This window comes from Pongo pygmaeus, chromosome 18, assembly GCF_028885625.2.
Source record: "Pongo pygmaeus isolate AG05252 chromosome 18, NHGRI_mPonPyg2-v2.0_pri, whole genome shotgun sequence".
NCBI classification, from domain to species: Eukaryota; Metazoa; Chordata; class Mammalia; order Primates; family Hominidae; genus Pongo; species Pongo pygmaeus.
In genome coordinates, this window is record NC_072391.2 from 55,991,548 (window position 1) to 56,063,636 (window position 72,089).

Sequence of the window (72,089 nt, forward strand, 5' to 3'; positions counted from 1 at the left end):
CTTTGCCCAGCTTTTAATGGCTTTGTTTTTTCTTACTGAATTGTTTGAATTTAATGTACATTCTGAATATTAGTCCTTTGTTGGATACATAATTTGCAAATATTTTCTCCCATTCTGTAGGTTGTCTGTTTACTGTGATACTTCTTTTGCTGTGCAGAAGCTTTTTAGTTTAAGTTGTATTTGTTGATTTTTGTTTTTGTTGCATCTGCTTTTGAGGTCTTCATAATAAATTCTTTGCGTAGGCCAATGGCCAATGGCCAGAAGAGTTTTTCCTAGGTTCCCTTCCAGGATTTTTATAGTTTCAAGTCTTTTGTTTGAATTTTAGTTTCAGGTCTTATGTTTAAGTCTTTAATTGATCTTGAGTTAATTTTTTGTTTATGGTGAGAGACAGAACTCCAGTTTTATTCTTCTACCATGTGGCAATTCAGTTTTTCCAGCACCATTTATTGAATAGAGAGTCCTTTCCCTTTTAAAGGCCCCAGATCTTAATACTATTATATTGGCAGCACCTGAATTTTCGAGGGGACTCATTCAAACCATAGCAGATACTATGAGCAAGTCAAATCCTGTAGCTGAAGAGGTCACGAGAGCAGATTCCTGGTGAGATGCAGGAAAACAGTCCAACAGCAAAGACAGGAAGGAGGAAAGAAGTAGAAGTCAGGCAGGGTCTCAGGGAAGGCTGGCAGCAAAGAGTTGGCAGGTTGGGGTCAGTGCAGTGTAGTGATACAGTCACAGCTCACTGCAGCCTCGACCCCCTGGGCTCAAGCAATCCTCCTGCCTCAGCCTTCTGAGTAGCTGAGACCACAGGCATGAGCCACCATGCCTAGCTAATTCTTTTAAATTGTTTTTTGTAGAGATGGACTCTCTCTATGTTGGCCAGGCTGGTCTTGAACTCCTGGCCTCAGGTGATCCTCTCACCTTGGCCTCCTACAGCACTGGGATTATAGGCATGAGCCACCGTGCCTTGCCTTATTGAGTTCTTTATATAACCTGACTGTGAATCCTTCATCTGATATATATGTTGTCATAGTTTGTGGCTTGCCTTTTCATTTTCTTAGCAGTGTCTTTTGAAGAGCAAAAGTTTTAAATTTTGATGAAGTCCAATTTATTTATTTTTTATTTTTATTTATTTTTTATTTTTATTTATTTATTTTTTTGAGAGGATTTAAGAGATTCTATAGCCTCAGCCTCCCAAATAGCTGGGATTGCAGGTGCCTCCCACCACAGCTGGCTAATTTTTTTTGTATTTTAGTGGAGACAGGGTTTCACCATGTTGGCCAGGCTCATCTCAAATTCCTGACCTCAAGTGATCTGCCCGCCTAGGCCTCCCAAAATGTTGGGATTATAGGCGTTAACCACCGGGACCGGCCCAATTTATTAATTTTTAAAATAATTAATGCTTTTGTTATCCTATATAAGAGATCTTCTTCTAACTTAAGTCCACTATGATTTTCTCCTTTTTTTCAGAAGTTTTATACTTTAGCATTTAAGTCTTTGGTTCATTTTAAGTTAATTTTTCTATGTCTTTACAATTAATTCAGAACACAGAAAAGGAACAAACTATTGATACGTACAGCAATATGGCTGAATCTTAAAATCACTTACGGTGCATTACAGAAGCCAGACTAAAAAGGAGTACACACTATAGGATTTCATTTCTATACATTTCTAGAAAATGTAAACAAAAAGTAGCTTTTAGCTTTTGGCTCAGAGGAGACCAAAGTGCAGCTTTATTTCATCATCCCACATTTGGGTTTATCTAACATTGGCTGCCCTCACCATATGGCCTGAGTTCAAACCCAATGAGACCAAAGCCATGTATGTGAGGTGCACGGATGGGGATGTCTGTGCCATATCTGCCCTGGCTGCCAAGGTGGATCTCTTGGGTCTGTCTCCAAAAAAGGTTGTTTATACATTGCCAAGGCAACTGGTGACTGGAGGGTATAAGGATTACAGTGGAACTGACCATTCAGAACAGGCAGTCCCAGATTGTGATAGTACCTTCTGCTTCTGCTCTGATCATCACATCCCTCAAGGAACCCCTAAAAGAGAGAAAGAGACAGGAAAACATTGAGTGCAGTGTAAATATCACTTTTTATGAGATTGTCAACAATGTCTGACAAATGCAGCATCAATCTTTAGCCAGAGAACTCTCTGGAACCACTAGAGAGATCCTGGGGATGGCCTCATCTGTGGGCCGCCATGTTGATGGTGCCACCCTCATGACTTCCTAGATGGCTGAATGCCCAGGTAGTAAAGAGCTGCAGAAGAAAATATTTCAGTAAAGGGCTGCTGGACAACTAGTAGAACAAAACTAAACAAAAGCAAACAAAGAAAAAGGCAGATGGTGGATGGCTGTGGTGTGGACAGCATTGGAGAGGGGGTGGATTACCAACAGGTGATAGGAAACTTTTGGGCATTATGGAAATGCTTATTATTTTGATTGTGATGATGGCTTCATGAATGTATGCATATGTCAACATTGGTCATATTGTGCCCCTTAAATATGTGTAGCTGATTGTATCGATTGTACCTCAATAATGCTCTAAAATTAGTTGGTTAATTGGATGGAAATAGCTGTTGCGAGGCGGCTTACAATTTTGTGACCCCAAACAACTTCTAACTCAGAATCAAATGTTAATTTTCCCTAATCACATTTAAGTTGGGAAGAACCTTTTTAACTTTTTTTTATTTAAAAAAGGGTATTTTATTCAAAAAAGATTGATAAAATAGTATTTTTTTAATCAATCTGCTTTTTCTAGTGTAATTGTCCTTAGGGAAGGCACACAATGAAAAAATTTTGTGGTTTCATTGCAATGTGCTGGTTTTATTTTATTTTTAAAAGATTAGTGTCATATCTTTTACATCTGCAATTAGCTAAAGCTGGCAACTTCAAGAATAAACCTTGCACCTAAACATGTTGGCACTTAACCCTGCACTACCCACAGCAGCAGCTAAAATCATATCTTCTCTTAGAGCAGACCCTTCATTTGGGGGTGTTAGAAATACGCACACTGAGATCAGGTACAAAATCTACACCTGTTCAAAAAAAGGGCCAATCTCTGAAAACTAGGATTCGACCATCCTAAAAGAAATGTCCCATTTTCTGCTTCTCAAAAGTAGTCTAATATGCAGCTAAAATAAATGGCAGATTAAAATCTACCTGGATGACCTTGCCTTGAGCGTGCCACCTGATCTCTTGGGCCTGTTTTCTAGCCTAACCTATTGGTTTATTGGGTAAGATAATTTTTAATAGTGTTTCCTATAATGCGCTTCCAGAATCAGTTGCTAGAAACCATTTTGTGGCTCACCCTTAACCTACCCAAATGCAGCTATATTTTTATTCCAAATGTTAAATATTTAATCAACTCTAAGGTGAAACCCAAATGTAATTCATTAAGCAACTTGGTGTTAAGTCAAATGTAACGGACATGAAAAATGCCTTTTCATTAGTGTCCATTGGCTTCATTGGTGCAAGAATTCTGGCTGATGGAATGAATAGCAAAATTACTCTCTGTTCAAACAAACTGAAAGTGTATGAGTAAAAATAAAATAGAATAAGCCAGGAGGCTTTCCAATTGTTTTTTACTAATTGTGATATATTGATTTTCTATGCTGCATTAATGTCTACAAAGTTCTCCTTTGGCGATCCAAAAGATGAATGAATTTAACGAAAAATTTTATTTCGAAGTGTGCATAAAAGTAAAGGTTGGAGAAAGCCCACATGCATGTGAGTGTGCACATACACAAAGTTGTACATAGAATGTGGAGAAAAAGACACATGTGGTGCAATTTTTGTATAGGGACAGTGGTAGAGACCACCATCAAAGAATCTTTTGTATACTGTCTTAGTTTACTTTTGTATACTGTCTTAGTTTACTTTTGTTCCTTGACTATAGGTCTTGAAAAATTAATCTTTCAAAAAAAACAATAACTTTTTTTTTTTTTTTTTTTTTTGGAGACAGGGTCTCACTTTGTTACCCAGGCTGGAGTGCAGTGGCACGTTCACGGCTCACTGCAACTTCAATCTCCTTGGCTCAAGCGATCCTCCCACCACAGTGTCCTGAGTAGGTAGGACTACAGGCACGTGCGACCATGCCTAGCTAATTAAAAAAATATTTTATTGTAGAAAAGAGATCTTGCTATGTTGCCCAGGCAGGTCTCAAACTCCTGTGCTCAATGATTCTCCCACTTCAGCCTCTCAAAGGATTGGGATTACTGGCATGAGTCAGTGTCCAGTCCTAAAGTCTTAACTATGGTTTAAATAATAAGGATTTGGCTTTCCTATTTTCCTATTAGTCAGACTTAGGAAAAAACCCCAACAAGAATTAAACATAATCACACTGAGTTTGTGAAACTAAAATAAGAAAAAAAAAAAAAAAAAGGAAGGAAGAAGGAAAAAAGAGAAAAAGAAGGAAGAAAGGAAGGAATCAAGTGTCATTAGAGCATGTTCTATGTCCTAGCAACATCACTGATCCTTTATAATAGCCAGTCTTTAGCAGTTTAGAGGGCATTGTTGCCTTACATTGACATCCTAAAATTCAGTCGCTGTGGGCTTGGTTAAGTTGGAGGAAGATCAGCATTCCGTGGAACGTGGCTGTCTTCTGATGGTGACTGTTGCAGTAGGTTTCCATCCTTAATCTTCAGGGGAAGGCACACTTTTTTTCTCTTTTACTGTCTTACTCCCAGAAGGACATGCCCTTCTCTTTAATTTCCTAGAGCAGGGGTTGGCAAACCCTAATCTATGCTTCACATCTGGTCGTCTGCCTGTTTTTGTATGGCCTGTGAGCTAAGAATGAATTTTACATTTTTAAATGGTTGAAAAAAAGTCCAAAGAGGAATAATATTTTATCGCATGTAAAATTATATTAAATTAAAATTTCAGTGTATATAAAGTTTTATTGTAGCACAGCCACATTCATTCGTTTACATATTTATGGATGCTTTTCTGCAACAGAGTTAAGTGGTTGTGACAGAGACAGCATGGGCACAAAGCCTAGAATATTTACTATCCAGCCCTTTACAGAAAATGTTTGCTGAATTTTGTCTTAGCTCGTCGCAGAGATTTTACCGAAGATTGGTAATAAGGAAAGAGAAGTAAAACATGCAGTAATTTACAGTTCTGGCACAGCCTCAGGTCCTTCCACCAGACTGGCTTCTTGTTTCTTTCTGGAACTGTCACTGTGGCCAGGAGTAGCCAATACCAAATGTATTGCCCTAACTCCTTGCCCCAGAAGGACCTCTTCGCAGGACAGCTGAGAATGAAAATGTTGTTTCACTTTAAGAAAACTCTACTCCCGTCTGTGGGAGTGTAGTCTGGATCTGAGATCCCTCCAAGACAATTAATTACACAATAAACCCGTACCAGAATAGTAGTTCCTCCTTATTTACAGATTCGCTTTCTGCAGTTTCAGTTACTGGTGGTTTCAGTTACCAGAGGTCAACTGCGTCAGAAAACATTACATACGATAAGATATTTTCACACACACACACACACACACACACACACACACACACCATTTACCTAACTTTTTTTTTTTTTTTGAGACAGAGTCTTGCTGTGTCACCCAGGCTGAAGTGCAGTGGTGTGACCTCACCTCACTGCAACCTCCGCCTCCTGGGTTCAAGTGATTCATGTGCCTCAGCCTCCCATGTAGCTGGGATTACAGGCATGTGCCACCATGTCAGGCTAATTTTTGTATTTTTAGTAGAGATGGGATTTTATTATGTTGCCCAGGCTGGTCTCAAACTCCTGGCCTCAAGTGATCTATCTGCCTCAGCCTCCCAAAGTGCTGGGATTACAGGCATGAACCACCGAGCCTGGCCTACAAAACATTTAATACCATATATTGTTATAATTGTTCTATTTTATTATTAGTTATTATTGTTAATCTCTTGCTTTACCTAATTTATAGTTTTTACCATGGGTATATGTGTATAGGAAAAAAACCTAGTATATACAATGTATAAGGTTTAGTACTACGTATGGTTTCAGGCATCTACTATGTATGTTAAAATGCATCCCCCATGGATAAAGGGAGTGATATGATCTGGCTGTGTGTCCCCACCCAAATCTCATCTCGAATTGTAATCCCTAAGTGTTGAGGGAGGGACCTGGTGGGAGGTGATTGGATCATGGGGGCAGATTTCCCACTTGCTGTTGTCATGATAGTGAGTTCCCGTGAGATCTGTTTGTTTGGTGGTTGTCTGGTGCTTCCCCCTTCTCTCTCTCTCTATCTCTCCTGCCGCCTTGTGAAGAAGGTACCTGCTTCCCCTTCTACTTCTACCATGATTGTAAGTTTCCTGAGGCCTCCCCAGGCACATAGAATGGTGAGTTGATTACACCTCTTTCCCTTATAAATTACCCAGTCTCAGGTATTTTTTAATAGCAGTGTGAAAACAGATGAATACAGGGGGACTACTGTGTAGTCCCCAAAGTCTCGTTTATTCAATCCTGTGATCTGGATTAGACTGAGTGAAATTTAGCACCACTTTTTTTTTTGTAGTGTTTTCAAATAAAGGCATCAACAACCTTGTTAATAGCCACACCCAAGGTTACTTTTAACCAGCATGTTCATCTGTAAAATAGGGATTATAACATTCACCTCATTGAGTTTCTCATTACCACACTGAGGTGTTAAATAAACTTGCCTAAGGTTGCATAGACCACAAATGTCAGAGTTGGGATCTGAATCTAATTTTGTCAACCCCAAACTTCTTTTTTTGGGAGTTTCTTCACAAGTAAATATATGATTTCCACTGAATTTTTGGAAACTTTTCTGAGTTTGTAGAAGTCCATATAATGGCATATGGGACCCTTGGAAGGTGCTCACAAGCTCATCTTCTGGAACCAGAGAAACCTGAGTTTGAATCACCATTTTGCCACTTACTAAATGAGGAATGTCTCTTCAGAATGTCTCTTGGCATCTCAGAGGACATCGTCCATAAAATGGGAATGATAATGGTACTTACAGGAAACTTGTGAAAGTTAAATGACATACAAATGGAAATAATTTGTTACATTCTGACACTCAGCAAGTGTTCTATCTCTATTGGCTATTATTTTATTCCGATTGGATAAAAATGAAACTCCTATGCAGTAATAGCTTACTCTTCCCACTGTGAAACATCAGTTTCTCAAATATTATCTCAGGTTTAACTGTTTTTTTAAAGCTCAGATGTACACTGTTGAATTCCCCTTGAATTTTGCTGCCAGCTTTTGAGAGCCTTCAAATGCATTTGAAGGTTGCTTTGGGGAAGGGGCACTTGGGAGATATCATCGCGGCAACCACTGGTGGTTTTTGACAAGGTCTTGAGAGTCAATGACGTTCAGGGACAAGGGGGCTTCAAAATGCTCTTCATGATCCATTAGGCATGGATCATTTACATGGCTCAGAAGTACACGGAGACATTTGTAGGAATCTGTACTATCAGCAGCCTACAATGAGCCCATTCTTGTCACCATAGACTCTTAACATCTCCGTTCTAAGAATTGCAGTGATGGTTGACACTTCATTTCAAAGAACAGACTGAACACACTGTTCTTTATGAAGACGTTAGCAGATGTACTTTTAAAGTTTTAAAATGTTTCCGAGTAGGACAGCTATGTAAAAAAGGCACTGTGTGTCTTAATGTGCTAAGAATATTAAGAAGTGAGATACATTCTGTTAATTTCCTAATGTTAATTTCTTTCCCTCCCTCCTTCCCTCCTTCCCTCCTTCCTTCCTTCTTTCCTTTCTTCTTTCTTTTCTTTCTTTCGAGACGGAGTCTCACTCTGTCACCCAGGCTGGAGTGCAGTGGCGCAAACTCAGCTCAGTGCAACCTCTGCCTCCTGGATTCAAGTGATTCTCATTCCTCAGCCTCCCGAGTCGCTGGGATTACAGGCGTGTGCCACCACACTAGGCTAATTTTTGTATTTTTAGTGGAGACAGGTTTTGCCATGTTGGTCAGGCTGGTCTTGAATTCCTGGCCTCAAGTGATCCACCCGCCTTGGCCTCCCAAAGTGCTGGGAATTACAGGTGTGAGCCACCATACCTGGTCACATTCTGTTAATTTCTTAAATGTTAATTTCATATTTTTACAAAGCTCTGCCCAAATATCTACATCTATATCCACATACGTAAGTATTAATTTATCAGTAAGGTCTATTTTTACCATACCACATTGGATCAACAATACATCTAGAAATCATGTAAATGTATCCTAGTACTGGTTTTCAACCATTTCTCTCCAGTGGAGTTATTTTCATATAGTTTTCTACTTGAACAATTTCCTATGATAAACTCTAGATGGGGTTCTCATTCTATCTCAAAATATATGTGAAGGGGAAAACATAAGAGGGGAATGCTGAGAATGGGATGGAAAACTCATTTACTTTCTTAACTGATACTTTTAGCCAGTCAGCCAGATTGTTGGTTACTGTTCTTAGAATGGAGTCATCTCCAAAAGGAAGCTTTTTGCATCTTGTCTGTCAAATTGTCAAGAAGGAAGTCAACACATAGTTTATGAAGACTTCCTTTATTTGATTGTTTTCTCCATTTAGTGGGGCCAAATTCCATGAATGATAGATTGTTTACATTTTATGAGTGATGCTACCACACTGTCTTTCAGATCTCAGTGTTTAATTGGTTCTAGTGCTGTGGGTCATTACTTAGCTTGAATTCTTTAGGTTCTGGCTTGGATAGTTAACATTTCTCTTTGTTTGTATTTTGACTGAAGTAAAACATCTCTGAATATAGAACCCTTTAGTCCCACAGGCAAGTGCTAATGACTCCAGCTTTTTCCCCCACCCCCAGATTCAGGTTGCTTTGATACAAGGGGCTGGGGCTTGGTATGAGGGTAAATGTGATGCTGGCATTTCAAATTCACCAGGGCCAATGTTAGATGGCCTCTTGCTCAGCCTGACCCACTGGAATCTGTTTTGCTTCTTCCTCAAATTGCCCCCTTTTTTTTTCCAGTGATATATCCACCCCACCACCTCAATGTCATACTGTTAATAATTCATCTTTGACATCTCTCTTTTCCTTACTCCTTGTCTGTAATCTAATGACAGGTCCTGTCATTTCTAGTTCTGAAATATTTCTCCATCTCACTATCATCCCCTTGATTTAAGACACTGTTATTTCCTCTACCTCAATGGCCTGTTTCCCCCAATTATACTATTTTCACTTCTGCATGATTTTCTACACTGCAGCCAGATAGAACAGTGTAATAGGCACTTTCGATCATTTTTGCTGTGAACATTGCTAAAAAGCCTTCAAGAGCTTCTTCACACCATTGAAACAAAAACACCAATCCCCAGCCTGACGCAGAAGATCCCCATGGTCTGGCCTCCATCTGTTTCTACAGACTCCCTTCATGCCCCGTCCACTCATTGTATTCTATCCACAATGGTCTTTTCTCGGTATTTTTTTTTGAAACAGGGTCTCTTTCTGTCATCCAGGCTGGAGTGCAGTGGTGCCATCACAGCTTACTGCAGCCTTGACCTCATCCTGGGTTCAAGCGATCCTCTGGCCTCAGCCTCCAGAGCAGCTGGGGCCACAGGCACACAATCACACCTGGCTAATTTTTTCTTTTTCTTTATGTAGAACTGGGGTCTTGCTCTGTTGCCCAGGCTTGTTTCGAACTCCTAGACTCAAGTGATCCTCCCACCTCAGCCTCCCAACATGCTGGGATTACAGGTGTGAACCACTGTGCCTGGCCTCAGTCTTTTTAACTTGCCAAGTTCTTCTACTCTTCCCTGCATGCTTTTCTGGAACATGCCAACTCAGATTTTAGGTCTCAGAATCTGAGAGGCCCTCCATTACTTCTCTGCACCTCAGCTACACTCCCAGGTAAAGTAGGGTCCCCTTGTTTACTCTCTCCCAACAGCTGTTATTTTTCCTCGCCTGGCCTCTTCTCTGTTGTTGTTGTGCAGTTGTGAGAGAATTTTTGGGTGTCTTTTTCCTGCTAGCTGGGGCTCCATGAGGAAAACACCACAGGTTATCAGAATTATAAAAAAAAATCCCTTTTTTTCCTCAAAATTTCAATACCCCCTTCATCTTTTCCTAGCTTATCTCCTCCCTGTTTATTTCACTGAAGCAAACTGAAGTAATCAGAAGAAAATTAATCCAGCTTCCCCATGATAAATCTTCCAAATGCCTACATCTTCTGCCGATCCCTCTTTCATAGAGGAGGAAATGTCCAGCCTTTATCTATTCTCCTCCTCACACACCTCGGATACTAGACCTCATACCTGTCTGTCATCTGCTTGAGAACTTCAAGCCTGCATTCACTCCTTTCTCTTCTGAATCACCCATTTTCCTCTTCTTGCCAGATTTATCTCATCAGTATAAACACATGACCTCATATATTTCACCTTTTAAAAGTCCTGGCCGGGCATGGTGACTCAGGCTTGTAGTCTCAGCACATTGGGAGGTCAAGGCAGGAGGATTGCTTGAGCCCTGGAGTTAGAGGCCGGCCTGGGCAACATGGCAAAACCCCATCTCTACAAAAAATACCAAAATTAGCCAGGCATGGTGACATGTACGTGTAGTCTCAGTTTCTCAGGAGGCTGAGGTGGAGGATACATTGAGCCCAGGAGACTGAAGTTGCAGTGAGCTATGATCATGCCACTGCATTCCAGCATGCATGACAGAGCAAGACCCTGTCTCAAAAAAAAGAAAAAAAAGTTCTGCTTCAGATACTATCAACTTGTGCATTTTTCTTTATTGCAAATTTCTGAAAAGTATCTGTATCCTCTATTTATGTATTTTTGCTGTGCTTCCTTTCCTCCATTTCTGCCCTCCCTACCTCTAGAAACTTCATTTGTCATGATTATCAGTGCCTTTATCTTGCTGCTGTCATTGGCCACTTCTTAAAATTCATCTTGTTTAGCCTTTGAGCAGCTTTTGGAATGGTTGATTATCCCTTCCTTGTTGAAACATTTCTTTCTCCCAACGTAATTTTTTTCCAACATTTATTTTAGAATCAGAGGGTACATGTGCAGGTTTGCTACAAAGGTAAAATGCATGATGCTGAGGTTTTGGGTGTGAATGAATCTATCACCCAGGTAGTGAGCATAGTACCCAATAGGTAGTTTTTTTTTTTTTTTTTGAGACGGAATCTTGCTCTGTTGCCCAGGCTGGAGTGCAGTGGCATGATCTCGGCTCACTGCAAGCTCCGACTCCAGGGTTAACACCATTCTCCTGGCTTAGCTTCCCGAGTAGCTGGGACTACAGGCGCCTGCCACCATGCCCAGCTAATTTTTTTTTGTATTTTTAGAAGAGACGGGGTTTCACTGTGTTAACCAGGATGGTCTCAATCTCCTAACCTCGTGATCCACCCGCCTCGGCCTCCCAAAGTGTTGAGATTACAGGCGTGAGCCACCGCGCCCGGCCAGGTAGTTTTTCAGCCCTTGCCTTCCTCCCCGTCTCCTCCATCTAGTAGGCCCCAGTGTCTATTGTTGCCATCTTTAGGTCCCTGAGGACCCAATATTTAGCTCCCACTTATAAGTGAGAACATGTGGTATTTGGTTTTCTGTTTCTGCATTACTTCACTTAGGTTAATGCCTCCCAGCTCCATCCACATTGCTGCAAATAACACGACTGACTTCATTCCTTTTTATAGCTGTGTAGTATTTCATGTTGTATATGTACCACATTTTCTTTATCCAGTCCACTGTTGATGGACATCTGGGTTGGTTCCATGTCTTTGCCATTGTGAATAGTGCTGCAATGAACATATGGGTGCATGTGTATTTTTGGTGGAATGATTAGCTGTTTTTTGGGTATATACCCAGTAATGACATTGCTGGGTCAGATGGTAGTTCAACTCTTAGTTCTTTGGGATTCTGCAAACTGCTCTCCACAGTGGTTGGACTAATTTATATTCCTCCCAACAGTGTTTAAATGTTCCCTCTTCTCTACAGCCTCACCAATATCTGTTATTTTTTTGACTTTTTAATAAAAGCCATTCTGACTGGTGTGAGATAGTATGGCATTGTGTTTTGGTTTGCATTTCTCTGATGATTACTGATGATGAGCATTTTTCATCTTCTTTTGAGCAGTGTCTATTCATGTACTTTGCCCACTTTTTGATTGGGTTATTTGCTTTTAAGACATCCCACAGTCCTGTTTTTCCTCCTACACCATAGGCTGCTTCTTCTAAAGTTCACTTTCAGCCTGTTCTCCTCTTCCCTACCTCGATATTGGATCACACTAGCACTCAGACCTCATGCATCTTTTCTTTTCTTCTTTAGCCTAGATGATATCGTTTGACTTCAAGACTAATTCTTACCTACATCCTGAGGTTTCCGCATTGTACATACCCTTGGGCCTCCCCTGACTTAGAGGATGTGCATATGAACGAGTAAAAAGATCATGTTTCTCTTTTCACAGAAAGACACAGCAAAAAAGCCCAAATAAGAGTACGCGAAGGAATCTCACCTTTAGTTCTGATCATCTGTGCCACTCTCATCTATTTCCTTCTTTGTGGTTAGAAAGATGTCTGTTTTAAGGACTCAAAGTCCACAGACTGTTTTGGTTGATATGCAGACTGTATTTTACATCTAAATGCCCCTCCTAAAAGGTCCTTCTATGAGCTACATTGGAATGCCACTACTGGTGCCAAGACTTCAAACAATTTTATGAAGATTTGAATTAAGAGTAGGAAATGAAAGCTGCTCATAGCAAATTGGCTTCTCTGCCTTCCCAGTAGTCATTTTCTACTTTCAAACAGTTAGGAAAATCTTAAGTATTAACTTTTTTGGTTATTAAATGTATGAATGACACTAGAATTTCAGATTGTGTTTTAGGGAGATTTGTGACTTAAAGCCTCAGATACTTACTACGATATGCATGGTTGTTTAAAATGAATAAAATATCTGAAGAATTATTTATTTTCTGGGAAAATAGGTCAATTAGTATATGTGAAAACACAACATGGCTGGGCTTTTGTGGCTCATCTACAAGATTGATTGAGGTGCCTCTTCTCCTTTTATTATGTGGTAAATTTTTACAGGTTGTTTAGATTCGTCCTTTTCAAACTTCTGTGGTGATGTCTGTAGTGGTTTAAAATATTGGTGATTCATAGGGGTGCTAAATTGCAGGTGTTAAACAGGACACATTGTCGCGAAGTGTCTGTTTTAACTGACAATAATGAAGGGAATGTTTTTAATATTAAAGTAGGCATGAATATATTATTAAGCTAACCTTTACTGATATACAATACTTAAATGGCATTTTACACTTGGGGTGACTAAGCGATTACTTAAGACTTCCCTGATTCTCCCTCAGCCCCAGGGCTATGTGCTTACTCTTCCCTGGAGTTAGAACTACATTGATGAGAAATTTGGGCAGCACATATACTTTGGTGGAGGAGGGCACATAAGCAATATCATGTTTATTTCTTTTCTTTTCTTTTTTTTTTTTTTTTTTGAGACAGAGTCTGTCACCCCGGCTGGAGTGCAGTGGCGCAATCTCAGCTCACTGCAACCTCCGCCTCCCAGGTTCAAGCAATTCTCCTGCCTTGGCCTCCTGAGTAGCTGGGACTACAGGTGTGCACCACTACACCTGGCTAATTTTTGTATTTTTAGCAGAGATGGGGTTTCACCATGTTGGCCAGGCTGGTCTCGAACTCCTGACCTCAGGTGACCCACCCACCTTGGCCTCCGAAAGTGCTGAGATTACAGGTGTGAGCTGCCGCGCCCGGCCTCATGTTTATTTTTAATAGCGTCCAAGCTCGGCCTCATGTTTATTTCTAACAGCGTCTAAGCTCCCCCAAGTGTGGGACTATACCTTCCTTTATTTCATAGCCCAGCAAGCAGCACAGTGCTTGGCACTGAGATAGAACTCTAATAAAACTTATTGACTGGAACTAAACCAGATAGAATATAGAAATTTCAAAAATAATCTGTAAGACAATAACAGAATTTCTACAAACATAGAAAGGTTGTATTGTTCTCTGGCGAAAGGACTGTCCTGGTTCTTACATGGGGCACTGGCTGGTTGGGCCTAAGAGTTGGAGTTTGGGAATCACTGGCATGGACAGGGGATGGCAAGGAAGTTCTGGGGCTACTGTCAGAGCATCATTAGAAGATTGCTAGAAACTTAGGGCATGATGATTTGATGTGCATTCACAGACCCAAATATGATGGGCTAATGGCTATATGGAGACCTGCATTTACAACCAGATAGGCAAATCTTGATATAGTCACATTGTACAGCAATGAGAGTGAACAAACTATAGTCAGAACAGTATAGATGAATCTCATGAATTTAGGGATCACTCTGTGTGATTGTGTTTCTATAAAGTTCTGAAAAAGAAGAGAAGCAAAATGAATGCACGGTGTTAGAAGTCACCCTGATTGGTATACCTGATTGGTATACCGGTTACCCTTGCCTGGGTAATTTGTTCAAGGCACAAGGGGACTTTGGGGACTGTGGCAATACCGTGTTCTTTGATTGGGTGCTGTCTATGCAGAAATGTTTATTTGTGAAAAATTTATCAATTTGTACAATTAGAATTTGTGTACTTTTCTGTATGTATGTTATACATCCATAAAAAGTTAAAACAACTAACTTAAATTAAATGTGAGCATGAGCAAGAGAACACCTAAGATTGCTAGAATCTGCCCAGAAGTACCGAGATAGCATCATAAGGAAAACTGACTTGAGAAGGACAAGGATCTGAGAATAAATGGGCCGGGTTATTTCAGCTCACTTATGCCTGAAACTCCTGAGTTTTATCCTTTTTCATCAAGCTCTAAGGATTCTATATATCAGGCCAATAATAGGGATTAGGCTATTAGAGGGACACATTCATGAGGAGGCTTTAAAAGTAATTTGGAATTTCCAATCTGAGAAAGCAGCAGTGCAGACTTTTAGTTTTTTCTCCTTTTTTTTTTTTTCCAGCATATTCAGCAGGAAGGGCCACAGGTTTGGAGGTGGCTTTGGGACTCCTTCCTTTGCTCTACTAAGTTTTCAGGAATATCAGGAATTGCTGCTAACTGTTGTTGAGAAATCATTTTAAGGATCATACAAAATCCTGGTAATAATTGAAAGGAATTCAAAGCTATTTATACTGGGGCCTTATCCCAGGTTCTGCCCAAGTTGCTGTAGGTGGAAGATGAATGTGGATCCCTTTATTCCTTTTACTTTTAGCCAAATGAGTTAGAATCAAACCCTTTTCTTATATGTTAGGTGGCATTCAAGGAGGTGTACTCTTTCCCATCCTGAACATGGGGTCAAAATAATGTAGAATTTGTGATATTGGTGTGGGGCCAGTTAGAAAAATTATGTTATTAGACGAAAATTATCCTACCTCATGTCGTAATTCTGTTTATGTTAAAAATAAAGAGGCCGGGCACAGTGGCTTAGGCCTGTAATCCCAGCACTTTTGGAGGCTGATGTGGGTGGATCACTTGAGGCCAGGAGTTTGAGACCAGCCTGGCCAACATAGCAAAACCTCATCACTACTAAAAACACAAACAATTAGCTGGGCATGGTGGTGCATGCTTGTAATCCCAGCTACTCAGGAGGCTGAGGCATGAGAATCGCTTGAATCCGGGAGGCAGAGCTTGTAGTGAGCCGAGATTGCACCACTGCACTCCAGCCTGGGCGACAGAAGGAGACTCTGTCTCAAAACAAACAAACAGAAACAAACAAAGCAAACAAACTACCGTTCCTATTCTGTGTGTGTTGGTATGCTTGCATGCAAGCTCACTGTGTGTTATGTAACCTGTCATGGAGATGCCAAAAGAAGTTGTGTTTAAGGGATAATGAATTTCATCTCATAATTTTTTTTTATTATACTTTAAGTTTTAGGGTACATGTACACAACGTGCAGGTTTGTTACATATGTATACATGTGCCATGTTGGTGTGCTGCACCCATTAACTTGTCATTTAACATTAGGTATATCTCCTAATGCTGTCCCTCCCCCCTACCCCCACCCCACAACAGGTCCTGGTGTGTGATGTTGCCTTTCCTGTGTCCATGTGTTCTCATTGTTCAGTTCCCACCTGTGAATGAGAACGTGCAGTGTTTGGTTTTTTGTCCTTGCGATAGTTTGCTGAGAATGATGGTTTCCAGCTTCATCCATGTCCCTACAAAGGACATGAACTCATCATTTTTTATGGCTGCATAGTATTCCATGGTGTATATGTGCCACATTTTCTTAATCCAGTCTATCATTGTTGGACATTTGGGTTGGTTCCAAGTCTTTGCTATTGTGAATAGTGCCACCATAAACATACGTGTGCATGTGTCTTTATAGCAGCATGATTTATAATCCTTTGGGTATATGCCCAGTAATGGGATGGCTGGGTCAAATGGTATTTCTAGTTCTAGATCCCTGAGGAATTGCCACACTGACTTCCACAATGGTTGAACTAGTTTCCAGTTCCACCAACCGTGTAAAAGTGTGCCTATTTCTCCACATCCTCTCCAGCACCTGTTGTTTCCTGACTTTTTAATGATCGCCGTTCTAATTGGTGTGAGATGATATCTCATTGTGGTTTTGATTTGCATTTCTCTGATGGCCAGTGATGATGAGCATTTTTTCATGTGTCTTTTGGCTGCATAAATGTGTTCTTTTGAGAAGTGTCTGTTCATATCCTTCACCACTTTTTGATAGGGTTGTTTGTTTTTTTCTTGTAAATTTGTTTGAGTTCATTGTAGATTGTGGATATTAGCCCTTTGTCAGATGAGTAGGTTGCAAAACTTTTCTCCCATTCTGTAGGTCGCCTGTTCACTCTGATGGTAGTTTCTTTTGCTGTGCAGAAGCTCTTTGGTTTAATTAGATCTCATTTGTCAATTTTGGCTTTTGTTGCCATTGCTTTTGGTGTTTTAGACATGAAGTCCTTGCCCATGCCTATGTCCTGAATGGTGCCTAGGTTTTCTTCTAGGGTTTTTATGGTTTCAGGTCTAACATGTAAGTCTTTAATCCATCTTGAATTAATTTTTGTATAAGGTGTAAGGAAGGGGTCCAATTTCTGTTTTCTGCATATGGCTAGCCAGTTTTCCCAGCACCATTGATTAAATAGGGAATCCTTTCCCCATTTCTTGTTTTTGTCAGGTTTGTCAAAGATCAGATGGTTGCAGATGTGTGGTATTATTTCTGAGGGTTCTGTTCTGTTCCATTGGTCTATATCTCTGTTTTGGTACCATTTAAAACATTTTTAATTTTTAATTTTTTAGAAATGGGGTCTTGCTATATTGCCCAGGCTGGTCCCGAATTCCTGGGTTCAAGTGATCCTCCCGCCTCAACCTCCCAAAGTGCTGGGATTACAGGCATGAGCTGCAGAGCCTGGCCAGTCTTAACCACTTTTAAGCGTACAGTTCAGTAGTGTTACATATATTCACATTGTTGTGCAGCCAGTCTCCAGAACCTTCATCTTACAAAACTGCAACTCTATACCCATTAAACAACTTTCCACTTTCCACTCCTTCCACCCCTGGAAACCACCACTCTAGTTTCTGTTTCTATGAGTTTGACAACTCTAGGCACCTCATATTAGTGGAACCATACAATAAAGCTTTGTTTTAACTTTTCACCCTGAGCCTGGCTTAGACCAAGACTATGGCTAAAATAATTTTACTGCATATAGCTTAGAGCTGAATGAGCCATCCTGTAAGTTATAGCAGAAGACACAAGAGGTCAAGACTGTAGGTGAAAACTAAATGTGATGATCAGGTGGCCCATAGTAACCATGCCTTAGATGTGCTATTAACATCTTCTTGAATCTTTGACCTACATTTGCAATAGGAAAAGGAGGTCTAGGATAAGCAGAAACTTCAGCTAGAAAGCTTGATGGCCTCACCCAACATCCATGCCCCTACCCCAAATGGAAGAATTGGGCAGAGGCACTGGTCCCAGAGTGTGCAGAGTTCAGTACTTATTGAGTGCCTAGGGTACACTGGGTTCTTTTTCATGTAAGCCATCTGATTTTAATCCTCATGTTAATATTATAAAGTTGGTTATAATTGTACCTGTTTTACGACAGGAAACTAGAACTAAGACACTGACTGTCTTCTTTAGAATCCCAAAGTTAATCAATGACAGAGATGGTATTTGACCTTGATTTCATCCTACCCTTCTTTACTTTCTGTTATGCAGTGGTAGTGGGGGTAATATATTCATGATCCTTACATTAGGGATGATCAAACTGAGTTAAGTTAGGCTAAGCAATTTTTTAAAAATTACACATTTAGCAAGTGATGGAAATAGGAGTTGAAATCAGGACATTATTAAAAATAAGCTGCAAGCCCTTCCAAGATTTGGGACTATCGTTACACAAAGGTTTGCGGAATTCTAGAAGTTAAAAAAGACATTAGTATGTGGGAAGTCCGCATGTGCAGGAATGATACTGGTGTGGTGACATACAGCAGTGCCTTCTTCAGAGGAAATGAAGGTCATGGGGGTCATTTCATGGAAGCCCGTGAATGATCCACCTAAGAATTGGTTCTTAATTTGGTAGGTAACCAGAGGGTTTTGAAGAACCTTGATTGAAGGTGATCAGAGCTTGTGCTTTTAGAAAAATCAATGCATACATTAGAAGGTGAAGCAACTGAATGTAAGCATTCTCTCTGAACACTAAAATTGGAATGACTTTATTGCTTCTCTGTATTCCCTTGACCTTTTCCCAATATCAGCTGGGAAACCTTCTGTTATTTAACATTTAATACAAGACTGTTTTTCCCAAAGGCATTTGAATAGTAAGGCTGAGATCTTAAACTTTTGTATATATACAAAAGAAGACATTTTAATACTAAGTCGGTAAGTCAGAACAGAGAGTTTCAGTGATAAAGACTGAAATGTGAAATTCTACATGTTGTTTGTTAGTTGACTTTTAAATGGATGAAATGATAACTGTGTTGCAATGAAGCTTATAAAACACACACACACATACACACACACACACACACACACACACACACATTTAGGATTCAGAACCATGGGCTATTTTCTTTTACTTTCTTAATATTCTTCTCAATAACACTAGAGGTCACTCAGACCCTGTCTTTAATTCAGTTTTGCCGTGATTCATCTTTATTTAAGCTACATCTGAATTCCTGTTGTGGACTTGCATTTCTCTTTATGAATTATACAGCTCGCCTCTCTTAACCTGCTAATGTTAGTTTGTAACATTCCCTATTACACTGATAGTTTAATTGACTAATTAACTTGTGCTAGTTTGCCAGATACTGGCACAAATGAGATTTTTCTTCATCTCTTCAATGGTTGATGTCAGCAATAGAGAGGCAGGTTGACTGGATGCAGAATGGTTCTAATTTCAGAAAAATCAATGCGATAACCTTTGTGTTCAGACTGCATTTCTTCAAACATTTTATGTTCAGTTATATAAAATCAGCTTTAATTTTTGTTTTCAGTCTATTTTTAACTTTTTTGGTTAGTCTTCTGTAGACATATACTCAAAACATTAGTTTATTCTTTGTACTAATTGTGTCATCTATATAGTTAACAATCTTTTATTAAATACATACTATATTCAAGAAAGTGAGCCAGGCACTGAGAACACAGGAGTGAGTGATGGTAAAAATGACCCAGTAGACTTTTATTCACATTCTCCTAAACTCTAAAATGTTGTGAGGTTGGGAAGGGACTCACTTGAGTTCTTGAAATATAAATTTAGTAAACTCTAGGGAAAAGAGGTGACCATCTTCTTCCATTTCTTATAATTTTCTTTCTCTCTCCTTACTCCTTCCAGCAGGTACACTGGTGGGCACCTGTTCTTGGGTCTCCGTATAGCTCGCACCTAAAAGACATCAGTAATTGATTTTTCCAGCCACCTGAACCTGTTGTGACTGCTAAGGTATTGGCCGTCAAAGGACTCCCTCAAACAGAACATTTACATACCATTTTCACAAAGTCCTTGATTGATAGAGTTTTATTATGAACATAAGGCTGTTTTCTCAATGTGACCAAAAAAAGAGGCAATCTTTGCTTTTCCTTTAGTTTCCTTTGTGAAAACTCCTTGGGAATGTGAAAATCACAACATGGTCGAGAGCAGCAATTCTCAAATTTTAGTGTAATTCAGAATCAGCTGGAGGGCTTTTAAAGGTGCACATTTCTGGGCTATATCCTCAGAGTTTCTCACTTAGTAGTTCTGGAACGAAGTCTGAGAATGTGTATTTCTAATAATCTCCTGGGTAGTGCTGAAACTGTTAGTCCTGGGACCCTTGTTTATGAACCACTGGTCTAGAGGATAGAGCACCACACTTGGAGTTGGGAGACAGCTTCTAGGTTTAGTTTTGCCACAAACTAGTTAAGTAAAAATGAACAAGTGATCTATCCTTATGTGACATTAATATTTTATTCAAGTTTGCTTATAACTCCATTATGGTCATTTAAAAAAATTGCAACTTAACATTTATGAGAATTGTTTTTTTTTTCTCATTTCTCCTCCTTATTTTATCCATTTCTTCTGGCTCTAATCTAATTTACTTGGAGTTCCCTGAAGATGCTATACTTTTCTGTGATTCCTTGCTATTGTTTACGCTGTGCCCTAGAACCCTCTCTTCCCTTTGATTAACTTATGAACTCCTGTTCATCCTTCATGTACCAGTTTAACAGTCATAACTGAGAAGCTTTACTTAACTTGCCTCTACCTCCAACTCCCCTTAATAAAGCTCATTATTCCTTTTAAAGTCTTCTCATGTTACTTTGAACATAATATTTATCATATTAATATAGGGCTCTTATTTGTTTATTGGACAACTGCTTCCTTTAGCGGATATAGACTTTTATTCATCTTTTTGACTCTAGTACCTAGTGCTTTCTAGTACAAAGCTGGCATTCAGTAAGTGTTTAGTGCCTGATCAAATCTATGTATGTTTCTGCTTTCCTTTCTATATTGTGAATTCCTAGATGTACATCTTCATCATTTTTGCTTTTTTGAGAAATTCATCTCTTTCTACATTATAGTTCAATTTTAATGAAGGTTAAATTGAATACAAAATGAAAGAGTTAGAATTAGAAGACTTTATATGTCTTTTAAAGTGTCTCCAGAGTCTAAGTGCAGTACTGACTTTGTATTTTTGTATTGTGCAGTTATTGTAATTGAACCTGATTTTAATAATAATATGTGACATTTAGAAGTTCTTTTTTTTTTTTTGCCATGGACCACACTAAACACATTTTTGTAATTTTTGCAATTTTTACAACCTAAAATGGGAGTTTCCTAGTTACTTGCGTTTTATAGAATAAAATACTAAGGTTGGACAAGGCAAAGTCACATGTTTAGTAAGGAATCTTGGATTCATATTTATTAGACTATTATATTAAAAATAATTTTGAGAGGAGGAAAACATTTAACCAATGAATTTGAATTGCCAAGCACATGTCAACATTTAATGTAATATTCACAAAGACAAAGCAGGATGCAGTAAATATTTTTGTCTCAGAAGTAAGATGGAAACAAGTTGTCTAGGGGTGTCCTAAGATAGAGTGACTTTGTAAAGCTTTGATAATGTGTCACAACTTTGTGGCAGGGAAAGCAAACATACATATTTTATGTCATTGGTTCTGGGGCAGAGCTCGTGCTAAGCAGAAAAGCTGACATAATTCCTATTCTGTTGTTCGGCTGCCAAATCTTAGGCTAAAAAGAGGTAGTTACTGTTGAATGAATTAAGTCTTCCATGCTCCTACGATTCTGGTTCTTCCAGGCTGAAAGTTAAGAAAAAGAGTGGGTTTTGCCCATTGGCTGGTGAAAATAGTTGCTTACTTTGTCTCAGTGTCGGTTACAGCTCTGTGTGCAAACAGAACATCCAAACAGCAAGGAACTTTGTTCCAGCCTCATTATATAAGGAGGTTGCTTACACAGTCAGTTTGATTTGGTCACCAAATTCTAATCAATAAAATTTAGGCTGCAGTTGTTATTAGTGACACTATTGTCATTAGCAACGTAAGGACTCTTTTTAACCTAGAAATATATAATTATGATGTTCTAGTCTGGATTTAACCACACGTCCCCCTACCACTTAAAGTTGACTCTGAGATGAGGACTTGATGCAGGTTGCTATGGGCAGAATGTGTGTTTAACCCCAACATTGATATGTTGAAACCCTAATCCTCAGTGTGATGGCATTCCGAGGTGGGGCTTTTATGAGGTAATTAGGGTTAGATTAGGTCTTGAGGGTGGGGTCCACTTGATGAGATCAATGAGCTTATAAAAGAGAGAGACATGACATCTCTCTCTCCCTCTGGCAAATGAGGATATGGCAAGAAGGCAGCCATCTGTAAACCAGGAAGAGGGCCTCCAAGAAGGACCTAACCATGCTGGCACCCTAATCTTGAACTTCTATCCTCTAGAACTGTGAGAATTAAATGTTTGCTGCCTAAGTCACCAGTCTGTGGTATTCTGTTAGAACACCCTAAACTGACTAAGATTCAGGGAGTTTGTTTTGGAGGCAATCACAGAAAGTGGAAGTGCAAGAATAAGGAAAGAGAGACAAGAAAGGGAAAAAAACAACAACAACTGTGAAGTACGTGTTAACGAGCTGGTTACTGCTAAGAATTGTCCCACGGGAGGACAAGGAAGCTGGGACATTTATCCATAGACTTTATCCCCCATTGGATGAGGATTACCTTGAGGGGCATAGACTCCCTCACATTTCTGGGTTGCACCTGCATGTGGCTAAGCTACTTTCCCCAGCTTTTGAAAAAGTGATATAGTAGGACACCATGGACATTGGCAAAGAGGCACAGAGCTGTCCACCGCATCAGTACTGAAATTAGGTGTGCAGAGGGGATATGGCACAATTCATCACAAATGTCTGCTACAGATAACAAAAAGGCTTTCCTAGAAATAATGGCTGAAATGATGAAATAAATTGTTCGTTCCCTACTAATTCTTTTATATATTTCTATATGCTTTTTTGTGTGTTTTGGGAGATTACAACCACTTCAAGTCAAATTTAGTTTATGGTTGGCGGTAGTGCCAACCTCTCATCATTAAAAATTTTGCAAAATGCCAATTTCTGGACAGTTTTGAAAAGACCCAAAAAAGAAAACTAAAACTTTAGTTTTCAAGATCATTAATGAATTACCTTTTACTAGACAGTTAGGTCAGTGAATGGGAATAGGTGATTATAAGGCTAGAAAATGACTTACATTTAATTAAATAGCATTCAGAATTTTTGATTTAAAAATCATTTTATTTCTAATTTGTCATTGCAGAGTATTTTTTTTTTTTTTGAGATGGAGTTTTGCTCTTGTTGCCCAGGCTGGAGTGCAGTGGTGCGATCTTGGCCTACTGCAGCCTCTCCCTCCCAGGTTCAAGCGATTCTCCTGCCTCAGCCTCCCGAGTAGCTGGGACTAGAGGTTGCCACCACCATGTGTGGCTAATCTTTGCAGAAAATTTGAAAAGCATAAATTAAAATATAAAGCAGGAAACTGTATCGATAACTTCCTACCCAGAAATAATCATGGTTACTATGCTGATATAATCCTTCCCAGTCAAAAAATTTTATTATACATGTGAGTAGGTGATTTTTTTAATAATAAATGCCAGTTCCCTATTGAGTGGCAGGTAAGGAAACTAATATTTATTGAATGCTTTTTATTTGCTAGGCATCAAATTGAATGTTCTATACACCTTCCCTAATCCATCAGCCTCTGTACTGTTTGTTTTTTAGGAAGCTACATTTTCAGCCCCAGAGGCCAGTCTACATGCATTGGGTACTGCCTAGTGCCTGTCTCCAGTCATTGAAAGAGTGCTTTGTCTTCTACAGGCCCCAAGTAAGCAAGTCAGAAAGGTTAAGGGCAGTCTGGAAAATGCTGAGAAGTGTTTTTTCTAATGGAAATGAAAATGGAATAGAGAGAGGGAGTAGGAAAGCGGGAAATGCATTAGAGTAAAGCAATGAAAAAGAAATTTTCTTAAATTTGTTTTCCTTACAGCACTATGTTATGTCTGTTTTTGGGTCTGCTTGTTCAAATGACTAAGCAGATTTTCCCAATTAAACCATCATTTACAACCCTGCTCATCCCAAACGTGTAAATAAGCTTCCTTTAGGTTTGTCTGACAGGCATTTGCTTTGCATCATCATTGGTGTTTTGACAACATTACCAGAGATGGAAACAATTCTGCCATATGCCCAAATTCTTCAAAATGCCTTTTTCCTTCCTTTATCTTTGATTCATTGGTGTAAATAAATAAAACCTGCCATACCATGTCCTGTTTCTCCTCTCTCTTTTCCTTTCCAATTCAAGAATTTAATTTGAAAATGGTTATTTTTAGCCCTGTTCTCAACTTGCTTGCTGAGAACAAGCCTATCCTCCATCACTACCATGCTGCTGATTGCAGATAATGCAGGTGGCTGCAGGGTGGCAGGCACGATCCGAAAATATTACAGATAAGATTGATGGAAAAGTGGGCTGCAGTTGATAGAGACCCGTCTGAGGCCTAGAAGCCTCAGAGCTTGCTTTTTAGAGTGAAGTTTGCATCTCCATGGGTAGGAGGAAAAAGCAGATATTATAAACTTGTCCCTTCTAGGGTATTCGTGAGACTCGGGTGAGCTGAGCAGCCATGACTCAAGAAAATTGTTGACTCTAGGGTCAGAGAAAGGGCTATTTTTGAAACTATGTAGGAGAAAAGAGTCAGGAGGTGGACCAGATCCAGAGGTGGTTCAAGATGAAGCTTTCAGTTAAAGTATAAGCTGGCCAAGGTGGGAGGATTAGCCTAGGCAACATAGCTAGACCCTGTCTCTACAATAAAATAGATGTTAAAAAATTAAAATATAAACAGCAGTTCAAATCTGATAACCTGTAGGCCACAAGTGGCCTGTAGACATGTTTTGTTTGGTTGCACAGTGTCTTTCTTTAAACAGGTATTTTTGTTGTTGTTATTAAATTATAAATTCAATATTCAATTATATATTTAACATGAAATTGAATATTACATATTCATTAGATGATACATATTCAAATATGTATGTACACACTTACCATACACCAAGAACTACTTTAAACTTTTCATAAATATCAAATAATTTATATCTCATAGTAGCCTTGTGAGTTAGGTTCCAACATTGTTCCCACTTTACAGATGAGGACATAGAGGCAAAGAGGGGTTAAATAGTTGTGCAATGTCATATATCTTGTACATGATATTAAAATAGTGACAGATTTTTACATATAAAACTAAAAATCAATATTTCTGACTTCCCTTGAATATTTGGGAGTTCTGGTGAATATTGGGCTCTCAATCCTTAGGGCAACAAATATCCCTATTAGAAAGGACATGCATGCTCTAGTTTGTCAGATTCTTCACATATTCATATTCTCTGTGATCGGTTGACTTTAAACATTTCTATTATTTTTCCATACTCCTATAGGTATTTAAGAAAACAACATGTGGGATAGAGCCATAGTTTTCAAGTCAAGGAGGTAAGGCTTAGCAAAGAAAGGGATTGGAAAATGGCCATGGGGGATGGAGGAAGTCCTGAGAAACTGCTTAGAGTTCAGTGGTCTCCAGCATCCTGCCACCCACCTGGGAAGTGATTATAGTCACTTTTCTATTCAGCAATATGTAGTAGATGACTGAAACTGAGCTGAATGCAGAGGACACACCTCTGGGTGAAAGTCGAACAAAACTTCAGGTCTCATGGAAGAAAGTGCTGGGTAATCTATGCCCACTCTGTACATTACAAAGAGGAGGGAATGCTGGTCAGGTACGGTGGCTCACGCCTGAAATCCCAGCATTTAGGGAAGCTCAGGCAGGTAGATCTCTTGAGCCCAAGAGTTCGCGATCATCCTCGGCAACTCTCATCTCCAAAAAAATACAAAACTTAGCCAGGCGTGGTGGTGTGCGTTTGTGGTCCCAGCTACTTTGGAGGCTGAGGTGGGAGGATCGCTGGAGCCTGAGAAGTCTACACTGCTCTGAGCTGTGATCATGCCATTGCACTCCAGCCTGGTTGACAGAGTGAAACCCTGTTTAAAAAAAAAAGGAGGGGACGTTGAAAGTGGCCACTCTGAGATGGCGACTTTTATTCTAAGGTCATGAGTAGAAGTTAGCCAGGTGGTGGAAGTTAGCCAGGTGGGGATAGGTCACCACTTACGGCCATGGAGACTATGCCCTGAAAACATAGCTTTCCTGACAGAGCATTAAGAATACAGAGCTGCAGTTGCAAATGCTGGAGAGAGCGCAGCAGGCAGAGGAAAGGAACAGAAGATGTGCGTTTGGTGAGAGGGACCTGGAACAGGTTGGGGAGGATGCATTAGCTGCTTCTACTGGTTGAGGCATTGGCTTCTGAGTATCAATTTTTGTTTTTTAATGTGATGATTAAAAAAAAGTGTTTGCCTCATAGTTTTGCTGTAAAACTTACTTTGGGCAATATAGATAAAGTGCTTACAGGGAACATGATGCCTTGTAAACACATCAATGTGGCTATTAAACTTAGTGTAAAAACTTATACTAAGTTTTTGTTTTATAGTTTTGGGTATTGATAATGATAATGATGAGATTGATAGTATCTAAGACATTATTGTTATTAGAAATTCTACTTTGTGCCACGAAAACAAAAAATTTATGAGTTTCCATAAATGCACCATATGAAGATCCCAGTAGTAGAGCCATGGATGAAATAATGTACAATAAAGTGACCCTTAGGTGATGGGACATTGGGAAGCAGCAGATAAAATGAAAAAGCAAACCAAACAGAACAACAGCAACAAAAATCCACTCAAAAATGCTTTGACAAGATTTCTTTCTGCTGTGGAAATATATTTTATATATTTTCATATGAACTAAACCATCTGGGTTCCAATTTCTCCATATCCATGACCTTTGTAATTGACTGGAGAAGTAAAGAGAGATAATTCAGGTTTGAAAAGGTGATGGATAGTTTCTTTCTCATATCCAAAGTTAAGCTAGACTCTGAAGTTCAAGTCCTCATTATAATCCTCTTTAAAGCACTTACAATTCAGAAACAACTTATTTGTTTGTGCAAATAGTCCAGCTCTGCATCGGTGTGCTTATCCTAAAGGAAAACGAAGTGAGAGCTTCCCGCTAGAACAGCCCCACAGTCCTGCCAGCAGTTGTCATCTGGATCTGTCATATTTTGCCTCTATTAACATCTGATGTCACTGATCTCACAAAAGATGGAGAACAGATGTCCTTCCCGCTGTTGTGTATTCTCTCACCCTCACTTTCTATTAGTTTTTCCTTCCAGAAGACATAAGAGGACGATGAGCTACAGGAAACAAACTGAGTCTTATACACCTAAAATTGGGTTCAGGTGCCTTTGTTTCTTGCTTGCCCTCTCAAATAGTTGAAAGCTACAGGCTCAGCTAGGATGGCATGTTCCAATGTGGGAACTCGGGAAATTTCTGGCTTTTTCCTTTCTCTTCTCAGCATTCATTAGTCCCACTAATAACAGCTTCTGGAGACTCATTTAGGAAGCACAGCATCTCCTCTCTTGGACCAAGAGGTGACACACCTTCAGCGCAGGGGTGTGTGAGGGACCAGCCTGGCCATCAATTGATCCAATCCCTGGTGCCACAGCATTTTCTTCAGGAATGGGCACATGCCCTAGTTAATCCAATCAGAGCTAATACTTTGACTTTTACCGGGGAGATTGGAAGGAAGTTGTTGGCAGTCCTTTGTGCTGCTCTTATAGTTTAAAGATGAAAGACTGGAGCTTCCAGAGACCACATGGAGAGCTCCCGTTTGAGTATGAAATGTACACAGATGAAAGTGGAGCCAGGACATGGGGAAAGAAAGAGAGGCAGAGATAGAGATAGAGATAGAGATCCATAGACAGGTGGACAGATAGAGAGGGATAAGCTTAAAACCAGCTCTCCTACTAGCCTTTTTCCGTTATATGATTGAACAATTCCCCTGTTTTGCTTATGTCACTTTGAGTTGAATCTTCATTAATTTCCAATTCTAAGAGTTATGACTAATAAATGTGTACTCACAGCCATCCGGGTCCCAAGCCAAGCCAAGCCTCGCCTTGCCTTTGAAGTCAGTTTGTTAATTCAGAAGGAGGAAGACAAAGTGAGGAAGAGAGCCGTGAAGCCAGGTGACCCAGAAATAGAGACAGTCACAAACATTCAAGTAGAGGGGCTGTGCTAACTTGGAGTTGGTTCTGAGCCATCGGGTGTGACAAATGGTATGAAGTGTGAATTTAAAGAGATGAAGTAAAAGGTTGCAACTCTTGACAATGACACTTTGTGGCTGGAAAGCCCCCATATGACAGCTGAAGTCACACTTCCTGAGGTCGTGTGAAAGATGATCAACTTCCAGTTCTGCTCCTATCAAGCTGTGTATCCTAGTTTTCATTTCCCGTGTTCTTAGAATGTTACCAATAAAAGCATTGGCATTTTAAAATATCAATATTTATTGGTATTTTATAAATATTGGTATACCAATATTTATTTATGGCTGGGAAATACAAGCACATGAATCTCTCTCTTTGGCTTGGGGTAGAAGGAGCAGGATCACTGGCAGCGATAAAGTTTGGTACTTATACATTACTGTTTCTCAGGAGTGCTGTGATTTTAGGTGCTTTCAGGTAAGCCCTATGAAACTCCCATTTACAATGATGTTGAAGATAGATAGGGTAGCTTTTGTAGATAATTTTAAGGGGCTTGGAGGAAGCTCACTTCTACACCCCATCATGTATTTTGAGACAAGCCTCATGCCACCTCTTCTGCTTTCCCTTCTCAAGCTAAATAAGTTACTCCCAATAATCATCATATGATTTTTATTTCACCAAATTTCTTGAATGCAGTAACTAATCTTATTTAAAGGTGCACCCCCAGATTCTAGCACAGTTCCTAGCACATATCAATAACAGATGTTTAATACATTTTTGGGATTGGGATTAATTTGCTCATTATATCTTCTTTGTTTATATGTATTTTTGGTCACTCTGATTCTCCTTCTGCAAGGTGCTGGTTTTTATTCCAAACTCCACTCAATTCTTCCTCGTCTCTCTGCACTTCTCCTTCAAATAAAGAGAGAGAGTGAGTTCTGGTTTCCTATGAAAAGAGGAACTCAGTCATGGTGGTCAGAGCCAATTGATTCCTAATTAAACGAAGCATAGAATTGAGCTGGGATGCATTTGTTCTGATTCAAAAGCCACCTTTCCTTCCCGCCTGATGATTGTGTCTCTTTCAGTGTCAGCACAATGTGGGCAGGGAGGAACTCTCTGCTCTGCTCCACTCCACACAGAGATAAAGAGAGATATAAGCACAGAATGCTTTGTGATGAAGCGGAAGCCACTTGTTAAAGCAAGGGGAGAATCGACAATAATAGGAGACTGTCCAAATGGAAAGGATGGGATCACAGGCAGTCATTCTTTTAGTAGCAGAAACTTTTCACTCCCCAAGACGCAGGAAAGAAGCCAGCAGAGGTGATTAAGCCAGCGATTGGGATGAAGAGCAGTCAGAGATAGTCGGTGTGCAGAAACGACTCAGCAGGCTCGCCGAGCTGGAGCTCAACCTGTGGCTGTGTGAACCAACCAGACACTTCATCACCGGGAATCTGCCAAGAACCAGGGCTTTAATTTATTTGTGGCAGTGGACACTGATCATCGGATATCCCGCTTAGACCCACTCATTCATGCCCTCCACAAGTATGTATGGAGCTCCCTCTACATGCCAGACTGCTTGTTAGATAGTAAGGATTCATAGGTAATTAAGTCTCTTTCACTAAAGGAGCTGCTATTTTAATGGGGGAAATTATAAATGACACCATAGTAAGCTCTCTACAACCATTAGCTGTTATTTTCATGTACTGGGGACCCAGGCAAGAATTCATTAGTGATTATTTCATTTGACACTAGGAAGTAAATTGTTTTTCTCTCTGCTTTACTGATGCGAAGAAACATGATCAGCATTGCCCAAAAATCAGTTGCAAAGCTAGAGTTTGGAGCCATGTATTTAAGAAGCAAGCACAAAGTACTGTAAGAACACAGGAGTGAATGTCTCACCTTTTTGGGGCAGGGGCCATTCAGAGAAGTGTTACCAAATAGGTATTCTTTGATTTGGGTCTTAAGGTATCATTAAAAGTTCACCTGGCAGACAAAGGGCATTTCAGTATTTGTAATATGTGAGTTGGACTGACCATAAGAGGTATTTCTAGTTTCATTTGTGAAGCCCAGTGAAGTAATAACCTTCGTTGAAAAGTCTGTTTTGATAACCTGGTTTCTATTTAGTTTTATGGCTTTAAGCAATATAATTTTGGCTTCATTGCGATGTGTCATTTTACTGACTTTCATAGAAAGAGGTGAAGGGTTAAGAGAAGGTTAGAAGGGACGGTGGGGTTTGTAAAGGGATATGGGGTCAACTCCCAGAATCAGACACAGGATTTAGAGCAAGGATAGCAAAGCCATCATAGAAGTTGAGCCCACAGTGATGATCTCAAGCAGGTTTAGAGTGTGAACACCTGACTTTGTCATCTACCTGATATGGGGTACATGAGTTTGTCCATTTGACTTAAAAGAGTTGGTTCTGGAAGACAGAAATGATGTAAGGTCATTTAATTTGCCTTGGTGTTGAGTCATTTAAATGGTCTCCTGAGCTCCATTTCTGCTCTTCTCAAATCAATACTTCCACCAGTAACAAAATTAAAATTATAAAAAACAATTTTTGCAAGTTACTCCTTTGCTTAAAAATCCTGTAGTATTCAGAATAAAATTCCCAACCATCAGTAGAGCATATAAAGCTTCTGTTTGACTCTTCAGTTTTAGCTGTTTTGTAAGCTAGAGCCTCCCCTCTTCTCCATCTCTAATGCTAGGCCCCAGTCTTTTCATATCTTGGGATATTATTGCTCTCCCATGCTCACACATACCTCCTTCATCTAGCCGACCCCTCTTTCCCTAGGGATCTCATATTAAACATCCCCTTTTTAGGAAGGCCTCTCTGATCCCTTAAAAGACTGGGCAAAGGTTGCCTTGTCTCTATTTTCGTTTCTTTTTTTTTTTTTCTTTTTGAGATGGAGTCTCACTCTGTCACCCCCGCTGGAGTGCAGTGGTGCAATCTCGGCTCACTGCAACCTCTGTCTCCCAGGTTCCAGCAATTCCCCTGTTTCAGCCTCCCGAGTAGCTGGGATTACAGGTGCGCACCACCGCGCCCGGCTGTTTTTGTATTTTTAGTAGAGACAGGGTATCACCATGTTGGCCAGGCTGGTCTCAAACTCCTGATCTCAAGTGATCTGCCTGCCTCAGCCTCCCAAAGTGCTGGGATTACAGGCATCCCTTGCCTCTATTTTCCATAGAACCTGTTTTAACACTTATCACGCAGTCCTGGAAGTGACTGTGTGTGTCTCCTTTGCAGGCTGTGAACACCAGCGCATTTTTGATCATTTTGAACAGGAGGTATTCAATAAATATTCCATGACTAAATGAATGGGCAAATGGTAAGATGAGAACAACTTCATTTTAAGTTTTATGGAAAAATTTGTCCAGATTTCTAGAATGCAATTTTGGTTGTGTGCGTTATATAATAATATGTTTGGTTTGAGTTGTGTCAGGGTATAGCTCCTTGCTTTTCAATCATCTTCCCCAATAGAATCACTGGGTAAAGAGGATCTTTACTGTGTTAACAAATAAAAATGATAATTTTTAAAAATATAGAAGAGCCCCTTTTAATTTTTTATTTTGAAATAACTTCAAAATGACAGAAAAGTTGGAAGAATAGTACAAAAAATTCCAGATATTGTTCACCCAGGTATTCCAAATGTTAACATTTTGTCACATTTGCTTTCTTTTTCTATATATACATGGTTTTTCTTCGAAAACATTTGAAAATAATTCAAGCTACTTAAACAAATTTACAAGAAAAAAACAAACAACCCCATTAAAAAGTGGGCAAAGGACATGAACAGACACTTCTCAAAAGAAGACATACTTGCAGCCAACAATCATATGGAAAAAAGCCCAACATCACTAATTATTAGAGAAATGCAAATCAAAACCACAATGAGATACCATTTCACACCAGTCAGAATGGCTATTATTAAAAAGTCAAAAAATAAAAGATGCTGATGAGGTTGTGGAGAAAAAGGAATGCCTTTACACTGTTGGTGGGAGTGTAAATTAGTTCAACCATTATGGAAGACAGTGTGGTGATTCCTCAAAGACCTAGACAGAAATACCATTTGACCCAGCAATCTCATTACTGAGTACATACCTAAAAGAATATAAATCATTCTATTATAAAGACACATGCAAGTGTATGTTCAATGCAGCACTATTCACAATAGCAAAGACATGGAATCAACTTAAATGCTCATCACTGATAGACTGGATAAAGAAAATATGGTACATATACACCATGGAGTACTATGCAGCCACAAAAAAGAACAGAGCATGTCCTTTGTAGGGACATGGATGGAGATGGAGGCCATTATTCTTAGCAAACTATTGCAGGAAGAGAAAACCAAATACCACATGTTCTCACTTATAAGTGGGAGCTAAATGATGAGAACACGTGGACACATAGAGGGGAACAACACACACTGGGGCCTACTGGAGGGCAGAGAATAGGAAGAAGGGGAGAATCAGGAAAAATGAGTAATGGATACTAGGCTCAATACCTAGGTGATGAAATAATCTGTACAACAAATTCCTATGACACATGTTTATCTATGTAACAAACCTGTACATCCTGCACATGTACTCCTGAACTTTTAAAATAAATGTTAAAAAATTTCCAGCTATGATGTCTCTTTAACCTCAAATACTTTGGTATGTATCTTTGAAAATAAAGACATTCTCTTACGTAAATAGAGCCCAATGATCAAAATCAGGAGATTAATATCGACACAATGCTGTTATCTAATCTGTAGACCTTATTTCAAGTCAAAGTTACTTTATAAGAAGCATTCAGTATTTAAAGAAGCATTTGGTCTGTCCTGTGTCTTCATGCTTAGCTAATTGAGACATCTTTGAATTGGAAGCTTGCCAGGATGGGATCAAGAGGCAAGAAAGGAGGGATTGAGATTTTCCTGTTAGGACACAAAGGATTAAGACAGGATGCAGCCAGGATCCTTTGTGAAAATAGGTTGAAAAAGACAGAGTTAAAGATGGAGATGGAGGGAGAGAAAGCAGGAGAAAGGGAGGGGAGAATGAGAATGAAATCTGAGTGAGACTTCAGATGTCCATGTGAGGACAGACACTTAGACCTACTCTGCTCTGTTCCGCTTCCAAAGTCCCTGGTCCCTCTTCCCTGGATTGTGAGAAAGCTATGCTACATGCCAGATTGGGCTCTTTTTGGTGAATAAACCAGTGTGTTTTTCACACACACTCACACCCCATTAGATGACCTTTAAAAGACATTCTTTTAAAGAAACTATGCAAAATTTTGCCCTCTCCTGCTTATACTAGTTTGCCTTTTCAAATAATTCTCCTTTCCATGCTTTAATTTTACTCTTCTCCCGATAGATGACAGCTAAATGCAAATAAATATATTGGTTTTTCCAAACACAAACTGACCCTCTTTTCACAGTATACATATATAAAAAGAAAAAGCAGGTTGAAAACACCTAATGAATTGAACCTGTTCCTTCCCATTCAATGTTTAGGAATGGCTGAAATTTAGCTATCCAGGGCCACTGTATCAGGGGTTGCTGGGACCTGGTTGTTCTTCACTTCTCATTTTTCATCACAGTGATCATGCTATCTGCTTTTTGTCAGTTGTTCTTATCAGACACACCACCGCAGACCACACTGGAAATGGGAAGCAGGAAGCCCTGTCTGGTTTGACTTAGATATCCTGAGGGCTGCACTCACCCTTACCTTCGCTGTATCAGTGAAAGCTTCTTTTTTTTGGGCATGACTAGTCTAAGACCTGGAATATGAGAACAAGACATTGAGAAATTTGTGTTTTTATCCAGAGAGCAGTCATTTGTTTATGCATTCTACAATTATTCCCAATTCTTAATTGGGAATTGATCTTAATCTGTTTAGGAACAGAACACAATTAGCTATAACCTAGATCTAACAGAGGTAAGTCTAACCTCTCAAAAAATAGAAGGATTTGGCAGCCAAAATTAGTAATAAGTCACAATCAGCATTTTGGTCTTTGATGATATTCCCTGGTTCAATGATTACACCTCTGTTCCAGCGGATAATATTGGGGCACTAATTAAATGAGATAATTTTTAGCTTAAAAAGATCTTAAAGATGGCCTACTCCAATCTCTTCCTGATGTTTTTGCAAATGTGCCTCAGTTTAGTCATCTGTGGCTCTCAGTCCTGAACTTGTGGAGGAGTTTGGTGTTCAGTGGAAGGTGTCCACTTTAGCATGCATATAGGAATGATTATTTTCCGTAACCTTCCAAGCACAGAAGAAATTCTAAATACAAGATGTCCTGTGAGTTAGAAGTAGAGATTATTGGCAAAGACAAAGAATGGCAATGGACTGGGAAATGGATCCAGAATCCTGATCTCCAGTAGTTCTCCACCTAGTTTCACTGAGAGGGTCATTGGTCAGATGACCTAGAGATGCTGAAATTCTCTTTTGCTTTGGGATCAAGACCACAAGGAGAGTTTTTATTATAACTCTTCTCTTCTGGTAATAATGAAAATGAAATATTAAGAGCTCTTCATTACAAGCCTTAGGGAAATACGCAAATATGTTACAACTTTCTAAAATATGTCCTGATTAAATATCTCATTTCTCCACTTTCATAATTGGGAAATAATAGACCAACTGATTGTGCTAAATGGATTTCAGCAAGCCTCACTGTCTTGTTCCATCAGGAGGGAATACTTATTTCTCCATCGTGTCATCTTTTTCTACAAAGGATAACTCATTCCTACTATTCAAGTAAATCTCTTAAAAAAATCTAACAAAGCTCTATTTCTGGATTATATAAGAATATTTGTATATGTCTGTATAGATATAAACACGATTGTAGATATGCATTGGCCCATACTGTTGAAAGCAATTTTTCTGGTTAAGGAGATCAAGGAACTTTTTTTGTATTTTTTTTTGTTTTGTCTTTTTTGATAAGATCAGTGCATTTTTACGAACAAACAAAAACAAACATCATAAAAAATTTAGTACTAATTCATGAATTGCTAACATAATGTTGTGGTTTGTTTTAAACTCCCAAATAGCTCCTATACCTTGTACCTGGGAAGAAGAATTCAGTTAAATTCAACAAATAAGGATGGAGTATACACTATATGCCAAACATCATGCTGAGATCTGGATATATAAAGATGAGATAAGACTCTACAGGCGAGACTTTTGTGTGCTTATTTGTCTTATTGTTTCATGCAGTAATAGTAAAGATATAGATGAGATTTTGGAGATATAGAAATCATCTTTATTTGGAACAAGGAGGGAAGATCTCTCAGAATAGCCTGAACAGGTTTTTGAAGGATGAGTAAAAGTTTACTATCCAAAGATAGTGAAGGAAGTCATCCCAGAAGGTGGGAACAGTATGGGCAAAGCAAAGAAAGTTTAGTACTGCATCATGTGTAAGGGCAAATAACAGTATTTGTGGATTGTTGGAGTATAAAGGAGTGAGACAGCATGAGGGTTAATGATCAGTATGGCTCAGAATATGAAGATCCATGAAGATCAATTAAGCAACTTGCCCTTTATCTTCTAGGAAATTGGCAACTGATGAAGGGAAGTGTATCAGTCCGTTTTCATGCTGCTGATAAAGACACACCCGGACTGGGAAGAAAAAGAGGTTTAATGGACTTACACTTTGACATGGCTGGGAAAGCCTCACAATCATGGTAGAAGGCAAGGAGGAGCAAGTCACATCTTACGTGGATGGTGGTGGGCAAAGAGAGAGAGCTTGTGCAGCGGAACTCCTCTTTTTAAAAGTATCAGATCTCGTGAAATTTATTCACTATTATGATAACAGCAGAAGACAGACCTGCTCCCATGATTCAGTTACCTCCCACTGAGTGCCTCCCTCAACACGTGGGAATTATGAGTTATACTTCAAGATGATTTGGGTGGGGACACACAGCCAAACCATATCAGGGAGCAGGAAAAAGAAACAAAAACAGCAACTAATAACTCCCAAGACCACAGCTTAGCTCCTGTCTAGAGCTTTGCTACTTAGCCACAGGAACACGGGTGATCATACCTCAACAGAAGTCTGCCAGCATTCATTACGACCAATGCTTAATTTCATCTGACAACATCAATGTCAAAATCAGAGCTTGGAGCTGGCGGTGTTTCAGCAGAGGAGTCTTTGGAGCTTCCACAAACTGGTTCAATAAACAATCTTGCTGTGAAACACAGAGCTTGATATTTAGAAGAGTTTTAGCTGGCACATCCACAAAGCTGCAGCATCCTGTCCACTGCTAATTCCACTGTGAAATGTTGAAATACAGCTCTTAGCTCCAAGAAAGCATGTAGGCTTCTATTTGCATGCAAATCATTGCCATTCATGTGTGAACTACAGCAGGTAACAGCTCTGCCAGATGGAATAATTTGGGGTAAGGCCATCCTCTTTGTTAAAGGCCACAGGTATCCATGCATGCTGCAGTGTAGCTCATTCCTACTTTCCACGTCACCCCCTGGGGAATAATCATTTTAATGATGGGCCTCAAGGAAAGGAAACTCCATTCTACCCTGTCATCATTTAGTAAACAAAATGGTGCCAATTAGTGTAATGCTGACCTAATGTAATATTTGATGCAATTAGTAAATTGAGTCATAGATATTGAGAGGGATAAAAAAGAACATGGTAAATTGATAGATCAAGAAAACTCCCTTGGATTTTGAAAGAGTACAGATTGCATGCATGTTTCAAGGAAAACCACTGTGGTCTCACCCCAGGTGGCAGTGCCTTGTAGTGGTTAGGAGTGTGTGTCTCTAGAATCAGAATGCTTGTGTCTCAATCACAGCTCTACCTCTTACTAGCCAGAAGACTTTGAATGAAACTCACACTTCCTAAGTGTCAACTTCATCATCTTTAAAGTGAAGATAGTAGTAGACAATTGAACTTAATCCTCTCCTGGTCATATGAGGTAGGTCTGATTTAAGTGGTTTAGCAGCCTGCCTGATACATGTAAAGCTTAACAATAACTATAATAATCATAATTACAATGAATAAGATAGCCATAGAAGCTAGTTGAATTAAATTTATTTGTAATAAATGTAGTAGCTAATGCTGTACTTGATCAATTCACAGAGCTGATTTCTCCAATAAATAGGAAGCTCCTAAGTATAGAGACCATGTCTTCTCTTCTCTTCTTGTCATCAGTGGTTTGCTCACCATCTAACACTTAGGATGTGTTCAACAAATGGTTATTAAATGCACAGGTTTTAAAATTAGCATTTTTTGTGTTATTTATTCCTTTACCTCCTCCTTCTTCATATCTCTTTCTCCTCTGTCATCATCATCATCATCATCATTTTTTATCTCTCTATTTCCAAAGACATGGAGATAAGATTTGTCCCAGCGGGATTCATGCTGGTTACATGGAAAGCAACACTTGATATTCAAATGTCCCCTAAGGCTATCTACCTCCTTATGAATCTTTGGTATCTTTCATTTGAATCTCCAGGCATACTCTTTATCTTTTCCCAAGCCTGCTCTATGCATGAATTTTATGGACTCCATTAATTAGTTTGCTTATCTTTTAGTTTCCTGTTGGATTAAGCCAGTGAGAACCCAGAAGGGTAAGGAGAGAGTTAGGGCAGGTTTCTGTCTTCTGGGTCTAACTGTTGCCTTTGTTTTTCTCTCTGTGGCTACAGCTTTTACTAGGCAACTTTCTCTTATAGCTTTAGTGTTCCTCTTTGGATTCTGGTATCTACTTCTTTTCCTTGCCATTCCCTTACTGGTTTTCCATCACCCTGCCCACTCTTTAGTAAATGTCCCTTTCATTAGTTTCTCCCCCAGGTTGCTCACCTTGAGTATGCCATCTGTTGCCCATCAGGACCTTGACTGATACAGGGTTCTAGAGCATATAAACTTCAACGGTCTGCCACCAAGTCTGTGTGATCTCTAGTTCCCACTTGCCACGTGGCAGGACCTTAGCAGCAGAAAGGGACATTTTCTTGCCTTTACAGTGATCACTAAGTGAAGAGAAGAAGAGCAGGTGTGTCTCCTACATAATTGCTGCAGAACTGTTGTTTCTCAGGTCCAGCTGTTTTTGTCTCTTTTATGCCATCTGTCTCCAAATCTCTGATATGTTGCTAATATACTGCTTAGGCCACCTATGAGGTATCCATGAGGTCCATTATGGTGGATAATTAGATTTTAGGTCAGAAATCCTGGAATCAAAGCCTTTCCCAAATTGCCTATCAGTCAGAACTCAAAAGGATTCTAGGACTCATTTAAAAATTCAATTTTTTTTTTTTTTAATTTTGCGATGGAGACAGGGAGGAGTTGCTCAACTAACATATTGCCAACTACAGACAGCTCTTTTGTCATCTATTGGATAAGAGAGACACTTAATCAAACACCTAAAACAAAACATGCTTGTTATTTACAAAGAGATACATAAAAGCAAATATCAAATGTTTGCACAAACTTTTTATAAAAGAACCACAACTTGAGAACCCCAGAATAATGTTCAGAGATGCCTGTGACTTCCATTTGAAACCATACTCACTTAAGAAAACTAGAACTTTATCCTATGAAAATTTATTTGAATGGAGACTCATCCACACAAGAGAAAGCTTCTGTTTTAAAACTGGTAAATTTTATTTGTAGATTATCAGCAAAATAAAAACATAACATTGAAATAGGAGTCTCAGAGACAGTATGGGTTCCTGAATATACATTCTTATGCCACAGTTTGGGAAATACTTACATAAATAAACTATAGTGATACAAGAGAAATTCATCCCATTTGAAGATTCAGAAAGAAGGTGATGTTTAATTTGAGTCTCTTAAGGATGAGGGGAGATGGTGAAGGGATAAATATGGTGAGAAGAGGCAACAGCAGTTGCTCATAACAGCAACCGTTTTTTGAGAATATATGAAGTGTCATGGCAATAACTTATCTGCCTGCCCGTATTTGAGGGCATGGCAGATTTTAGAAAGTGTGGGAAGTCCAGTATGGCTGGGCTGTAGTGTGCGTTATTGGAAAGCCACTGGAGAGGAGGATGAAATAAGAGATTAACTTTGAAGGCGCTTGAATGTATGTTAAGGAGTTAGGACCAGTCTAAGTCAGTGTTTTTCAAGCTCATTCTGTCTCTCTCTTGCAGTGAAACCTTTTATTGAAAAAGTCTCATTCAGAAGACAAATGTGTAACAAAGAAAATGGGGTTCACCTCCAGTGGAAGATGCAGATATGGGCAGGAGCTTCCTAGAGTTTAACAAGCACAGTCTGAAAGCCTGCTCTGGGTAGTGGGAAATCACCAGATTTGTGTTTAGGAAAGATTACCACAGATCCATGGAGAAAGAAAGAAGACCAAATTCTCTAGTGCAGTAATAGAAGGGGAGAGGTGATGAGGGCTGGCATGAAAGCTACAATGGCTGGCTGCAGTGGCTCACACCTGTGCTCCTAGTACTTTGGGAGGCCAAGGTGGGAGGATCGCTTGAGCTCAGGAGTTCAAGGCCAGTTTGGGCAACATAATAAGACCTCATCTCTACAAAAAATAAAAAAATTAGTCAGACGTGGTGGTGCACTAATTTTGCTGGCGAGGAAGGCACTGACAGATTTACATTCTGATGAGGAAGGCACCAGCCACTCAGAGGTTTCAGCTACTCGAGAGACTGAGGTGGGAGGATCGCTTGAGCCTGGGAGGTGGAGGCTGCAGTGAGCTGTGATCATGCTACTGCACTCCAGCCTGGGTGACAGAACGAGATCCTGCCTCAGGAAAAAAAAAAAAAAAGCTATGATGATGAAAATAAAGAGGGACAGATGCATAGTCAGGCCTGAGGTAGAATCAGTATGTTAATATGATATTGTGACTTCTTAACTAACAGGTGTAAGGGAAGTAGGAGCACCAAGAATGTCTGGGGCTTTCTAATCAGCTTAGATTGATTAGGAAGTTCTAGGCATCACTAGGAAACAAACCAAAGGAGACTGTCTCCCTTGTTTCAGAGCATGGGTCTATCATGCTGGACATATAGAGGGCAGTCCTCAAAAAGGCACTTGGGAAGAGAAGCAGAACAACCTGTTTCTGAAATAACATCTGGAATAGAACGGGGTCCCATTTCCCCATTAACCAAGAATAAATCCCGAAAACAAGAACTCAGGATGGAGCGCTCTGAAATCCCCATGGTTTGGAAAGGGTGTGGAGCACATGCTCAGGTTTACCGTATTTAGTTTTGGTGGTGAAAGAAGATCTCTTAGTAGATGACATCTGGGGGAAAAATCTGAAATAAGGGAGGAAGCCAACCTGATTCAGAAAAATCACATTCCAGGTAGAGAAAAAGGCAAGCATAAAGGCTCTACTCCTGCATATTTCAGGAGCAGCAGGAAAGCAAGTGTACCTACAATGGAGTTTCCAGGAACCTGCAGATAGTCTAGGTGGAGGCAACAAAGGTGATAGGTGTGATAACTAGGTAGAGGTCAAATCATACCAAACCCTGAAGGCCAGGGGCAAGGAATAGGTAATACAGTAAACTTGGTATTTGGTAAACTTGGGTTTTGTGTAAGGTGACTTTGGAAAAGGACAGGCATAGTTTGAAACATGAAGGATCAATTTTAGAGTGAATGACAAAAAAGATATGACTTCCCCAAACTGATGTACAGATTCAGGAATTTACCAAAGCCCACGTATATCAGCTGAAAAAGATTCAGGAGGTTAATGGACACCAGATAGTTAAGGGGATTTACTAAAGGAAAAAAAATACATCACCATCATCTGTTCTCCCAGAGACACCAAACATACACATATTGCTTGTCTTCGATAGCATAGGCAGCTCACTTATAAACTACCTCTTCAGAGTGTCTTAGCAGCACGTTCCCTCAACTAATTGGCGTTGCTCTCATCTAACACATCAGCAAAATCTATTGGCTCTGTCTTCAAAATGTCTTCTGAGTCTATAGGCTAGTTTCTTTTCCTTTCTTTCTTTTTTTTTTTTTTTTTTTTTTTTGAGATGGAGTCTCGCTCTGTCACCCAGGCTAGAGTGCAGCGGCGTGATCTCAGCTCACTGCAACCTCTGCCTCCCTGGGTTCAAGTGATTCTTGTGCCTCATCCTCCTGAGTGGCTGGGATTACAGGCACTCGCCACCTCGCCTGACTAATTTTTTTTTTTTTTTTTTTTTTGGTATTTTTAGTAGAGACGGGGGTCTCACTATGTTTGTCAGGCCGGTCTTGAACTCCTGACCTCAAGTGATCTGCCTGCTTCGGCCTCCCAAAGCGCTGAGATTACAGGTGTGAGCCACCACGCCCAGCCTATAGGCTAGTTTCTATCCCTCCTCTTCTCATTTTCATATTTTCCTGGCCCAATAAAATGGCTTCCATATTTCCACTCTTCATTTTACCTTTACCTTGCACCCAGTAAAATCTATTTTCCAAAAAAGAGCTAGAGCGATCTTTCAAAATGTGAATCTGATCCTGTTACTCACTTTTGCAAAACCTTCAGTGCTGTCCTGTTCCTTGCCCCTGTCCTTCAGAGCTTGGTATGATTTGACCTCTGCCTGGTTATCACTCCTATCACCTTTGCTGCCTCCACCTAGAATACCTGCAGGTTCCTGGTAACTCCATTCTAGCTATACTTGCTTTCCTGCTGCTTCTGACATATGCAGGAGTAGAGCCTTTATGCTTGCTTTTTTCTCTACCTGAAATGTGATTTTTCTGAATCAGGTTGGCTTCCTCCCTTATTCCAGATTTTTCCCCCAGATGTCATCTACTAAGAGATCTTCTTTCACTTCCTAAACTAAAATAGCTGTATCCCCTATTCCCATCTCCAAGTTATCCTTAACCCTTTCATGTTTTTCTGTAATACTTATGTCTCCTGGAAAATATATTACATTTGCATTCATTTGTCTCCTTATGAGTGCCTCCCTCATGAGCATGTAAATCTTTGAGGGTAGTACTGTAGTTTTTATTGGTCATTGTTAAATTGCTAAGACCTCATACAGTGTCTGGCACATAGTGCACAATATATATATATATTTTAATGTATCTTGATGCATAAATCAGATGCCTGCCTTCCTTTCCCCTTGGATATTTCTTCTCCTGGCTCTTATGTGTAATCTGCTGGCTATCCAACTCGTGCCACATCAGAAACCTCTTGCTTGCCTCAGGTAATGATTTTTCCAGTACTGAGGGGAATGTCACATTTGCCATGTGGTTGGAGCATCTGAAAGGACTGATTTATTTTGCAGAATCTCATGAAATCTGGGTGATTTAGGTGTGAAATAATGGCATACATAATTATGTGAAAAAATCAGATACCATTATATAGAGTAGTAGCAGATACCAAAATGTTTAAGAATAATTTATAAACAGAAAGGAAACTTAAGTCTGTGAAAATTCTGTCCAGTGACTTATTAGGGGTTTTAGTAAGCATTTGAAGAAAAGGGTCAATTACTCTATTACAGTTTTAGAACTTCTTAGATAATTTTTTTGGGGTAACCATTAACTTTGTCAGTCATAATTGTCAGCTTTCAATGAGCAGTGGTTATTGCTCCCAAGTTTTGTGGGTTGAGGGGGAGTGGGGGTCCTCCAAAGGTGGTTAATGCTGTCTTTAAGAGTGCACATTCTGCCAGGTGCAGTGGCTCACACCTGTAATCCCAGCACTTTGGGAGGCCAAGGCAGGCAGATCACGAGGTCAAGAGATTGAGACCATCCTGACCAACATGGTGAAACCCCGTCTCTACTAAAAATACAAAAATTAACTGAGCGTGGTGGCACACACCTGTAGTCCCAGCTACTCGGGAGGCTGAGGCAGGAGAATCTCTTGAACCCAGGAGGTGGAAATTGCAGCGAGCCGAGATCGTGCCACAGCACTCCAGCCTGGTGACAGAGTGAGACTGTCTCGGGTGGGGGGGGTGCCGGGGGTGGGGTAAGAAAAGAAAAGAAAAAAAAAACAAAGAGTGCACACTCTTTCTTGTCTTTCCTGTTTACTGCTTCTTGGATAGTTTTGAGCATGGTAATATGAGAATTATTGTCAAAGGCATTAGAGCCCAAAAGGAGTCAGGAGGATTTTTTTTTCCCGAATGATAAACTTTTTGAACCATTATCCAGCTAATTTGAAATACTTCAAGAAATGATTCACTTACGATTCTCCTTGTATGAATATTCTGTAATATCTAATAGAAGTGTCAAGGAACATTTTTTTCTATGATCTAAAGCTTAAGCTATTTTTTTTCCCTTAATTTCGCCCCATTAGTCTTACTTTCATCTTGTTCGTGTTAAAAATTTACTCTCCATTTTCAGCCTTGCGCACTTTGGGTGTGTTTCTGGAATTAGTGACCTGGATTAAGTTCGTCTGTCTCTCTCTTGACTTGGCTGCTTCCTTTCCTGTTTCTCTTCTTGGGGCTTTCTTGGGTTTAATTTCATATTTTGGGAGTTAAAGTGCTCATTCCTGCGTCCAGCAACCCATCTCGAGGCAGGGATGGATCAAAGCCTGCTTCATTGCAGGTGTAGCCAACATTTGCTGGGCTTCCAGTCACGGTAGGCATCATGCCTGTTGCTTTTTGCACACATTGTCTCATTTCATCGCCATAAAGCCAGCCCTGTGAGGTGGGTATTATTTTTCTCATTTTAGAGGTGAAAAAATTGGATCAGATGAGATACCAGAGTTTGAATCTCAGATCTGTCTTATTGACTCCAAATTCTGCTCTATCATAGGGCAGTAAGCCAAAGAAATTCTTTTTGGCTACCATTTAGCATTATAAGCTAAGATTTAATTGACTTTTCACTCTAACTCCTGGGTCACTTTTAGAAATGGTGCTTTGGAAGAAGAAACCTCTTAGCAGATGACATCATAAATGTTACTTTTTCCCAAATGACTCATGGAAGCAGAAATTATAATATAAATTACAAAATATTTATAAGTAAGCAATAAAAACATTTGATATTATAAAAAAATTTTTTCCCCATCAGCTTCTTCCCAAATACCACTCCCCATACATCCTGGTTTCAACTCTGGCTTTCCATGTTGCATTATAGGTTATTCATTTGTGTCTAGATATCTTTCCTCTGTGAGTTTCCTTTGATAATTTAGCGATCTTTATCAGTGTTTGCCATGTCTCATTTGTGAATTTCATTAACAAGCTATTTGCTGCCTCTTTTAGACCATTAATGAAGATGCTAAATGAAACTCAGTCCATCAATCCCTATGCCACCCTGCTGGAAAACCAGGTACTCAGAGGTTTATGATTATTCCTTGTTCGTGACTCTTGAGCTGGTTCCCAAATCAACTGAGAGTACTTATAGCCAAGCCAATTTCAATTAATCTGCCAGGAGAATTTCGTGAGCAAAAGTAGCACCTGCTTCTCTAAAACTAAGATGGATCACTTGCATTCACTTAACCTACTAAAATTAAAGTTGTGTCCAAGTAGCAATTATGAGACATTACTCTAGTGATAGTCAAACTTTTTTTGAATTTCTATTTACCTCATATTTTCTGTGACCAAGAGTTGTTTCTTAAATATGTCTAATTTTCAGTTCTACATTTGAAAATCAATATGATTATTTATGTTCTTTATCTTCATAATTTAAAAGAGGCTTTTGTTAGTGTTATTTGTTTCTTTCTCTACCACAGCTGATAATTTTTCTGCCACAGTTTATACTAGAAAAAATTCTTACAATCAGCATTGTGTAATAAAAAACATGCAGGCTTTGGAGTTAGTAGATTTAGGTTTAAAATCTCTGCTCCCCTGCTTTCTAGCTATCTGACTTTGGACATATAATAACTTCTCTGTGCCTGTAAAAAGTCTCAAAATAATGTCTATAGCATAAGGAAATCTATAAAAATAATAAAAACCATAGGAACAGTAATTTCTACCTTTCCGATTTTCAGAATGAAGATAAAGATTAGCATTGATGGGATGTAATAAGTAGTCAACAAAAAGGAGCCATTATTGAATTGAATTTTTCTTCCTCATTTGCAATGACTCCTGGCCTACTTACATATTAATGTAATTATGTTCCATGAATTAATTTAAAAAGTAGTGAAAAGTCCAATAAAAACCAAGAAAGTCTAATATGAAAAAAATCAACTTTGCTAAGAAATTAATGAATTTTTATTTTATTTTATTTTATTCATTTTATTTTATTTTTTGAGACAGAGTCTCACTCTGTTGTCCAGGTTGAACTGCAGTGGCATGATCTCGGATCACTGCCACCTCCGCCTCCTGGGTTCAAGCGATTCTCATGCCTCATCCTCCTGAGTAGCTGGGACTACAGGCACATGCCACCATGCCCAACTAATTTTTGTATTTTTTTAGTAGAGACGCCATGTTGGCCAGGCAGTTTCTGAACTCCCAGCCTCAGGTGAGCTGCCTGCCTCGGTCTCCCAAAGTGCTAGGATTATAGGTGTGAGTGACTGTGCCCGGCCTGAATTTTATTTTATTTTTAATTTCAACTTTTATTTTAGATTCAGGGGATACATGTGCAAGTTTGTTATACTGGTATGTTGTGTGATGCTGAGGTTTGGGGTTTGATTAATCCCATCACCCAGGTAGTGAGCTTAGTACCAGTACATAGTTTTTCAGGCTCTGTCCTTCTCTGTCTCTGCCCCCTTTAGGAGTCTCCACTGTCTATTGCTCTTGTCTTTGTGTCCACATGTATCCAATGTTTAGCTCTCATTTATAAGTGAGAACATGTGGCATTTGGTTTTCTCTTTCTGCATTAATTTGCTTAGGATAATGGCCTCCAGCTGCATCCATGTTGCTGCAAAGGACAAGGTTCTTTTTTATGGTTGCATAGTATTTCATGATGTATAGGTACCATATTTTCTTTATTTAATTCACCATCGATGGGCACCTAGGTTGATTTTGTCTTTGCTATTGTGAATAGTCTGCAACAAACATATAAGGGCATGTGTCTTTTTGGTAGTACAATGTATTTTCCTTTGGCTATATGCCCAAGTAATAGGACTGATGGGTTGAATGGTAGTTCTGTTCTAAGTTCTTTGAGGAATTGCCACACTGCTTTGCTTTCCAAAGTGGCTGAATTAATTTACATTCTCAGCAACAGTGTATAAGTGTTCCCTTTTCTCCACAGCCTCATCAGAATCTACTATTTTTTGACGTTTTATTAGTAGCCATTCTGACTGGTGTAGGTTGGTATCTCATTGTGGTTTTGATTTGCATTTCTCTGATTCTTAGTGATGTGGAGTGGTTTTTCATGTTTGTTGGCCACTTGCGCATCTTCTTTCGAGAAGTGTATGTTCATGTCCTTTGCTCACTTTTTATTTTTTATTCATATTTATTTATTTATTTATTTTTTCCACTGTTTTTGAACCTTTATTAGACCAAACTTTTAGACTACCTTATTGACTAATGTTTAACAAGTTGTATTTTAGTGTATTATTCTACATGTTTATTTTTATTTTATTTATTTTATTATTATTATACTTTAAGTTCTAGGGTACATATGCACAACGTGCAGGTTTGTTACATATGTATACATGTGCCATGTTGGTGTGCTGCACCCATTAACTCATCATTTACGTTAGGTATATCTTCTAATGCTATCCCTCCCCCATCCCCCAACCCCATGACAGGCCCCGGTGTGTGGTGTTCCCGACTCTGTATCCAAGTGTTTTCATTGTTCAATTCCCACCTATGAGTGAGAACATGCGGTGTTTGGTTTTCTGTCCTTGCGATAGTTTGCTGAGAATGATGGTTTCCAGCTTCATCGATGTCCCTACAAAGGACATCAACTCATCATTTTTTATGGTTGCATGGTATTCCATGGTGTGTATGTGCCACATTTTCTTAATCCAGTCTATCACTGTTGGACATTTGGGTTGGTTCCATGTCTTTGCTATTGTGAATAGTGCGGCAATAAACGTACATGTGCATGTGTCTTTATAGCAGCATGATTTATAATCCTTTGGGTATATACCCAGTAATGGGATTGCTGGGTCAAATGGTATTTCTAGTTCTAGATCCTTGAGGAATCACCCCACTGTCTTCCACAATGGTTGAACTAGTTTACAGTCCCACCAACAGTGTAAAAGTGTGCCTATTTCTCCACATCCTCTCCAGCACCTGTTGTTTCCTGACTTTTTAATAGTCACCATTCTAACTAGTGTGAGATAGTATCTCATTGTGGTTTTGATTTGCATTTCTCTGATGGCCAGTGATGATGAGCATTTTTTCATGTGTCTTTTGGCTGCATAAATGTGTTCTTTTGAGAAGTGTCTGTTCATATCCTTCACCTACTTTAATGGGGCTGTTTTTTTCTTGTAAATTTGTTTAAGTTCTTTGTAGATTCTGGATATTAGCCCTTTGTCAGATGGGTAGATTGCAAAAATTTTCTCCCATTCTGTAGGTTGCCTGTTCACTCTGATGGTAGTTTCATTTGCTGTGCAGAAGCTCTTTAGTTTAATTAGATCCCATTTATCAATTTTGGCTTTTGTTGCCGTTGCTTTTGGTGTTTAGACATGAAGTCCTTGCCCATGCCAATGTCCTGAATGGTATTGCCTAAGTTTTCTTCTAGGGATTTTATAGTTTTAGGTCTAACATGTGAGTCTTTAATCCATCTTGAAGTAATTTTTGTATAAGGTGTAAGGATGGTATCCAGTTTCAGCTTTCTACATATGACTAGCCAGTTTTCCCAGCATAAATAGGGAATCCTTTCCCCGTTTCTTGTTTTTGTCAGATTTGTCAAAGATCAGATGGTTGTACATGTGTGGTATTATTTCTGAGGCCTCTGTTCTGTTCCATTGGTCTATATCTCTGTTTTGGTATCAGTACCATGCTGTTTTGGTTACTGTAGCCTTGTAGTATAGTTTGAAGTAAGGTAGCATGATGCCTCCAGCTTTGTTCTTTTGGCTTTGGATTATCTTGGCAATGCAGGTTCTTTTTTGGTTCCATATGAACTTCAAAGTAGTTTTTTTCCAATTCTGTGAAGAAAGTCATTGGTAGCTTGATGGGGATGGCATTGAATCTATAAATTACCTTGGGCAGTATGGCCATTTTCACGATATTGATTCTTTCTATCCACGAGCATGGAATGTTCTTCCATTTGTTTTTGTCCTCTTTTATTTCATTGAATAGTGGTTTGTAATTCTCCTTGAAGAGGTCCTTCACATCCCTTGTAAGTTGGATTCCTAGGTATTTTATTCTCTTTGAAGCAATTGTGAATGGGAGTTCACTTATGATTTGGCTCTTTGTTTGTCTGTTATTGGTGTGTAGGAATGCTTGTGATTTTTGCACATTGATTTTGTATCCTGAGACTTTGCTGAAGTTGCTTATCAGCTTAAGGAGATTTTGGGCTGAGACGATGGGGTTTTCTAAATATACAATCATGTCATCTGCAAACAGGGACAATTTGACTTCCTCTTTTCCTAATTGAATATCCTTTATTTCTTTCTCCTGCCTGATTGCCCTGGCCAGAACTTCCAACACTATGTTGAATAGGAGTGGTGAGAGAGGACATCCCTGTTTTGTGACAGTTTTCCAAGGGAATGCTTCCAATTTTTGCCCATTCAGTATGATATTGGCTGTGGGTTTGTCATAAATAGCTCTTATTATTTTGAGATGCGTCCCATCAATGCCTAATTTATTGAGAGTTTTTAGCATGAAGGGCTGTTGAATTTTGTCGAAGGCCTTTTCTGCGTCTATTGAGATAATCATGTGGTTTTTGTCATTGGTTCTGTTTATATGCTGGATTACGTTTATTGATGTGCGTATGCTGAACCAGCCTTGTATCCCAGGAATGAAGCACACTTAATTATGGTGGATAAGCTTTTTGATGTGCTGCTGGATTCGGTTTGCTAGTATTTTATTGAGGATTTTTGCATCGATGTTCATCAGGGATATTGGTCTAAAATTCTCTTTTTTTGTTGTGTCTCTGCCAGGCTTTGATATCAGGATGATGCTGGCCTCATAAAATAAGTTAAGGAGGATTCCTTCTTTTTCTATTGATTGGAATAGTTTCAGAAAGAATGGTACCAGCTCCTCCTTGTATCTCTGGTAGACTTCGGCTGTGAATCCATCTGGTCCTGGACTTTTTTTGGTTGGTAGGCCATTAATTATTGCCTGAATTTCAGAGCCTGTTATTGGTCTATTCAGGTATTCAACTTCTTCCTGGTTTAGTCTTGGGAGGGTGTATGTGTCTAGGAATTTATCCATTTCTTCTAAATTTTCTAGTTTATTTTCATAGAGGTGTTTATAGTATTCTCTGATGGTGGTTTGTGTCTCTGTGGAATCGGTGGTGATATCCCCTTTATCATTTTTTATTGTGTCTATTTGATTCTTCTCTCTTTTCTTCTTCATTAGTCTTGCTAGTGGTCTATGAATTTTGTTGATCTTTTCAAAAAACCAGCTCCTGAATTCATTGATTTTTTTGAAGGGTTTTTTGTGTCTCTATCTCTTTCAGTTCTGCTCTGATATTAGTTATTTCTTGCCTTCTGCTAGCTTTTCAATGTGTTTGCTCTTGGTTCTCTAGTTCTTTTAATTGTGATGTTAGGGTGTCAGTTTTAGATCTTTCCTGCTTTCTCTTGTGGGCATTTAGTGCTATAAGTTTCCCTCGACACACTGCTTTGAATGTGTCCCAGAGATTCTGGTATGTTGTGTCTTTGTTCTCGTTGGTTTCAAAGAACATCTTTATTTCTGCCTTCATTTTGTTATGTACCCAGTAGTCATTCAGGAGCAGGTTATTCAGTTTCCATGTAGTTGAGCGGTTTTGAGTGAATTTCTTAATCCTGAGTTCTAGTTTGATTGCACTGTGGTGTGAGAGACAGTTTGTTATAATTTCTGTTCTTTTACATTTACTGAGGAGTGCTTTACTTCCAACTATGTGGTCAATTTTGGAATAAGTGTGACGTGGTGCTGAGAAGAATGTATATTCTGTTGATGTGGGGTGGAGAGTTCTGTAGATGTCTATTAGGCCCACTTGGTGCAGAGCTGAGCTCAATTCCTGGATATCCTTGTTAACTTTCTGTCTAATGTTGACAGTGGGGTGTTAAAGTCTCCCATTATTATTGTGTGGGAGTCTAAGTCTCTTTGTAGGTCTCTAAGGACTTGCTTTATGAATCTGGGTGCTCCTGTATTGGGTGCATATCTATTCAGGATAGTTAGCTCTTCTTGTTGAATTGATCCCTTTACCATTATGTAATGGCCTTCTTTGTCTCTTTTGATCTTTGTTGGTTTAAAGTCTGTTTTATCAGAGACTAGGATTGGAACCTCTGCCTTTTCTTGTTTTCCATTTGCTTGCTAGATCTTCCTCCATCCCTTTATTTTGAGCCTATGTGTGTCTCTGCATGTGAGATTGGTCTCCTGAATACAGCACACTGATGGGTCTTGACTGTATCCAATTTGCCAGTCTGTGTCTTTTAATTGGCGCATTTAGCCCATTTACATTTAAGGTTAATATTGTTCTGTGTGAATTTGATCCCGTCATTGTGATATTAGCTGGTTATTTTGCTTGTTAGTTGCTGCAGTTTCTTCCTAGCATCGATGGTCTTTACAATTTGTCATGTTTTTGCAGTGGCTGGTACCGGTTGTTCCTTTCCATGTTTAGTGCTTCCTTCAGGAGGTCTTGTAAGGCAGGTCTGGTGGTGATAAAATCTCTCAGCATTTGCTTGTCTGTAAAGGATTTTATTTCTCCTTCACTTATGCAGCTTAGTTTGGCTGGATATGAAATTCTGGGTTGAAAATTCTTTTCTTTAAGAATGTTGAATATTGGTCCCCACTCTCTTCTGGCTTGTAGAGTTTCTTCGGAGAGATCCGCTGTTAGTCTGATGGGCTTCCCTTTGTGGGTAACCTGATGTTTCTCTCTGGCTGCCCTTAACATTTTTTCTTTCATTTCAACTTTGGTGAATCTGACAATTATGTGTCTTGGAGTTGATCTTCTCGAGGAGTATCTTTGTGGTGTTCTCTGTATTTCCTGAAGTTGAATGTTGGCCTGCCTTGCTAGGTTGGGGACGTTCTCCTGGATAATATCCTGCAGAGTGTTTTCCAACTTGGTTCCATTCTCCCCATCACTTTCAGGTACACCAATCAGACGTAGATTTGGTGTTTTCACATAGTCCCACATTTCTTGGAGGCTTTGTTCATTTCTTTTTACTCTTTTTTCTCTAAACTTCTCTTCTTGCTTCATTTCATTCATTTGATCTTTAATCACTGATACCCTTTCTTCCAGTTGATCGAATCGGCTACTGAAGCTTGTGCATGCGCCACGTAGTTCTCATGCCATGGTTTTCAGCTCCATCAGGTCATTTAAGGTCTTCTCTACATTCTTTATTCTAGTTAGCCATTCGTCTGATCTTTTTTCAAGGTTTTTAGCTTCTTTGTGATGGGTTTGAACATCCTCCTTTAGCTCGGAGAACTTTGTTATTACCGATCTTCTGAAGCCTTCTTCTCTCAACTCGTCAAAGTCATTCTCCATCCAGGTTTGTTCTGTTGCTGGCAAGGAGCTGCATTCCTTTGGAGGAGAAGAGGCCCTCTGATTTTTAGAATTTTCAGCTTTTCTGCTCTGGTTTCTCCCCATCTTTGTGGTTTTATTTTCCTTTGGTCTTTGATGATGGTGATGTACACATGGGGTTTTGGTGTGGCTGTCCTTTCTGTTTGTTAGTTTTCATTCTAACAGTCAGGATCCTTAGCTGCAGGTTTGATGGAGTTTGCTGGAAGTCCACTTCAGACCTGTTTGCTTGGGTATCACCAGCAGAGGTTGCAGAACCAAAGATATTGCAGAATGGCAAATGTTGCTGCCTTATATTTCCTCTGGAAGCTTCATCTCAGTGGGGCACCTGGCCGTATGAGGGGTCAATCGGTCCCTACTGGGAAGTGCCTCCCAGTTAGGCTACTCGGGGGTCAGGGACCCACTTGAGGAGGCAGTCTGTCTGTTCTCAGATCTCAAACTCCATTCTGGGAGAACCACTACTCTCTTCAAAGCTGTCAGACAGGGACATTTAAGTCTGCAGAAGTTTCTGCTGCCTTTTGTTCAGCTATGCCCTGCCCCCAGAGGTGGAGTCTACAGAGGCATGCAGGCCTTGTTGAACTGCGGTGGGCTCCACCCAGTTCGAGCTTCCCGTCCACTTTGTTTACCTTCTCAAGCCTCAGCAATGGCCGGTGCCGCTCCCCCAGCCTCGCTGCTGCCTTGTAGTTAGATCTCAGACTGCTGTGCTGGCAGTGAGCAAGGCTCTGTGGGCGTGGGACCCTCTGAGCCAGGCATGGGATATAATCTCCTGGTGTGCCGTTTTCTAAGACTGTTGGAAAAGTGCACTATTAGGGTGGGAGTGACCCAGTTTTCCAGCTGACATTTCTCATGGCTTCCCTTGGCTAGGAAAGGGAATTCCCCGACCCCTTGCGCTTCCTGGGCAAGGTGATGCCCCGCCCTGCTTCAGCTCACGCTCTGTGGGCTGCACCCACTGTCCTACACCTACTGTCTGACAAGCCCCAGTGAGATGAACCCGATACCTTGTTGGAAATGTAGAAATCACCCATCTTCTGCGTTGCTCACGCTGGGAGCTGTAGACTGGAGCTGTTCCTATTTGGCCATCTTGGAACCTCTCTCCTTTGCTCACTTTTTAATGGAGTTGTTTTTTGTTTGTTGATTTGTTTAAGTTCATTATGGATTCTGGATATTAGACCTTTGTTGGATGTATAGTTTGTGAATATTTTCTCCCATTCTGAAGGGTATCTGTTTACTCTGTTGATAGGTTTTGTGTGTGTGTGTGTGTGTGTGTGTGTGTGTGTGTGTGTGTTTGCTGTGCAGAAGCTCTTTAGTTTAATTAGGTCCAAATTTGTCAATTTTTGTTTCTGTTGTGATTTATTTTGAGGTCTTAGCCATAAATTCCTTGCCAAGGCTAATTTCCAGAATGGTATTTCCTAGGTTTTCTTCTAGAACTTTATAGTTTGAAGTCTTAGATTTAAGTCTTTGATCCATTCTGAGTTAATTTTTGTATATGGTGAAAGGTAGGGGGCCAGTTTCATTCTTCTGCATATGAGTAGGCAGTTATCCCAGCAGCATTTATTAAATAGGGACTCTTTCCCCCATTGGTTAGGATATTAACGAATTTTAAAACCAAGGAGATTGTATTTTATATCCACAAGACTTACAAAAATTTCATTGGTCAGGACTTAACATTATCAAAGTTGCCAAAGATATATGAAAACAATAACTCTTACACTGTGGGAATTTCAAGAACCTCCACTTTTCTAGGTGTTTTAAACTGTTTTCCAGAGTTGAATAGCAACATAACCTTATGATCTTCCAATACCCTCAGAGACTCAGAAGTGTGCAGAGAAGTTCATTGTGCAACAATGTAGATTGCAATCTGGTTGTGGCTGGAAAGAAGAAAATAACTAATTGGAATGCAGAAGTGGACATATAAACAATGGCATGCTCATTAAATGGGTTCTATTATTAGTTAGGAATTAATTAGATTGCAAGTAAAAAGAAAACCAATGACAGTACCTTAAACAAAATGTGAATTCTGCTTTTCTCATTTGATATGAAGTCTAGAGGCAGGGCTGCTTGTTAGGAAAGCTTTACAAAGTCATCAAGAACCCAAACTTCTTTACATCTCACTCTCTCCTATCTAGCAGGCAGCTCTTTCTCTTAACGGTTACAAAATGGCTGCACTTCCACCATGAAGTACATCCGCATTCTAGGCAGGAAATAGTAAAGAGGAAAGAAAAGTGACGGAGGTAGCTGAGCCATCAGGAACTCTCCTGAGCAAACCCAAGCCGACTTTGCTTACATCTCATTAGCTAGGACTGTGCCAGAGAGCTAAGTCTAGCTGCAAGAAGCTTGGAAAGTATTGTCTAATTTTTCAGGGCAAATGATTGCATTGAAAAATATTATGTTTCTCTTAGTAAAAAAAAAAAAAGGGGGGGTCATACTATTCGTTAGGCAGCAGGCAGTGTCTGTCCCCTCTGTTTAGAAGTTGAAAAGAATAAACTTTACCCATATTCACAACGTGGATACATCTCACAAACATAATTTGGGTAAAAAATTTAAGTAACAGAACAATATCCTGGTACGACACAATTTATATGGTTTTTAAAAAGCCACACACAAAATAAGAATATCTGTTATTTATGAATACCTTTGTATGTATTTATAAAGTAAAAACATGTTTGGGAAAGCTATACACTTTGGGAGAGTAAGAGAGGGGAAAAAATTAGAGCTGGCTACAGAGGGAGTTTCAATTGTTTCTTTAATGTGTAATTGCTAAGTAAAAGTTCTAAGAGTAAATAAAAGAGAAATAATTATGAGCATATTTTATGAAATTATAGATAGGCACACTTCCACGTGCCTAGTTGCAGTTGTTTTCTGTTTTCAGGATCTTTTCTGTTCCAAACTTCCTAAATATAAAAGAATGGACCCTGAGGTGACAATCTAATTAAATCGATATAATCATTTTCCAAGAATGAAATCTGTCATTTAAAATCCATAATAAATATTTTGAAGAGAAAAATAATAAGAAAACATAAATAAGGATTTGCTTTTGGCAATCTATTAAATATTTAATTTTGAGTAAAAATGAAATAGTCAGTTCCTTATGTTATCCAATGCTCCCTGAACTCTGAAATTCTTGTGGAGGAAATTACAAAGATGCAAAGTAAATGCCATTTGATACAAGTAGACAATTGGATTTTTTTTAGTAATATGTGTTGCATTATAAAACTGTTATGAAAATACATTGTTGTTCAGAAATGGTAAAGTTTGTAAAAATTTTTTCCAATTCTTGGATCAAACTAAAGCCAAAAGTATTTACTGGTAGCAATAATGGGATGAGACAGGCCAGTGTAACTGATAAAAACATTTATTTATGCTGAGAGTTACCCTTATAATTTCTACCATTTGTTTATACATTTATTCAATAAACTTTTATTAAATGCCTTTTATATATGAGGTCTTTGCCATGTATGGGGAGTTCAGATATTATACAATTATCACTCTGGTACTTGAGCTAGTGAAGAACACAGACAAGTAAAGAAAGATACAATAGAAGAGGGCCTATGACTGCCTTTTTCTTTTTAAATTTAACAGAGTTTAATTGAGCAAAGAACTATTCATGAATTGGGCAGCCTCCACCCAGGATAGATTCAGAGAGGCTCCAGTGTAGCCACGTGGTGGAAGATTTATGGACAGAAAAAGGAAAGTGATGTATAGAAAACGGACATGAGGCACAGAAACAGCCAGATTGGCAACAGCTCAGCATTTGCCTTATTTGAACATGGTTTAAAAAGTTAGTTGGCTGCCTTTGATTGTGACTTTGAGATGGGAAGATGGAAAGGCTCAATTCATTTAATGGCTGGATCAGTCCAGATACCAACAGGAAATAGATAGTACACTCAAAGCAAGATAATGTGAGGTCGGTCAAATAAAGGACCATTTACGAAGGGTAGCCAGGGAATAAAAAAACCATAAGGCATAATGCATAATCCCAGGGCTGGGGTTGGTACCAGCTGCAGGTTCAGTGTGAAGAGAGGGAAGATATGGTCAATATTCTCTCCCTCCTCAGACCTGCTACCAAAGCTCTTTGTTGGCTGGACACAACTGGAAGTCAGAGGGCTTGACCCCTCACAGGTGTTGCTCATGCGGGTGACTCTCTTGGGAAGGAGAAGAGGGTGGAGAAGGATGGGGAATAGATGTGGACACAAACACAATATCCTGCAGTATGGTTTTAGCTGGACCTTGAAAAATAGAAGGAGTTCACTGAGAAAGCTTTGCAGGGGTGTGAGGTGGGGTGAGAAGGAGTGGGAGGTCTGGCAGGCTCAGTCAGGAAATTACACAAAGAGTGAAAGAGGAACTTGTTTATGGGTTTAGTGTGTTTGGAATCTATTTTCACTTTATGCCATGGCACTGTAGAATATTGCGTATATATTGCAGCACTCTCTGGCCCTCTCTCTGTATCTCTTCTTCTCTCTTTCTGATTTTGGGGGGAAATGTGCCTTGAACTCAGCCTTGGCATGAAAATGTAACATTTTGTGTGTGTGCCTGTCCACATGCCATGGACCTCTTTGGCAGCCTGAAGAAGACTATGGATTCTTTCTCAAAATAATCTTTAAAAATATCAAAAATCTAATACTTAAGATTATAAGAGGGCACATTTATGTTGAAATACTGTTATGATAAATCTAAAAATTGTGATGCAGCAAAATGAGCTTTGTTAATGCACTAAATAGCATGTTCTTGTGTGGGTCTATTAACTATCATAATTTCAATGTAATGCTGTAGTGATAAACAGAAAGTATGTTGAGATAACAATTGTATTGTTAAATAGCAGTATCTGTGATTTTCACTAATGACATAGTGCCAATTGAAGGAAATGTTAAAATTCACTTAGCAGTTAATGAAAATTGAGATGTCATTTTTCCCATCCAAGTCTGGAACCATTGGAAGTCTGTGGATCCACACGTTGAAAACAGCTGTTTTAAAGTATATTTACCATGTCTTTAAACAAGTCACATGAATTATACAATTATTAAATTCACCAAATAAGCTGAATGCATATCTTATGCCAAATGTCATGCTGAGGAGATACATGGTGAAAGATTTTTTTTTTTTTTTTGACAGTCTCATTATGTCACCCAGGCTGGAGTGCGGTGGTCTGATCATGGCTAACCGCAGCCTCAACTTCCTGGGCTCAAGTTATCCTCCCACCTCAGTCTCCTGAGTAACTGGGAAAACAGACATGTGGCACCATGCCTGGCTAATTTTAAAAATTGTTTTGTAGAGATGAAGTCTTGCTATGTTGCCCAGGCTGGTCTTGAATTCCTGGGCTCAAGCTATCTTCCCACCTTGGCCTCCCAAAGAGTTGGGATTATAGGCTTGAGCCACCACATTTAGCTGGGAAATTTTTTAAACATTTAAAAATTCTGTGGAAAAATACAATTATCTCCAAATGGCTCATCATAAAATACTAGAATGCAATAACTAAAAATTTCTTCTACTATTTCCTAGAGACAATTAATAACACACAGTGATACTCATGGAATAATCTACTATGTTTAATGCAATAAAAAAACCTATAATTGCTGAATTTCTTTTTTTAATTTTTGTTTTAAGTTCAGGGGTACATGTGCAGGATGTGCAGGTTTGTTACGTAGGTAAACTTGTGTCATGGGTTTTTTTTTTAAATACAGATTATTTCATTACCCAGGTATTAAGCCTAGTACCCATTAGTTACTTTTCCTGATCCTCTCCCTCTTCTCACCCTCCATCCTCCAATAGAGGCCAATGTGTTGTTTCCCTCTATGTGTCCATGTGTTCTGATCATTTAGCTCCTACTTATAAGTGAGAATATGCGATATTTGGTTTTCTGTTCCTGCATTAGTTTGCTAAGGATGACGGCCTCCAGGTCTATCTCTGTCCCTGCAAAGGACATGTTCTTGTTCTTTTTTATGGCTGCATAGTATTCCGTGGTATACATTAGGTAACCGCAAAATAAATTCAACCCAACTGGGGTCTACCAAGTGGGAGAAGGGATGAGGGAGAGAATAATATTGTTTCTTTAAATTTGAATAGTACTTTTTTTGTTGTTCTGCATTAAGACCTTTTTTTTTTTTTTTGCTTTGACTTGAAATAAGTTCTTTGACAGAACATACTGCTTCATTAAGTAAGTAACCTGAAGTATGCATTAGAATTGTGAAATGTATCATGCAAGAGACAAGCTAAATTTCTGCAATAAAAATGTAACCTCTTTTTATGACACAGCTTTAGCCAATTATAGTCATTGTTAATTCTTATAATTGGATGCAAATCATGCCTTACTTCAGGAAATAGGCTGCAAAGATACTGTCTTCTATTAAATGTCATTACAGATGTGTTACTTTTGAAAACTTTCTGTTGAAGTAAAATAACATAAATAAAGTTAAGTTTACATGTTGTTTAATTAGTCAGGGTTCTCCAGAGACACAGAATCAACAGAATATGTATATCCTTTTATCCATATATTTCTATACTTGTATGTGTGTGTGTGTTTGTGTATATATATATATATAGAGAGAGAGAGAGAGAGAGAGATCTCATGTTTTCTCTCATTCCGTGGGTTACATTTTGACTTTGCTAGTAATATCTTTTTATAGACAGATATTGTTAATTTTAGTGTAGTCCAATTTATCATTCTTTAAATTTATGGTTAGTACATTATATGTCTTATTAAGAAAATCTTTGTCTACATCAAGACCATTAAGATGTTCTATATTTTCCTCTATGATTTTAACTTTTTATGTTTAGTCCTGCAATCCATCTGGATTTTATTTTTGTACCTATTTTGAAGTAGATGACAAGATATATTTTTTCCATATGGATATCTGATTGGTCCAGGACAACAACAAAAAATCCCCAGTCTATCCCATGTGACCATAGAGGTCTATTTTTGAACTCTCTATGCTGTTCCATTGGTTATTTTGTCTACCCTTGTGCTAATACCACTCTGTCTAATTAAGCTTTACACTTGGCCTTCATAGACGGTAGTATAAATCCTCCAGCTTTGTTCTTTTCCTTTAAGATTTCTCAGATGTACCTCTCTTTAAATTGGATAAAATTAAAAATTCTATTTTAGAAGACAGTGCAAACTAGACCAGACATAACTATTTAGATAAAGAATTACATCAGCTGACAGATAATCATAGATAATCCTTTATAGCACATGTAAGACAGAATCATTCCTGTTGAGGTCTTTAACTTGAATTGAGATAAAATCTAGTATAAGAGAAGCTCATAGGACTTTGAATTCAAGTCTAGTGAAACATGTAGTACTAACTAGGTTTCCCTGATTTAGGTCCAATAAATATTTACTTAGCACCTACTATTTGCCAGGTGTTATTCTGTGCATTTCTGCTGTAGCATATTATTAACTTCATTAACATCTGTGATCCTCAATCTCCCTTTTTGGAGGATAAATTATTATAGAGATATATTTCAATATTCCACCAAACTATACTCTTGTCTGAAAAACCAGTTATGGTTCCTTGGCTTTAAGTAACAGAAACTGACTCTGACCAAAATGGAATTTATTAGAGGGACAGTGGGTGACTCATAAAATCAAAGAAAGGTTGAATAAAAGGGCACTAAGAAGGATAAGGATCAAGATAGCTCAGGAGAAGAACCTCAGGGAGAATCTGAGTTCCCAATAAACAGAATCCAAAGCCAGATTTAAGTAATAATGATTTATTGGAAGTTCAAATCCCAGAGCAGAGAGTGAGAGAAAAAGGAAACGAGGCAGGAAAGGATGGGGAACAAATGTAGGTGATGCATTACCACGTGGCCGTGGTTTCATGATGAGTCGTGGAGAGGCGCTGCTGGTTTCTCAGTATATATACCAGCTAAGCCATGCAGAGGGGATAGCTGGACACACTGCAGAAGGCAACTGGGCTTCAGTCCAGTGCAGTAAGAAACTGGGAGGAAACTTACTTGCCAGCTTCATTCCATCCCGTTTCCTATTTCCTGTTGATCAAAGGTTATCCCAGAGGGAGATAGCTACTCTACCCTTCTAGTTCCTTCTAGTCCCTTCAGCAATCACGTCTCATGCCCTGGGACTTGTGTCTTTTCTGTGAATCCAGAAAGATAAGGAGGAGACAGAGCATGAGGCAGTGGGATTTGGTGGTCATGCATGGAGTTAAGGTCCCAGCAACAATTGAAGTGGATTGAAGTGGAACAAAATAGCCAAGGGCCTAGAAGACAGGTGAGGTGAAGAGCATGTAATGATGTACATGTGATATGTTCCAGACTCATGAATTTGAGGAGTAGCAGTTCTTCAAAGTAATTTTTGCAGGGCAGATAAAAATCAAACCAAGGGGCCCAGGGCATGGTGGTTCATGCATGTAATACCAGCACTTTGGGAAGTCAAGGTGGGAGGATTGCTTAAGGCCAGGGGTTTGAGACCAGCCTGGGCAACATAGTGAGTAACTGGGCAGATGGCATGTGCCTGTAGTTCTATTTACTCAGGAGGCTGAAGCGAGAGGAGGCTTGAGCCCAGGAGTTTGAGGTTATAGTGAGCTATGATTACACCATTGTATGCTAGCCTGGGTGACAGAGTGAGACCCTGTATCTAAACAGCAGCAGCAACAACAACAAGAAATAAAAACCAAAAACCAAACCAAGCAAAACAAACAAATAAGCAAATATATATATGTGTGTGTGTGTGTGTATTTTAGTGCATCAAAATACTGCTCTTAATGCCTAAAATGAAAATGACTGACAATAGTAGTAATGGCAGAGGTGTAGGGCAGCTGAAACTCTCAAATATTGCTGGTGTGAATGTAAAATGACACAGTGACTTTGGACAAGAGCTTGGCAGTTTCTTGTTCAGTTAAATACATACCTACCATATGACCCACCAATTCTGCTCCTTTGTATTTGCCCAAGAAAAATGAAAACATGCTCACAAGATATTGCACATACATGCTCATAGCAGTTTTATTAACCATGGCCAAAATCTGTAAAGAACTTAAATATCCATCAACAAGCCAATAGATGAATAATAACATCCTCATTAAATGGCATACTCAACGATCTAGAGAAATAAATTACTGATTCTTTTAACAACATTGTGAATGTTAAAAACATGGCAAGTGAAAGAAGTTAGGGAAAAAAAAGTACACATTTTAGGATTCAACAAAGGCAAAACTAATCTGGGGGAGTAGAAATTAGAATCAGCATTTCTTTGGGATGGGGAGAGAATTGACTACATTGGGTCATGTGGGAACCTTTTGGGGTGATGGACATGCTTTATATTTAACTTAATTGGAGTGGTAGGTACATGGGAGTTTATGTCAAAACACATTGAAGTGTGGATATATTTTACTTAGTGCAGGTTAGACCTCAATAAAGTTGATTTGAAAATGTTGGTCTTAAACATGAGTCAGGACACTCTACATTGTGGGATAATGTACTCAGCTTATCAACCACTAACACCAACTGAACAAGCATCTGCCTGGTTTTCCCATTTGCCTTCATCACAGATTGAGGGCAGGAGGGAAGGCAAATGTGCATGGCTCTTGACTGATATCTGTTGCCCCATAGCAATTCATCTACCATAGGTTTGTTGAATTCAGACAAACTTCTACTCACATGGCCCCATATCTTAATGTTGGAATGCATGAAAAATTCAGAGAGACTATAGCTTCCTCTATACAGTATCTTTAGGATTCTGATTTAGCCTTTATTAACATTTCTATTCATGTCTTCCACATCAACCTAAATTTTTGTATCACCACCAGTCCTTCCCCCTTTTAGCCCTGTTGCTTTTCTTAGCTTTATGATCCTCCATTATATTTCCAGTGGGAGACATTTGGAAGGGGCTGAGGCAGAAACAGAAGAGAGTCTCCTAGGATTGGGGCGCTTGCCTCATTTTATAACTAAGCATGGTTCCTGAGTCATTGAATCAGAAGTAGATAATAAATGGAGATCCGAACTTCCTCCCAAGTATCTTCTGGGTGGTGTGTGTGCCGTGAGATCATTTACGAGTAGTCTCATTTCAGCTCCTGGCTTGTAATTGTTGGAATTTCCTAACAGATTCTGGCAATGGCTTGGCTGTCTGTTTCAGTTTCCAGGCTTCCTTTGAGTTCCATGTCTTTCTGAGTCTTTGTAGGTATTTCAAGGGCACGTTTGGAGATGTTGATATAGGGATTGCTAACCAGATGCCATTTTATACCAGCAAATCCACTTCCATTAACATTGTAGGATTCTCTTTAAAGAGGGCTATATTCTTCAGCAAGATTTATTCTAAGCTAAATGTGTGCTGTTTAGTCCTGATTTTGTCAGTTTGGAAATCTCTACTTGTGCTTGCCACCTCTCTCGCTGTCATTTCTCATCAACCTGGCACTTCCTCCCATGCCTGTATCTGTGTAATTACATTAATAGGATAGTGTCCTAGGCGATTTCATCTGTATTTTATCTTGAAAGTGAAAAATCAAGGATCTTGTAAATCCCTATTTTTCATGAAACCGCCTTCAAAGGACTGAGTACATGCCTACTTCTTTAGATTTTATCAGCATGTAAAACGCTGCTACAATGAAATGGATACTACCTTTATTTTGCAGAGCAATAATTGGCTTTCTTTCAAAAACCTAACCCAATTATTTCCAACTTGTTTTAGATAAAAGGGAAGTATATTTAGAAATTGTATTTACACGTAAATATAGAAAGATTAGGTAAGGTTGAGTTTGAACATATGGCATGCAGCTTATTAAAAGTGAGCTTTTCACCAAATCTTTTGACCCCTAGAGAAATGTTCTCAAATTTTAGGATACCAGGTTCAACCCCGGACCTCAAGGATTAGAATGTGTATGTCTAGGAAATGGGAATCTGCATCGTTAACAGCAACCCAACCTGTGAGTTTCTGATGCTCATGTGTCCAGTCCACAATTTCAACATTACCCCATCGTTAGAAGACTCACTTCAAGTGAATTTTCACATGTACAAAATAGAAATGGAGTACTGTATTTTTATACTTGATCCAGTCAATATTGCTGAAACTCAGCCTTTTTATTATGTAATCAAGTAACAACATATTTTCTCAGCAAGAACTTACTGAAGAGTTTCAAGAATTAGAAAGAGTAAAAGAATGCCATTTCATTAGGGGAAATATATCTGGTCACAAAGTCCATGCATTTTAAACTGGAAGAGAGATGCAGCCATTAGAATTTTTGTTTTTACTCAAACTTTCATACTTAGCCACAGTATTTATCTGTTTTTTCTTAGAAATTTTTTCTAGCTGAAAGTGGAATGTAATATAGAACCATGTGCACCGGTGAAAGGTAAAGGAGGGAGGGAGACTAGATCTAGTAACCAGAGAACTAAGATGTGACACATTTTGAAGCATCATAAACAATAGAAATACTATATTCAAGACATTTGGAGCTATATGGTTTGGGGAAGATAGCACTAAGTTCCTAAGAAAATAACTCCATATTATCAAAGCAAAAATTGGTTTGCATAAAATGGTCCAGTATCATAACAAAAGTTAAAATTACGTTCAGGGCCATCTGGTAAAGACATTTTCATTTGCTTTATTACATTTTGGAAAAATAAATTCTTTCTAAGTAGCTTCTGTTAAAGCTTATATCTAAGAAAGGGAAGAAAAAATGCTAAATAGAAGGGAAGAAAAGAACCATATTTATGCAAAAGCAATGAGACTTTTGCTGCTTTTCTTTACAGAAGAGTAAAAGGTGTCATATGCCAGTGACCTACTTTGGGGAAACAAGTGAAGCAGAATCATGCGAAGATGTGTTTTGGGAGCCCTGCGGTGAGATTTTCAGTTGGATTTCTGACAGTATTTGATATCAAATTTTAGAAACAAAGTTTCTGCAAGAACCTAGGAAAGTAATGCCCCAGTGACTGAGAATGATGCTTTTGAACAATTAAAAACCATGATTGAGATTTTGCTGATGGAATTCTTAATTTCCATCTAATATACACATAATCAATAGAGATATCACAATGATAATGACTTAGATATAAACTTGGTTCCAGCCACTGGAATAAGTGTTTAGTGCAAATTCTCGCATTTACTCATTGCATTAGTCCTATTCAGTATGTATTATTATAATTCCAACTTTACAGGTGAGGATGCTGAGATTTAAAGAGATCAGAAAACTTACCTAAGGTAATATGACTAGTTAAGGGACAGATTTGAACTTCAAATCCCAACTTTAAACTGCCCCGCTAAACTACTACCACACATGTGTGTGTATTTATAATTATACCAACATTCATATTTATATCTGTATGTGTTTGCATTCATAGTTATTCATAAACACTAATTATGTCTCTTTCTATAATCTTGAGAGAATAGCTTTTTTCCCCCCAGAAAAGTAGATATTCACAGTTAAGTTGAAGAGACTACAAAAATCTAAAGGGAAACTTTTGAAAAATTTGGCATTGAGTTTTCCTTGTTTGCCTGAAGTTACTTCAATATCAGCATCAATATAGAATATAAACTTTATGAGAGGAGGGACTGAATTCCTTTCTTTTTCCTTTCTCTGGTCTCTTACTGCTGCAGTGTAATTAATGGTGCCAACACAAATCAGACACTGCTTTATACATCTTTTTGAGTTAATGAGCAAATTAAACAATCAAACGACTCTCAATTTTTCTCTCTCAGAGACCAGTCTCTTCAAGAGTAGTGAATGGAAGTCATTCTGATTTTGATGCTTTAAAAACCGTGCGATTTTCTAGAATCAAAGGATGAATGATTTGGGGCTGAGTGTTCATTCCCCTTCTCTCTTACTTCTCTAAGACTAGGGTGGTGGTCAGGATTGATTAGTTTTCCAAGTAAAACATCCAAATGCAGTCTGATCTCCTGGTATTGACAACAGGTGCTGGAAGGCTAGAATGTGTTAAGGAACTCTTGTGAAATAAACATTTTGGTTAGAATTTTTGGAGATACTATCTTTATTTCTAATTGCTTTAACTCATTATGAGTTGAAATTAATTTGGAAACAATTATTTTTTAATAAACAAAGTCAGTATCACAGTGCTGTTTGCTCCATTTGAAAACAAACATCTCTGGATCTCCATAGGAAAAATAAAAACAATTCAATTGGAGGTTACCTAAAACTAGTCCTTGTCATTCAGAATAGCTTCAGGCTGCTCACATCATACATACCTTGGGCATATGCTGAAGAGAAAACAAAAAATCATGGAGAGATTAATTTAGGTACATTATTCTGATAATTCGTAGCAAAGGATAGCCTCTTCTGTCTTCCGTGTCCTCTGAGCCTTTTTATGAACTGATAGTTTGGAGCTAATGAAAACAAAGCTTTCAGATTTCCTGAGTCTCATTTAGACAGTCAGTAGACTGTCAGCCCAGAGAGGGACATCAGGTGCTTTCCAAAAACATTCTTTAGTATGAGGTTGTGGATTTGACTATGTTAGAGAGATTGTGAAAATTGAATACAGGAATTTGCTTATTTATTTTATTAAAAAATTTTTTTTGAAACAAGGTCTCACTGTATTGCTCAGGCTGGCTCAAACTCCTGACCTTAAGTGATCCTCCTGCCTCAGCTTCTTGAGTAGCTGAGACTAGAGTCATGCACCTCGGCACCCAACTCTGGAATTAATTTTAAATCCAACTTTGCCACCCGATTGTATGACCTTTGGCAGAATGCTCGCTTAGTTTAAGGCTTTCTACCTGTAAAATGGGAATAATGTGTACCTTTATGAAGATTAAATTAAATCTATATATGTACACACACACACAAACACACATAACATCTGTTACGTGGCAGACACTGCGTTAATAATACAGTAGTTAATATTACTGTTAATCGGAGTAGTATTACAGTTTCTTCTGTCTTGCTGGTGTATTTTCCTCAGTGACAGACAGAAAAGATCCACAGAAAAGGAAACCTAGATAATTTTGGCTGCAGTGGATGTTTTATAATAAGCTATTTTTAAACTACATCTTGTCATATTTAAGCAACATAGTCAATCATACAATATGATCCCTAAAATTTCCCATTAAGAACAATTACCTCTGCTCATATTTTTCCCACACCTCAACCAAATACATACAACTATGATCCCCCATTACTACTACTGCTTATCACTACCATCACCATCTCCCACACAACCTTCAACTACAACACCCCACACAACTACCACCACCACTACCACTCGCACTCACAACTGCCGTCATCTCCTGCACAATGTTCAATGACAGCCACACCCCACACAGCTACCACCACCATCACCACCACTACCACTCACCACTGCCATCACCATTTCCCACACAACCCTCAATTACAACCACACTCCACAGAACTACCACCACCACTACCACTCACCACTCACCACTGCCATCACCATTTTCCACACAACCCTCAATTACAACCACACTCCACAGAACTACCACCACCACTACCACTCACCACTGCCATCACCATTTCCCACACAACCCTCAATTACAACCACACTCCACAGAACTACCACCACCACTACCACTCACCACTGCCATCACCATTTTCCACACAACCCTCAATTACAACCACACTCCACAGAACTACCACCACCACCACCACCACCACTCACCACTGCCATCACCATTTCCCACACAACCCTCAATTACAACCACACCCCACACAGCTACCACCACCACCACCACCACCACCACTCCCACTTACAACTACTGTCATCTCCTGCACAATGTTCAATTACAACCACACCCCACAGAGCTACCACCACCACCACCACTCCCACTTAAAACTACCATTATCTCCTGCACAATGTTCAATTACAACCACACCCCACACAGCTACCATCACCACCACCACTGACAACTACCATCATCATCTCCCACACAACCCTCAACTACAACCACACCCCACACAGCTACCACCACCACCACCACCACCACTCCCACTTACAACTACTGTCATCTCCTGCACAATGTTCAATTACAACCACACCCCACAGAGCTACCACCACCACCACCACTCCCACTTAAAACTACCATTATCTCCTGCACAATGTTCAATTACAACCACACCCCACACAGCTACCATCACCACCACCACTGACAACTACCATCATCATCTCCCACACAACCCTCAACTACAACCACACCCCACACAGCTATCACGACCACCACCACTCCCACTCACAGCTACTCCCCACATCATCACCATTACCACCTATAGTAACTACCACTCACAACTGTCACCACTATCTTCCCGAATTGCTATCTCCATCATCATCACCTCTCATAACTATCACATCCTCTGTCACCACCGTATCCACAACGATTACCTCAAACTATCATCACCACTGCTGCCCATAGCTACTGCCACCCACAAATGTCGCCATTATCTCTCCCATAACCACCACCTCTACTACCATCACCTCTACCTGCAGCTACCACCTTCCTTACCACTGTTACCCATAACTATCCCCACTGCAACCTCCCTCAACTACCACCATACAACCTACAACTACAACCATACCATGCACAACTACCATCACCTACCAGAATCCTTCACACCTGTCACTCCCACCACCCACAACTGCCACCATGCCCTCACCGCCTCTGCTAATACCACCACCACTATCACTTTCTTTTCTTAAGGAAAAGTGCAAGTTATTGGTAGAAAATCTTGTAAAAACCAACTGGAAAAAATATTCCAGAAAAGTAATTATTTCTTTTCTTTTCTTTCTTCTTTTTTTGAGACAGGGTCTCACTCTGTTGCACAGGCTGGAGTGCAGTGGTGTGATCTCAGCTCACTGCAGCCTCAGCCTCCCAGACTCAGATGATTTCCTACCTTAGCCTCCCAAGTAGTTGGGACCACATATATGCACCACCATGCCCAGCTAATTTTTTGTATTTTTTTTTTTTGTAGAGACAAGGTCTCATTATGTTGCCCAGGTTTGTCTCGAACTCCTGGGTTCAAGTGATCTGCCCGCCTCAGCCTTCCACAGTGCTGTGATTAAAGGCATGAGCTACCTCATCTGGCCAGTAATTCTTTAAATTAATTCTGAACATCATTTTTCTACTTATAATCTTTTACAGTTAACATTTTCTATTGCTGAAAAAGTGATTCATTATAAAACACTTCTCATAAAATTGCCAGAAGGATACTGTACCTCTGTTAAATAAATTTTGGCTTCCTCAAAAAGTTCAAAACGATAACTCTGCTGCTTTAAAAAAATAATTTCAACTTTTATTTTAGATTCAGGGGGTACATGTGTAGGTTTGTTATGTGTGAATATTGTGTGATGCTGAGACTTGGGGTACTAAGTCTCATGACCTAGGTACTGAGCATAGTACCCAATAGATTTTCAATCCCTGCCCACCTCTCCTTTCCCCCTCTAGTAGACGACAGTGTCTATTGTCATCTTTGTGTCCATTTGTACCCAATATTTAGCTCCCACTTATAAGTGAGAACATGCAGTATTTGGTTTTCTGTTCCTGTGTTAATTCACTTAGGATAATGTCCTCCAATTCCGTCCATGTTGCTGCAAAGGACATGATTTCATTTTTTTTTATAGCTGTGTAGTATTCCGTGGCATGTATGTACCACGTTTTCTGTATCCAGTCCACTGTTGATTCCATGTCTTTGCTGTTGTGAATAGTGCTGCAATGAACCTGCGAATGCATGTGTCTTCTTGGTAGAAAAATTTGTTTTCTTCTGGATAGATACCCAATAGTGGGGTTGCTGGGTCAAATGGTAACTCTGTTTTAAAGTTCTCTGAGAAATTTTCAAACTGCTTTCTGCAGGGGCTGAACTAATTTACATTCTCACCAACAGTGTATAGGCGTTCCCTTTTCCCCACAGCCTCACCAGCATCTGTTGTTTTCTGCCTTTTTAATAATAGCCATTCCAACTGGTGCGAGATGGTATCTCATTGTGGTTTGGATTCGCATTTCTCTGATGATTGGTGATGTTGAGCATTTTTGCATCTTTGTTGGGGACTTGTGTGTTTTCTTTTGAGAAGTGTCTGTTCATCTCCTTTGTATTCTTCTGCTTTTCTTCAAAGTTTGACTCTTCTACCAGTCTTTGTTACATATATTTATACCATACACTATAAATATGCTCCTAATTTGTGCTGACCTCATTCATATATAAACACAGGGAAAGGCAAAGAGTTAAATTCTAATACATTTTAATAATATAAAAAAATGCATTCTCTTGGAAAAAAGTATAATGTTTATTTAAAACTGTTGGCCCATCTGCATGTTAGTCAGGTATGTGTATCAGGATAAAAAACATTTACTTTTGTTTAAAGGACCCTTTTGGAGAAAGAGAGGTGTTGGTTACTGTAATAGTTTAGTACATTTTTTTTAATAAAGTTTATTTCACTTTAAAGTTTAAAAATGCCCACTCTCTTCTGCATAGGAGTGGGCATTTTTCCTCTGGTTGAGGATTCATTTTAAGAGCAGTTTTTCTAAAAAGATTCTGAGAGTTTCCCAGACAATGTTAAGAAATGTGGGGTAGAGAGAGAAAGGGCTTTATTTCTACTCCATGCTTGTCATTATTCTATTTTTTTGACCCAAAGTGTAAGCTTTCATTAAATTTATCAAGTGCATTTTTATTTTTATTTTTTTTTAAGAAGGCATGGACTATAACCAACTTTTAATTAATCGTGAGGTTGAAAGTTTCAGCATTTATCGTTAAAAAAGCCTTCCATGGAATAGTTTTATTGAGAAATATTCTGAATTATTAGCTTGCATACAAGCTAATAGAACTCCTGAGCTGGAGGGAAGAAAAAGAGAGGTGGCCTTTATAGTGAGGACAGGTTAGCGTGGTGAGACTCTGATAAGCAACAGAAACTGGGAAAAATAAGGCCTTGCCAAATGTAGATGGTTTCCTGGGTACCTTTTGTGCATGTGGGGAACTCAACTACCCATTACCTATTTATATATTCCCACTGTGTTGTTAGTACCAAAGGAAATAACTTGCCCAGTTTTCTGCCCACTACATAATTATTTATTGCAAAATTAAATTAGTGAAAGGGAAATTTTTATATCTGTTTTTGTTGTCTTCAAACATAGTTTATGCACATAAATTACTTTGGAAATCAAATGCCCCTTTGTGAAAGAGAATGTTTATTTTGGAGATGTACACAAAGCATGCAAAAAGGACATAATGGCGTGTGATTCTCTGGAAGTTTTTACAAACATCAAAGAATATGACAGCTACTGCTCAGTGTCTCTCATCTGTGAATATGCTGGGCTGCCTCCCAAAGGTCCATTTCTTTCTTTTTTTTTTGAGACGGACTTTTGGTCTTGTTGCCCAGGCTGGAGTGCAATGGCACAATCTTGGCTCACTGCAACCTTTGCCTCCTGGGTTCAAGCGATTTTCCTGCTTCAGCCTCTGGGGTAGCTGGAATTATAGGACGCACCACCATGCCAGGCTAATTTTTTATTTTTAGTAGAGTTGGGGTTTCACCATGTTGGTCAGGCTGGTCTTGAACTCCTGACCTCAGGTGATTCACCTTGGCCTCCCAAAGTGATGGGAATACAGGTGTGAGCCACCACACCTGGCCCTAAATGTCCATTTCTGTGTCCAAAAGTCAAATGATTTGCTCAAGCTAAGCTGTCTGTTGTTTCCTCCAAAGATTGATGAACTTCTTCAAAAATACACAATGAATGAGAGTGACCTATAATTTCAGAGAATTACTACTTGAGCATAGTTTCATTAAAAATGCCTGCCAGACACTATTCACAAAAGCAAAGACTTGGAACCAACCCAAATGCCCATCAGTGATAGACGGGATTAAGAAAATATGGCACATATACACCATGGAATACTATGCAGTCATAAAAAAGGCTGAGTTCATGTCCTTTGCAGGGACATGGATGAAGCTGGAAACCATCATTCTAAGCGAACTATCACAAGGACAGAAAACCAAACACTGCATGTTCTCACTCATAGGTGGGAACTGAACAATGAAATCACTTGGTCACAGGACGGGGAACATCACACACCGGGGCCTGTCGGGGAGTGTGGGGCTGGAGGAGGGATAGCATTAGGAGAAATACCTAATGTAAATGATGAGTTGATGGGTGCAGCAAACCAATATGGCACATGTATACCTATGTATCAAACCTGCACATTGTGCACATGTACCCTAGAACTTAAAGTAGAAAAAAAAAATGCCTGCCAGAATCCAGTTAAACAACGAGCCTGCAACAAACAAACCATGGTCAATTAGATATAGAAGGAAGACCCCTCTTCTAATTGAGAACCTATTGCTGCCATGAACCTCATTGTACAATGTCTCTTTGAGACCCTGCTTTCAACTCTTTTGAGTATATACCCAGAAGTGAGATTGTTGAATCATATGGTAATTCTATTTTTAATTTTTTTGAAACATTGCCTTACTGTTTTCCACAGCAGCTGCATCATCTTACATTCCTGCCAAAAGTGTACACGGGTTCCAGTTTCTCTACATCCTTAACATCCTAGTGGATGTGAGATGGCTGGTATTTAATTGTGGTTTTGATTTACATCTTCCTAATGATTAGTGATGTTGAGCATCTTTTTATATGCTTTCTGGCCATTCATAGATCTTCTTTGGAAAAATGTTTTATTTCAGTCTTTTGCTTAATTTTTATTTGGGTTGTTTGTTGTTTTATTGTTAAGTTGTAGGAGTTCTTGATACATTCTGGATATTAACCCCTTAACAGACTATATGATTTGCCAGTATTTTCTCCTCCATAGTTTCCTTGTCACTCTAATTGTGTCTTTTGATGCACAAAAGTTTTAAATTTTGAGTATTCCAATTTATCTTTTTATTTTGTTGCCTGTGCTTTTAGGGTCATATACAAGAAATCATTGCCAACTCCAATATCAAGAAGCTTTCCCCCATATTTTTTAAGAGTTTCAAAGTTTAGCTCTTATGTTTGTCTTTGATTCATTTTGAGTATTTTGAGTTTTTTTTTTTTTATATGGTGTAAAGTAAGAAGAGTTCAACTTCATTCTTTTGCATGTGGACATGTGGTTTTCCCAACACCATTTGTTGAACAAACTGTCATTTCCTCATTGAATGGTTTTAGCAACCTTGTTGAAAATCATATGAATATATATGTAAGGGTTTTACTTCTGGGCTTGCCGAATCTTTTGATATTTCAAAACAAACCAGATTCATAATTTCATGTGTAATAGTATTTTAAAGTATAAGAATGTAAATGTAAAAAAATAAAAATTAAAGGACTACAGAGCCAAAACAAAACACAAATATACAAACATACGTGGGCCATTTTTAAGTCCATTGGGCATTAGCTTGTTGCTTTTATTCTTAAGAGAACAGAGATGGATGGATATATGCATGCATACAAGAAAATGTTCTTCTTTACTGCATTTACAGTTAAGCTTTTTTTTTTTTTTTTTTTTTTTTTTTGGCAGAGTTTCACTCTTTTTCCCAGGCTGAGCGCAGTGGTGCGATCTCGGCTCACTGCAACCTCCGCCTCCCAGGTTCAAGCAATTCTTTTGCCTCAGTCTCCCATGTAGCTGGGATTATAGGCGCCCACCACCACGCCCAGCTAATTTCTGAATTTTTAGTGTAGATGGGGTTTTGCCATATTGGCCAGGCTGGTCTCGAACTGCTGACCGCAGGTGATCCACCGCCCCCCAGCCCCCGGGCTCCCAGAGTGCTAGGATTACAGGCGTGAGCCACCGCAC

The 72,089-nt window shown here is 39.2% G+C and overlaps 1 long non-coding RNA gene across 1 annotated transcript; it reads right to left on the reverse strand.

Moving 5' to 3' along the window:
* Window positions 1–21,323: 21,323 nt before the first annotated feature.
* LOC134738540 (uncharacterized) lies at window positions 21,324–53,580 on the reverse strand. Its single transcript, XR_010124294.1, has 3 exons — window positions 53,428–53,580; window positions 53,139–53,297; window positions 21,324–21,666 (listed from the first exon to the last, which is right to left on the reverse strand). It is a non-coding gene; the product is annotated as an uncharacterized LOC134738540 (long non-coding RNA).
* Window positions 53,581–72,089: the final 18,509 nt, after the last annotated feature.